At 41.0% G+C, this 71,148-nt stretch overlaps 5 protein-coding genes, 1 long non-coding RNA gene and 1 other non-coding gene across 16 annotated transcripts in view; 3 read left to right on the plus strand and 4 right to left on the minus strand.

Annotated features, from left to right (window-relative positions):
* Positions 1-508, minus strand: part of LOC105050797 (VIN3-like protein 2) — a 7,667-nt gene extending 7,159 nt beyond the window's left edge. Inside the window, exons 1-2 of one of the 2 annotated variants that reach the window (XM_010930954.3) lie at positions 364-508; positions 186-255 (exon numbers count right to left, since the gene is read on the minus strand). In XM_010930954.3, the coding sequence (XP_010929256.2) occupies positions 186-204 (19 nt within the window). In that variant the 5' untranslated portion in view covers positions 205-255; positions 364-508. Of the gene's footprint in view, positions 1-185; positions 256-357 lie in introns of both variants that reach the window. The other variant, XM_019852417.3, reaches the window with a different exon arrangement.
* Positions 509-18,500: 17,992 nt separating this feature from the next.
* On the minus strand, positions 18,501-20,573 carry LOC140851072 (uncharacterized). Its single transcript, XR_012133868.1, has 3 exons — positions 20,175-20,573; positions 19,262-19,317; positions 18,501-18,626 (listed from the first exon to the last, which is right to left on the minus strand). It is a non-coding gene; the product is annotated as an uncharacterized lncRNA (long non-coding RNA).
* Positions 20,574-27,529: 6,956 nt separating this feature from the next.
* TRNAE-UUC (transfer RNA glutamic acid (anticodon UUC)) lies at positions 27,530-27,603 on the plus strand. The gene has a single exon. It is a non-coding gene; the product is annotated as a tRNA-Glu (tRNA).
* Positions 27,604-28,484: 881 nt separating this feature from the next.
* LOC105050796 (AP2-like ethylene-responsive transcription factor AIL5) lies at positions 28,485-32,867 on the minus strand. Its single transcript, XM_073261949.1, is given in 11 exon segments — positions 28,485-29,392; positions 29,488-29,564; positions 29,686-29,736; positions 29,847-29,920; positions 30,020-30,114; positions 30,223-30,231; positions 30,361-30,443; positions 30,547-30,661; positions 30,664-30,804; positions 30,901-31,062; positions 32,813-32,867. Coding segments are annotated over 11 exon segments (1,506 nt in total). The 3' UTR covers positions 28,485-28,748.
* A 2,891-nt stretch (positions 32,868-35,758) lies between these two features.
* LOC140859691 (uncharacterized) lies at positions 35,759-38,294 on the plus strand. The gene is made up of 3 exons (XM_073261950.1): positions 35,759-36,314; positions 36,368-36,609; positions 38,073-38,294. The coding sequence occupies exons 1-3, from the start codon at positions 35,759-35,761 to the stop codon at positions 38,292-38,294; spliced, it is 1,020 nt and encodes a 339-aa protein (XP_073118051.1).
* A 12,730-nt stretch (positions 38,295-51,024) lies between these two features.
* On the plus strand, positions 51,025-60,548 carry LOC105050795 (NADPH--cytochrome P450 reductase). 2 transcript variants are annotated; one of them, XM_073261554.1, is made up of 18 exons: positions 51,025-51,575; positions 51,650-51,709; positions 51,837-51,913; positions 51,997-52,054; positions 52,153-52,236; positions 52,347-52,383; positions 55,521-55,590; positions 55,723-55,917; positions 56,020-56,112; positions 56,820-57,048; positions 57,142-57,225; positions 57,305-57,456; positions 57,540-57,636; positions 58,871-59,020; positions 59,109-59,186; positions 59,306-59,428; positions 59,543-59,656; positions 60,134-60,548. In XM_073261554.1, the coding sequence occupies exons 1-18, from the start codon at positions 51,243-51,245 to the stop codon at positions 60,212-60,214; spliced, it is 2,115 nt and encodes a 704-aa protein (XP_073117655.1). In that variant the 5' UTR covers positions 51,025-51,242; the 3' UTR covers positions 60,215-60,548. The 2 variants fall into 2 exon arrangements, 1 of the variants encoding a protein (XP_073117655.1); XR_012143188.1 differs by lacking the exon at positions 60,134-60,548 and having other exon boundaries at positions 51,164-51,575; positions 59,296-59,428; positions 59,543-59,662.
* Positions 60,549-60,656: 108 nt separating this feature from the next.
* Positions 60,657-70,057, minus strand: LOC105050794 (probable small nuclear ribonucleoprotein F). Of its 8 annotated transcripts, none has more exons than XR_012143189.1 (8): positions 69,924-70,057; positions 64,184-64,271; positions 64,038-64,075; positions 63,858-63,922; positions 61,622-61,777; positions 61,289-61,487; positions 61,128-61,170; positions 60,657-60,982 (listed from the first exon to the last, which is right to left on the minus strand). XR_012143189.1 is itself a non-coding variant. In XM_073261559.1 (7 exons), the coding sequence occupies exons 3-6, from the start codon at positions 64,194-64,196 to the stop codon at positions 61,636-61,638; spliced, it is 258 nt and encodes an 85-aa protein (XP_073117660.1). In that variant the 5' UTR covers positions 64,197-64,271; positions 64,501-64,549; positions 69,924-69,990; the 3' UTR covers positions 61,255-61,487; positions 61,622-61,635. The 8 variants fall into 8 exon arrangements, 5 of the variants coding, with proteins under 5 accessions (XP_073117656.1, XP_073117660.1, XP_073117658.1 ...); XR_012143191.1 differs by lacking the exon at positions 61,622-61,777 and adding an exon at positions 64,501-64,549 and having other exon boundaries at positions 69,924-69,990; XR_012143190.1 differs by lacking the exon at positions 61,128-61,170.
* Positions 70,058-71,148: the final 1,091 nt, after the last annotated feature.

The raw sequence follows: 71,148 nt of genomic DNA on the forward strand, positions 1-71,148 counted from the left end.
AGCCACGAAATCGAAGAAAACTAACAGAAACCCTCAAAAATATCCGATCTTTACCAAGCCCATCAGCCCAAGTTATCATTTTTACCCCATAACCCAATCTAACAACACAATCAGGAACTCCAAACGCATCAATAGCCACAACCCAAAAAAGGCAGGAAAAAAGCGAAAAAAAAAAAAAAACCCACCGGAGAAAGGCGGATCCATGGCGGCTGAAATCAGCTCTTCTCCCTTACATTACCGCCTCAAAGTCCACCCCTGCAACAGCGCCCAACCATCAAAACCAGAAGAAATCGAAGGAAAACAATAAAATCCCAATCCAACTATTATTTATATCCATTGAGAAAAGCGATGAGATACCATTACCAAGAAAGGAATCCACGCCTAACCGGGTCTCCCTCTCCTCCCCTCTGTCCTTTTTCGAGTCGCACCCTCCCCAGCTACAGAGAGAGAGAGAGAGAGAGAGAGAGAGAGGATGTGATAACGGTGGGGCGTGGTGTTTTATAATAACATTAAATAATAAAGAACAACCGAGTCAGGGCTCAGAAGGCAGCAACCAATCAAAGGAAAGGGAGTTAATTAATGAGTAGGGCGGGGAGAGGAGGAGGAGGAGGAGGAGGAGATGGAAAGGGAAAAGAAACTGCATGTCGTCCTTTTTTTTCTTTTTTTTTTTTTTTCTGCTTTTTTCTACTCTCATGGGACCATCGTTTTCTATTGAGGATTAGAGAGGAGGAGATGGGAGAGGACAGAGGGTGGGGAAGAAAGGAGATGTGGAAAAAGGGAAAGGGAGCTTGCGTTACTCTTCAAAAGGTTAGGTAGTATGCAAGTTGGAATGGCATTTCTCTCTTAAGACAAACTGTACTCCTCCTTTTTCTTTTTCTTTTTCTTTTCTTTTTTTTTTTCTGATGAGAAGGTAGGAATATGTCATAGTTGCCACGGTGGGATAAAAATATCCAATGTAGAGTTCACGTGAGTATTGCCCTGGGCTCATGGGTGCATGGCGAGGGAGTACTCCACAGGAGATCGTTGTTATCTTGATTCAATTGCTAATAGCGGTGAGTGATGGACAAAGAAACTTTGTGGTGCAACTTAGGTGTCCACGGCACGATGCTGCACTTGATTATATGCATGACAACTGCTCTTATGCAAGGTGGCAACAAATCGCATGCTTGTTATATATGCTTTGAAAAGAAACACATGTCATGCATTTGGTGTGATGGCTAGCTGGTGCCATGCATGTTTTTATTCTGTTTTGGGATAACCCAGTCTTATAGATACATGCTCATTTCATAATTTTTACTTAATTATTATGATCCCTCTCTTATTCATATTTTCTCGTCTGTAATTGCGTTGCGGTGTTCATGGGAATTAATTTGCGCCGATGAAATAGCTAGGAGCTGCATGACGAACTACTTTTGTATCTAGTATTGATATTAGTGGATCATTAATATGCTACCTTAGGATGTCAAACAATAGTTTAGGCTAACGAATAGTTATAATACTAAATTACAGGTTATTATTTTTTTTGTCGTAGAATTAAAGGAGTAAACTCATATAACACAAGTTCAACATGAAATGAAAAAAAAAAAAAAGAATTCATTATCTTCAGTTAGTTTAAATAATAAACCATGTGGGTAAATAACTACATATCCATCCTCCCCCATCACTATTTATAATAGTAGCATCGACGAACCTTTTGCAAGTTCATTCTCAGTTTTTAGAGTGCCGCCGAATCTTGGTTGCCTTCGGCCATTTAAACAACCTCAACTTTTTTTTTTAATTATCAAAAAAAAAAAACCTTACGGCTACAGTCATGGGTCTAACAACCTTTGAAATTTGAATATAAACTTTTCAAAGTTTAAAGATTAAACTAATATATACATATAGTTTGGAAGAGTCTACGTACACCAAAGTAACATTGAACGTTGTCAAAATGGTGTCATTGACCGGGCAGTCATTTCACAGAGTTGCTTCTCATGGTGGAAGTATTTAAAGTACGATGCAACTAGCACCAGTCGTTGGCACACCCCGTGACTGGCTCACAATGACCGGTGGCATATTATCATGTGTTTAAAAGAAAGCCAGCTACCAGTAGATGTGTATATAATAAATTCAATAAAAGCTGCATCTTCTCCGACCTAATTCGTCCAATCTAATAGGTCATTTCAATACAATTTATGTTTGAATAAATCATCTCAAAATTATAAGATCCTTTCTATCAAATTACCTTCCCGTCGCTTTATATTTCTTTTTCTCATATTCTCTTGTATAATGTCACCATAATTTTTTTATATTTTTAGAATAAATTGAAAGAAGTTCCTCACGTCCTTTACTTTCCATTTTTTTATAAGAAAAAAAAATCTTCAATTTTCACGCACTTATAAACATGTATATGCTTATCTTGAAATTATTAATCTGGTTCTAAGAAAATCCAAGGTCCCTAAGAAAGACAAACCTTCTTATAAAATAACATAAATAACATCTAAAAGGAAGCCTTTGTGATCGTGGTAGAGGGAAAAGAAAGAAAAATAGATAAAAATAAAACAAACGTTGAAAAAATACGGTTCAAAATGTGAAGGTGAAATAGAATGCATCACATACTTCTGCGACGTTTGAGTGGGACTTATTTAACGTGCGAAGATTCACGCAACCTCCAACAGGGGCGCAAAAAGGTTTCCAACCTTCACGTTTTGGGCCACTCATCCATTTATATTTATAAATAAACAAATAAATAGTAGAATTAGAGCTAATGATAGCGATGATTGCCAACCAGCAGATAAGATGAGAAGTCCGGGCATCAGCCACCGACGCCAATACGTGCGTCAAAAGAATGCCATCATGATACAGAAATTAGTGTCTTTTTTCTACCAGAGAAGGATGCTTTTTTTGTTTTGTTTTGTCATTGAAAAGGAAAAGAGCCGGAATCCTGATGCTCCTTTTACTCCTCATAATGATGCACTATCGTGGATGGCCGCTACGTCACCCATTTGGGAGATCAAGGGCTTTTCCTTGTCGCTACCACATACCATGTATCTATTTATTATATTTCAAAAATTAATACAAGCTATAAGATAAAAGTTGCACCGAGGAAATCCGAACGCAAGAAGAAAGAACATAAAGATCCTATCTTCTTGAAGTATAGTTCATCTATTATACATGCGGTATCATAAAATATGATGCATTTATAATTGGCCATCATCATAAGATAGATAATCATCAAATAATATATACAGTGTGTATTGCATGGCTCATATTTATGTGTGATTGTTTGATCACCGTCCATCATATGATCGTAGTAACGGTGGGGCTGTTCTTACTGCCCAAAACTAAATAAAAAACCTGTCACAGACGGCTGACAGCTTATTTATTTTGTTAATGCGCAGAATTAATTAATTAAAGAAAAGTCGGATGGGGACCCTATTCTTTTGGTCCCTTGTTTGAGTGGATAACGATCCTTTTGAGTAATAAAGTAAAAGCAATAAATGGCACTGGATCCCCTATACAAGCCAGGTTACATGACTCTCCTAGAACGAGGGGTATGTGGTGGTTCCTCAGACTGGTTCTTAAGTCTACGTGGCAGCGTGCTTTGATCTTAATTTCTTTTTTTACTCCTTATACCCACCAGCATTTTATATTGGATGACTGCTAACAAACGTCCAAGTGGGCTTTAGGAATTTGCCGGAGCATAAAGAATTAAAAGCCACAATAATTCTTCAACCCTCCATGGATAACTCGAATAAAGCGCACGAAAAAAAAAAAATATAGACAGAAAGGAATGCATCAATGATGGAGAGGTAAAATTGTAAATCCACACGAAATAATATTGTCACGTCCCGAACCCAACACCTGGGTCGGATACGTGATGGCCGCACACTCCTTAGAGCAAGTCCTAAAGAATATGCAAGGCCAAAAATAAATATTACAACCTTAACATCCATAACAATTAATTTCAACAATAATTCATAAAATTTTGTATAGGTACAAATTAAATTTCTTCAGTTCTCTGATCGGGTACTATAACACTCTATCTATCCATCTGCTCACCCATAAATCTAAGCCATGGCCAATCATGAACATCCTGTATCTCTGAAAAGAAAAGAAAGATGAAGGGGTGTGAGCTTTACAGTCCAGTAAGAATTCCCATATCACACTGATATAGTAATATAGTCTGAAAATAAAGAATAGCAATAAAATATAAAATCTCATGTTCAATGTCCAGAATAATGCAAACATTCATAAATTTGCTGTCTTGTCAAAATAGATGCATCATCATATATTAATAGGTGAAACACTTTTGTTCAACAATTGTTTCGTGCCTTATCTTTCATTTCTCTTTTCATAATCACATGATTTTTAACAGTTTCTTTCTGGCTCTGGACTATCCAAGTCTATACCTCAGTCATCATCCGGATCGAATCCACTTTAAAAAGTCTTTCAAGACTGTCCCAGGATGAGCTCCTGGCCGGCTGTCCCACGTACCAAAGCCCGTGAGAGACTGTCCCAGGCATAAGCTCCTGGCGGGCTGTCCCAGGCATGAGCTCCTGGCCGGCTGATCCACCTGTAAGCCAGTGGGGGCTGTCCCAGGCATAAGCTCCTGGCGGGCTGTCCCAGGCATAAGCTCCTGGCCGGCTGTTCCACATGACAAGGCTAGTCCATACCATATATCTCTTTCTTTTCATTTAATCATTATGTGTTGATTTCATCAATCAATTCTGTCTTGCATTATGATCAATTCAGATATGTCATATCCATATAATCATGCCATCAATCTCTGATACATATATATTGACATAACATACTCATGCTCAAAATCAAATAACAGTATCTCAGATATAATAAATTCATCGATCTCAAATCCGACAATGCAAAACCAATAATGCAAGACCAACAGTAAAATAGCATATATATAATAGTGATCATGTACAGAGATTCTTACCTTTACCGGTGACTGATCCAAACACAGAAATCGATGTTCTTCTTTGATTTATAAATTTCTCTAACAAGATATTCCACTTGATATCTTATGCAGACAATCGTATCTCTTCATGACCCTGATCAAATATAAAAATCACATATATAGAAATTACCGATAATTAATCTTAATACACAAATCGAGGATCTCTCTTAGGATTAATCAAAATTAGGATTTATCTAAGTATTAGGATCCTCCACTGATCCATAAGACTTTTAGAGAGAGAAAATCCATGAAGAGAGAGAAAATTCTAGAGAGAGAAAGTGGAGAGAGAAAGTGGAGAGAGAAACTTTCGTATCCTTCTGATAAGGCACTCATGATCGAGATCATCAGAGGTCCTATCAGGGTGACTCAATATGAATCAAGTGTTACAATTTCGAATAGAATCGACTAGGATCATATCTATCGCACGAATTTCGGAGCAATCTCAGATCATCTTATTTTCATCTCAATTTTATCCTAGGGTTCATGATGCAATCAGAGAGAGAGAGTAGAAAGATTCTAGAGAGATAAAATTCATAAAGAGAGAGAAAAGTCTAGAGAGAGAATCTAGAGAGAGAAAATGTAGAGAGAGAAGGTAGAGAGAGGAGAGAGAAAAGAGAGAGAAAGAAGAGAGAAAGGAGAGAGAAGAAAATTCTCTCCTTCTTCTTCTTTTTATTTTATTTATTTTATTTTTATTTTTATTCTTTTCTTTTCTTTTTCTTTTTCCTTTTTCTTTTCTTTTTCTTTTTCCTTTTTCTTTTCTTTTTCTTTTCTTCTTCTTCCTTTCTTCTTTTCTTCCCGCGGCCACCCTTGGCTGAAACAGGGGAAGACCGTGAGGTCCTCCCCCCCCCGCTTGGTGGCTCGGGCTCCGGCGGCTTGGCCGGAGATCCGACAACAGGTGGAGGCGGCGGTGGGCAATGGACGGTCGGCGGCAAGGTTCGACCGACAAAAATCAAAGAAAGATTCAGAAAACAGGGGATTCTTTCGCTACTGATTTTCGGCAAAGACGGTGGCCGGCGGCGAGGCTTTGGGCCAGGGGAGAAAGGGAAGAGGGAGAGGAAGAAGGGGAGGGGCTTACCTTGCTCCGGCGGTTGAGAAAAGCTCCGGCGAACCCCTTTTTTTCCCATCAAGAACCCGCGGATCCTCTTGGAAGAATCCCTCAAATTTCTAAAAAAATCTTTCCAAAACTAATTGTAGAGACATAAGGGAGGGAAAGAGGATTTTATAGAGGTGATTTCCTACCCCTAATCGGACTCTATCGATCCGATTTTGCCGGAGATGGGAAGGAAGAAGACTCCGGCTAGGAGTCTTCCTCCTCTGTTTTTTATTTATTTTTTTTTTTTAAATCTGGGTTGTTACATTCTCCCCTCCTTAAAATAATTTCGTCCTCGAAATTAGATTATGTCGTTTGAGATATCTTTTTCAAAGTATACATTCTTCATGTCATTCTCAAGCTTACGATAATATCATATATATTATTTATTTCTCATGATCTTGTTATAACAAAAATTATTTGAAATCTCAAACTCATCCCTTCTTATTGATTTCTCAACTTTTTGAAGAACTGTAACATTTTGGACTTGTATTAATATACTACCATTATTTGTCTAATACATTTCACTCGAAATTCATAATTATCTCAGACTATCCTTGATAGAAAAATAAATAAAGGTCAAACATCGGACACTCTTCACAATCATCGATTTCTTTCTTCACTTGACCTTCTAACAAATTTTATATGTAGACTCTCATCTTAAGAAAAATCTCAATCTTCTATATCAGTTCGAGTAACAATATTAAATTTTAAAAAAAATATGAGATCTATGTCAGGACTTTCTAAGTTTGAACTAATATCAAAACTATCAAGCTATTAATAAACTTGAGATATCTAGAGTTTTTGGCATTATCTACAATGAAGCAAACTACTGACAAAATTATCCGGCTATGATCAGATTAGATCAAAATTTATAGTATCCTTTCATTATCAATAAAATTCTTCCTTATTTGCCACTAATGTATTCCATCATATCTTCAAAATCAAAGAATTAATATTTCTAATCAATTTAACCCACCATATTTTTGCTGCGCACTCTGATCTTAATTTATCAAATTATATAATTATATCAAAGATAAAAATATCCTTATATGTTAGATAGATCCAACCTTCAAATTTCATATAAAACTTAGGGCAAAATTTTAAGTTTCTTTATCTTTACTACTTTTGGGTATAGCATATAAAAATTAAATCTTGATCTACTTCCTATATTTGAAATTATTGTATAAGTTTCATCACTCTTCAAGAATCCAACATATCTAGAATCAATTGGAGTTAATCTTAAATTTACCTTACAATCATTTAGATAATTTCTAAATCAATCTTTCTTTTTAAAAGAATTAATTCTAACTTGACAACTAAAAGAACTCAAGCCAACATCCTTATGAGTAGAATCAACTTGATTATTTCTTATAGAGCTCTCTTCATCACAATCTTTAATATTAATCAATAAATCTATACAAAATCTTATTATCCATACAAAATCTTGTCCCTTGTATAAGTCATTCCAAATTTAATACTAGCAAGATATCTTATTTCAATTCAGAAATCCGAACTCTGACTTGAATAATTAATACACTCCACTATCTTCAACAATGAAAGAATCTAATCCAAAGATGAAAATATAAATTATTAAGAATTTTATCATAACCTAAGTTCAGATATCACTAGAATTATAATTCTGAATAATTATAACCTTAAACTCAAATACCACTTAAATCATATTTCCTAGTGATCATAACCTAAACTCTAATATCATTCTATCATACCTTTAATGATCAAAATCTTAAACTCCGATATTATCAATCATACTCTGGTGATTATAATCCCAAAGTTTTGATATCATTTATATGACAATCCCTAGTGACCTTAAACTTGGGCTCTAGTACTGTTCTGTCATATCCTAATCACTGGTATCATTTGCTCCAAATAAACGTAACCTAAGCTCTAAGCTCGGATGCCACTCCATCACATCCTACTGATCTTTACATAAAGTTTTAATATCACTTCATAATCTTATGGATTTTAAACCTAAGCTCTGATATTATTCTGTCATATTCCAATCACTTATATCATATCCCTAATGATCCTAACCTATGCTCTGATACCATTCTGTCACGCCCCGAACCCAACACCTGGGTCGGATACGTGATGGCCGCACACTCCTTAGAGCAAGTCCTAAAGAATATGCAAGGCCAAAAATAAATATTACAACCTTAACATCCATAACAATTAATTTCAACAATAATTCATAAAATTTTGTATAGGTACAAATTAAATTTCTTCAGTTCTCTGATCGGGTACTATAACACTCTATCTATCCATCTGCTCACCCATAAATCTAAGCCATGGCCAATCATGAACATCCTGTATCTCTGAAAAGAAAAGAAAGATGAAGGGGTGTGAGCTTTACAGCCCAGTAAGAATTCTCATATCACACTGATATAGTAATATAGTCTGAAAATAAAGAATAGCAATAAAATATAAAATCTCATGTTCAATGTCCAGAATAATGCAAACATTCATAAATTTGCTGTCTTGTCAAAATAGATGCATCATCATATATTAATAGGTGAAACACTTTTGTTCAACAATTGTTTCGTGCCTTATCTTTCATTTCTCTTTTCATAATCACATGATTTTTAACAGTTTCTTTCTGGCTCTGGACTATCCAAGTCTATACCTCAGTCATCATCCGGATCGAATCCACTTTAAAAAATCTTTCAAGACTGTCCCAGGATGAGCTCCTGGCCGGCTGTCCCACGTACCAAAGCCCGTGAGAGACTGTCCCAGGCATAAGCTCCTGGCGGGCTGTCCCAGGCATGAGCTCCTGGCCGGCTGATCCACCTGTAAGCCAGTGGGGGCTGTCCCAGGCATAAGCTCCTGGCGGGCTGTCCCAGGCATAAGCTCCTGGCCGGCTGTTCCACATGACAAGGCTAGTCCATACCATATATCTCTTTCTTTTCATTTAATCATTATGTGTTGATTTCATCAATCAATTCTGTCTTGCATTATGATCAATTCAGATATGTCATATCCATATAATCATGCCATCAATCTCTGATACATATATATTGACATAACATACTCATGCTCAAAATCAAATAACAGTATCTCAGATATAATAAATTCATCGATCTCAAATCCGACAATGCAAAACCAATAATGCAAGACCAACAGTAAAATAGCATATATATAATAGTGATCATGTACAGAGATTCTTACCTTTACCGGTGACTGATCCAAACACAGAAATCGATGTTCTTCTTTGATTTATAAATTTCTCTAACAAGATATTCCACTTGATATCTTATGCAGACAATCGTATCTCTTCATGACCCTGATCAAATATAAAAATCACATATATAGAAATTACCGATAATTGATCCTAATACACAAATCGAAGATCTCTCTTAGGATTAATCAAAATTAGGATTTATCTAAGTATTAGGATCCTCCACTGATCCATAAGACTTTTAGAGAGAGAAAATCCATGAAGAGAGAGAAAATTTTAGAGAGAGAAAGTAGAGAGAGAAAGTGGAGAGAGAAACTTTCGTATCCTTCTGATGAGGCACTCATGATCGAGATCATCAGAGGTCCTATCAGGGTGACTCAATATGAATCAAGTGTTACAATTTCGAATAGAATCGACTAGGATCATATCTATCGCACGAATTTCGGAGCAATCTCAGATCATCTTATTTTCATCTCAATTTTATCCTAGGGTTCATGATGCAATCAGAGAGAGAGAGTAGAAAGATTCTAGAGAGATAAAATCCATAAAGAGAGAGAAAAGTCTAGAGAGAGAATCTAGAGAGAGAAAATGTAGAGAGAGAAGGTAGAGAGAGGAGAGAGAAAAGAGAGAGAAAGAAGAGAGAAAGGAGAGAGAAGAAAATTCTCTCCTTCTTCTTCTTTTTATTTTATTTATTTTATTTTTATTTTTATTCTTTTCTTTTCTTTTTCTTTTTCCTTTTTCTTTTCTTTTTCTTTTTCCTTTTCTTTTCTTTTTCTTTTCTTCTTCTTCCTTTCTTCTTTTCTTCCCGCGGCCACCCTTGGCTGAAACAGGGGAAGACCGTGAGGTCCTCCCCCCCCCCGCTTGGTGGCTCGGGCTCCGGCGGCTTGGCCGGAGATCCGACAACAGGTGGAGGCGGCGGTGGGCAATGGACGGTCGGCGGCAAGGTTAGACCGACAAAAATCAAAGAAAGATTCAGAAAACAGGGGATTCTTTCGCTACTGATTTTCGGCAAAGACGGTGGCCGGCGGCGAGGCTTTGGGCCAGGGGAGAAAGGGAAGAGGGAGAGGAAGAAGGGGAGGGGCTTACCTTGCTCCGGCGGTTGAGAAAAGCTCCGGCGAACCCCTTTTTTTCCCATCAAGAACCCGCGGATCCTCTTGGAAGAATCCCTCAAATTTCTAAAAAAATCTTTCCAAAACTAATTGTAGAGACATAAGGGAGGGAAAGAGGATTTTATAGAGGTGATTTCCTACCCCTAATCGGACTCTATCGATCCGATTTTGCCGGAGATGGGAAGGAAGAAGACTCCGGCTAGGAGTCTTCCTCCTCTGTTTTTTATTTATTTTTTTTTTTTAAATCTGGGTTGTTACAAATGTAATACTCTATAGATTCCGTGGAATACTTATAGGAGTATTTTCCAAAGACAACAATACCATGCGTTTGGATACACACAGTTATGAAACAAGCTTCACTCAATTAAATGAGTAGCAGCCATGTGGCATATATACTACGACCTCTAGAGCTCTACTATATCTGTAGCATTCTGAAACCATAGATTCTTGATGTTTTTTTAATGATATAAGAATGCAAAGGAATCAGCGAGCCACCAACTTTTGCAAGGACAATGAAAAGTATACCTCCAACTACAGTAAGGACCTGCCACGCTCTGTTGCAGGACTGGTCCAGACACTGCAAATTAATACTGCAATGTAACGCCTAACCTATTTCTCATAATTTGTACCTTCCGAGAAGCCAAATGAGTGCCTGTAGATTTGGCATGGGATGTTAAATCAAAAGCATTATCTTAAATAAAGATGAACGACGATTGGAGCAAAGTTGGATCAAATTAAAAGGAAACAAATTGAAAGAATTGCATGTCTAGCCCATTTGTTCTATGATCTTAAACCAATTTTGGTTATCCTTGGCACTTCAGCTAGGATGTCAAGCTTGAGTTCCTGACCCGTTTGTAAGGCTAAAGAACTAAGAGAGGATTTATTTTGTAAGCAATCACAATTTGCTTCCAAAATTAATGTCGAGCTTGAGTTGGGCTGGGTAAAAGTTTGCCACCCTTGAACATTGGTGGGAAATTGGGGTTAAAATTTGGACAACTGACTTGTCTAGACTTTAGCTGGTCCATATCCACGTTAGATACATGGTAACATCCCAGCTCTGGTAGTTCGTACGAGGCTGTGGTTATATCTAAAAACCGTGAAGCTATAATAAACTACCCATCTCTCTCACACACCAAGAATTTTTTTGCTTTGTTGGTTGATCCCAACTAGAAATCAAATTCCATGCAACCGGACAAGGAGGATTGACAGATCAAGACCAAACTGGTGCCGACGACTGAAAAGAACATAAAGTTGGATGGGACCAAATGTTGATAACTCATGGTTAATTTGGGTCCACCCCAGCCGGCCTCATCAAAAGGTACATTGCCGGGATAACGAAATATTTTTAAAAAGGCCATGGGGCAGCTTAAATGTCCCCGTTCATAATACTATAAATGGTTGTTTATCCCTTTTTTTTTTATTGAACATAGGCTTGGATAGAAGTGAGTTGCAGAGTTGGCATAACAGTTGTGGGTGCTTGTATGTGCTTGTGACTTCTCACCTATCAAATTTGGATCGTAACACCAAATAACACTGGCCTGAAAATGACCATTGCTGCATCACATCGTTAAGAATGTTTGATGCCGTGGATTACGTAAAATACAAAATAAATTTTGGATGTTTAGATAAAAAAGAAGAAAATGTCATGAAGTCATCCATAATAAGATAAAGATGATGCATGAGCAATCAATGCAGGCATATATAATGCATGAGTAATATTATGAGGTGTTGATTGTTATGAACCACCCTTAATAAGAGTAACCATTGCTGCATGACATGGTGCATGTTTGATATTGTAGAGTTATTTCAAAATAAATTTTGTATCTTTACAAAAGGAAAAGGAGAAAGAAAGAGAAGTAAATGTCACCAAGCCAACCGCTGTCACATAAAGTTAGCGCATGAGCAATCAACTCGAGCATATGCACATTATAAGGTGTCGATTATAATATGGTGTTGATTGGACTTTCTCATGCCATATGGCACCAGTTGGGCTGACCATATCCACACAATAATTTCTTGTGGCTCCCCTGGAGTTCTCTTTGCAGATTCTTTTCCAGGAAGAGTGTTTCATGCATTCTTGCATGATAGTCCATGTTCTTCTTTGACATCGTAGCCAGCTCTGTTCATCACGTAATAAACTTTTTAAACTAATAAGCTGAGCCGTAGCAGGTTTGAAACCTTAGCATGATCGTTGTCCGTCTTTGCATTAACAATGGTGACATCGCTAAACGCGCAAAAGATTCCTTTTACACGGACTTGATGGGAGTGGAGACCCTTCACAAAGCCATTGTAATGGGGGTTGCTTGAGAAAATTTTCGTTTGGACACCGCATCCATATATGACTTTTTTTTTTTTTTTTTTTTTATAGCGACGCCATTGTTCATCTACCAAAAAAAAAAAAATAAAGGAAAAAAATGAAGCCATTTTCTAAGTTAAGATAGATGATAGGTGGCCCATGTGGTCACTTTCCACTAGTGCAACACCATCCACGATTTGACCGCCACATATCCAACTGGGACCATGTGATGCGGAGAAATTATTGTTTGGACTTGGTCCAGATAGATCAGCTAAATCCCACGGTGGATAACACGCCACATGAATCCTTGTACTTCACGAATTTCTGTTTCATTATCCACCATGCACATGCTTTAAGATTTGTGCTGGTCTGCTTGGGCGTGGTACAGATAATAATTTCTCGTGTGATGCAGAGTGTAGGGTTTGGCCTAGGACAAAGAACCTTTAAATTATGTGAAATATTTTTATTTTTTTTAAAAAAAATGTTACATGAAAATCTAACATTTTTATTAAATATATCAAAATTTTATATCTAAATTTAATATATTTATTAAATAAATAATCCGATTCAACCCATATTATCTATTTATTTAATAAATTAAATTAGATTAAATAGATTAAATAATTTAAATAAATTTTTAATGGATTAAATAAATTTAAATAGATTAAACAAGAACAAACAAGTTGGGTTCAACATGATAAAATTAAGTTGAGTATTTTTTAAATAAGTTAAACAGATTTTAAATAGATTAATCTAATTATTAAATAGATCGGAATGGATTAAATATGGCAAAAATTTAAATTTAAATTCGACCTATTTAATAAATAAGCTTAGATTAATTGATTAATTCATTTATGATCCTAATTCATCCATATGAAATCTAAATTTTTTTAAAGCAGGTTGTTTATGGATCGAATCGTAGATTACCACCTTTATATGTATATGTAGCAATATTAAATTTTATCTTAATTTAATATCCAGAGCAATACCCTTGTATCAAATTAGGCAATTGCAAAATCAACCCATAGTGGAACGGAATTTGTTCGGGACCACATGTGATCATCACCCAAGACTGGAGGAGACCATCTTCCAAACAGGTGTATAGAAAATCTTACAAGAGTTTCAGGTATGTTCATTGTTTACTTGCATTACTCCTTGAAGGTCCTCCATCTCAAGATCCACCGTCCATTGCTATCCATCTCAATGGAAAAAAGTCAGAAACTATGTTTCACAATATGCAAGGGACCTAAGCCTATATGATTTCCATAAGAGTGGTGATTTATAAGTACATGATTTCTATAAGAAAAAATATATATAAGTGCACGATAAGGATATCTAATCTGTTGTGGTCATGGATCAAAAGATCGAATAACTCAGATGGTTAGTTTATGTCTCCACTTCCACAAACATGAGATATTATCTATTTTGACTCATGATCATCTTTAGGCTTCAGTGAACCTTTAGGCTTCAATGGGCTTTTAGGCTTCAATAGGCCTTGATCATTTAGAGTCTCACGGTTTTATCCTTTAAAAACTGTCTCACGTTGGGAGAGAAGGTTTCAATCCATATAAGCTATATTTTCTCTTGACTCATAACCGATGTTGGGCTAAAGAAAGTCTCTCTACACCACAACACAGCCTCCCAATCAAGAGAGAGTATGTGTGGATAGGAGGCATTCCCACAGACGGCACCAATGTTGTGGTCATGGGTCAAGAGATCGAATGGCTCAGATAGTTGGCTTATGCCTCCATCTCCGCATACGTAATGTATTGTCCGCTTTGACCCATGACCATCTTTAGGCTTCAGTGGGTTTTTAGGCTTCAATGAGCCTTAATTATTTAGAGCCTTACAGTTTTGTCCTTTAAAAGACACCTCACATTGGGAGAGAAGGTTTCAATCCATATAAGCCATATTTTCTCTTGATTAATAACCGATGTGGGACTAAAGAAGCCTCAGTTTTAATATATATATATTAAAACTGAGGTTTCTCCAAGCCTCCGTTTGACATGTGGCATGTTGGGTAAGGGAGAAGGAGCCACGTGGATGCCTAAGCTTTTCTGTTCACCCGTTTCGTCTAAATTTTCTTATTTGTCTGCTCTCAGGACTATTCACAGTGCCTAAGCTTTTCCGTTCGCCTGCTTTGTGGATGCCTTTCCGTCACAAATGGTGACGTCGGTGAGACCAAAGGTGCCGATGGTGAAGCCGCCAGTAAAGCTATCAGTCGCATTCTAGAAAAAATAGCAAGTCATTCGGGGAGAAGGGCCACCAGCAATAGCAATAGAGAGGAGGATCTCCGTCGCCATCACCACCATAGCAAAAAGATTTGTATAGGGAGGTGGTGCAGTCCTCTCGATGCATGCGATGGTGATGTTGGTGGATTTAAATGGGGACAAGCAGAAGGCCACTAGCAGCAGCAATAGAGACGAGAACCTCCGCCGCAGTGGGAGGATTTGTATAGGGAGGTAGCACGGTCCATCCTAGCACATGTGACGGTGGGTTAGCAGATGTGGATGGGGACGAGCAAAATAAGCGGGTGATTGCGATAGCCGCGGCAACTATGAAGGTGGCTGAGACAGCCGTGGTTGTCGTGCAGGCAGTCACCTCAGTGATAAGGCTAACAAACAACGGGCGGAGCATCGCTGGTTCACTGTCGGCATCGGAAAGTGGGAGGAGGTAGCGATATTTAGAATCCAGAATGCTTTTCGGGGTTATCTAGTGAATTGATCTTTCGTTTTTAGAGATATGTAGGAAGGAAAGCACCTAAGAGAGATTGGAGGAGGAAGGCCGATGCTGGTGACAATAGCGAGGGAGATGATGGTGGAGATCGGTGGGAGGTGATAGCGAGAAGAGCGGGAGGAGATTAGCGTCTTTCTTTTTTGGAAATCTATAGGAAGGAAAGCATCTGAGGGAGATTGGAAGAGGAAGGCCAGCACTAGTGACGATGGAGAGAAAGACCACAGCAGAGATCAGTGAGAGGTGGCAGCGAGGAGAGAGAGAGGAGGTGAGTGAGGGCTTGCGAAGATTTGATACTAAAAAAAAAAAAAAACTCCGTTCATCGCATGGGTCTATATACTAATGTGTGTGTATGTATATAGAAGCCTCTACATTGGCAGGACCTCCATCTGTCATATGACAACAATACAGAGGCCTCTATCTACCACGTTGCAATGCGCTCACAATGCTTGCAGAGATTGTGGGGGGGGGGGGAGCGATGGCATCGGTGGGCTAGAAAAAGAGAGAGGGTGAAGAGGGAATCGACAGTAGAGAAGCAGATGAGGGTGGTTGTGCGGCAACGAAGGGTGGAGCTGAAGACAGTGATCTTACTACCATGGGTGACAAGGAGGGAGTCCGAGAAAGTGGCGGAGATGGCAAATGAGGGGTCGCAGTCGAAGAGGGGAAAGGCGAGGGAGCGTCAAAGGGCGAAGGGGTCAAAGAGGGAAGGAACAAAGGAAAAAAAAGAAATAAAAAGATATGAATAAGGTATGAAGAGGTTGTGATGGTGCAAGGAGGGGGGAGGCGAGTGGAGGGCATGGGTGATAAAGCCGGTGTGGGAGAGATCAAGGAGATAGAGGCCGAGGAAGTTGGTGGTGTTGGCAGCGACGAGGGAAAGAGAAAGGATGAGGAGAGAATTGATGGTGCGAAAGCGGGTGAGGGCGATAGCACAACAATAAAGGGTCGGGTCGAAGACTGTGATCTTGTTGTCGTGAGCGATAAGGAGGGAGCATGAGGGGGTGGTAGAGATGGTGAATGGAGGGTCGCTGCCGGGGACGGGGAGGGCAAGGAAGCGACGAAGGGCGAAGGGTTCAAAGGGGGAAGGAATGGAGGAAAAAAAAACAAAAAAAAAAAGATATGAATAAGGAATGAATCAAATAATTAAATGTTATAATTACATAATACAAAATATTACTAAATAAATAATAAATAAAATTAATAGAATAGTAATACGATTATATATATTTAAAAAAAATTATGAATAGTATATAAAATTAAATAAGATTATAAATAAACTCATATATTTGAATAGATAATTATGACAAATATGGATACAGATACGTGCTGGATACAGATAATAACAAATGCTCTGCTCAAATTTTTATCCATATTCAGATAAGTATAAATACGATAATAGATCAAATATTCATCCAATTAATTTTCATCCTAAATTGAAAAGGAGCTAAAAGCAAACATTTAAAGTATGTCTTTTTTTAAAGGAGAGGATCGAAGAAGAAGGAAAAAAACAGATAGAAAGATTTAAAAGTAATTAAAAATAAAAATAGTATGAAATGATGAGTTTAGAAATGAGCTTCATGGAATTAGGATCGAATCTTTACAAGATTTATCCAATAACTTATAAATGTATGCTACACATAAAATATTATTTTTTAAATTATTTTAATTATTTTTAAAATATATATATAATAGATAAATAAAATCAAATATTATTTTTAAAAAATCGCATCCTATATATCGCATGGGATTATAAGCTGATAACAAAAAAAATGGTGGGCAAGTAAGACCTGGGTGTACCTTTTTTTTTTATTTTGATAAATCTAAATTTATTAAGCCATTTTAATTAAAATACATGCGTATGAATCAAAAAAAAATAAAAATCTAAGGAAATATTTGATGAAGTAGTCCACAAGGTAGTTCTTGTGTGACTAACTACATATGTTCCTATCTAATTAGCTACACTATCGGACTTTCTATATAGTACATGTTTAGCCTCATAGGATAAAAAGAAGCAATCAATCTCCAACATTAATCTATCAGTAATTGATGGAGACAAACCTTAGTGTAAAATGAGCACAAAATCATGGAACCACGATCATTGAATCACCTTCAATAACAACATGTGTGACCTTCAAATACTTAACCGCAAACAAATGCACTCCCTCCCATAAAACACCACTTATATTTCTAATAATAAAACTAGCACCATCCCAACCTCTTTTACTCAGAACACTGCCATCAAAATCACCTAAAGGAAATATGGGGATGGTCAATTCCAAGCAAAATAAATCATCTAAATTTCTTAAAGCATTTCCAACTTCTTGAGCCATCGATCTGCATAGATCTCGAAATAACTATTGCACAGTTTAATGATGGATGCATGCGAAACAAGATGCATCATTTTTTGCGTAAAAGATACAATCCCTGTCTAGGGCAACCATGCCATAGATGCATGAACATGGGATCGGGATTTGCTATGACGGAAGATGGGCTGTCGGTGCTCGAAATCAGACGTCAAGCGTGATGTCTTGGAGAGACTTGTTAACTAGCAAGTATTTTTGGAAAGCCTCTAACGACCAATAAACTGAAGTGCCACGAATAAATGCTTCAAGCCTGTTTTTGCTGTTCACTGCATAAGCCGGAACCACTTGATATATATATATTTTTTGGGGTAAAATAACTATTTGATATTTTGATATAAAAAATGCTGTCTTTTTTTTTTTTTTTTTGGTAAACAAAACATGCTATCTTTTCGGCATTTGATAAATCTCCTATCTTGGATAACTTTTATTTCAAGAGATCAATATAATTGTTTTGCAATTCTGATAGTTATGATAACTCGGAAGTCCCCACAATCATGACACTCGTTTCAACTAAATATTGGATTATAACACCAGATATAATTTCTAAACCCATATAACCATATGACTAAGTGCATTTTCATGTCACTAGCTGTCACGCCCCCGACCCGAGATTTGCGAATCGAGGGTCGCGGCAACCGCCGCATACTCATGAAGAACTCTCTCCATAAGCATGCAAGGCATCTCATCACGATATCAATGCATCGCAGCGGAATAAATTTAAATAATTATTATTCAACTGTAATTCAAGTAATTAAATCAAATGTCTTACATCCAATAAAATTTTTGCTAACAATAGATCTAAGTTCAATGAAGTTGACAATGCTAAATCTCGCCTCTAAAAGCTCTGTCCCAAAATTTCTTCCCACGTTCGAAATTAATTATCTGAATCTGAAAAATAGAAAGAAAGATAATGAGCTAGACAGCCCAGTAAGTAACAAGTATCTCTACCAGATATTTCAGATATTATATAATTTTCCAGAATAATGCTGCAATTAAACATAAAAATATATTTCATGCTGATTTAATGCAAATCCAATATTTTCAAATATTCACATATAATATAATCATAAATCCGATTCGATTCAAAACACTCGTAACTCAACAGCCTCGACTATGACCAACGTTTAACCCCCATTGGCGGGATCCACAGAATACCAGCGCACAACCCCCACTGGCAGGGTCCAGAAATACCAGCGCACAACCCCACTGGCAGGGTCCACAAATACCAGTGCACAACCCCCACTGGCAGGGTCCACAAAGTACCAACGTATAATCCCCATTGGCGGGGCCCACTGAAACATAGTTAGGCTGAGAGCATAAAATCCGATCTATATCAAAACACTTAGTACCACAACATATATCATAATCTTTCACTAAACATGTGCATAAATCGATATACCATAACATTTCAAAAGCATTTTTCTTTCAAAACATAATTTCATAAATCATGCATAATTTCAGAGAATAATTATTTATTTTCAGAATAAATATGAAATATCTTGGAAAGATGATTCATCACTTACCTTTCACGGAGCACTGAATGAACGGATCGACTAACTTCTAGGAGATTCTTCCGTGCCTATTATCCAAAATTATATTTTTACATTAATTTTAATTCAAAATTAAATCTAACAAATCCCAAAATTAAAATCTTGCTTAAAATCAGACTCGTCTCTAAACTCGATCAGAATCATCAGATGAAGCCTTCTCCTATGCTAATCCTAGAGGAAAAACTTTAGAGAGAGAGGAATCCATCAAGAGAGAGAAATATCCTAGAGAGAGAAAATTTTAGAGAGAGAAAGTAGAGAGAGAAAGTCCAATTTCAGAGAGAGAAAGTCATAGTTCAGACTGAAAAGGAGAGAGAGAAGAGAGAGAAACTCTCTCTCTCATCAATTTTAATTTTTCTTTTTATTTATTTATTTATTTATTTAATTACTTATTTGTTCATATATATATATATATATATAAATATTTATATATATATATATTTTATTATTATTATTTTCTTTTCTTTTCTTTTCTTTTCTTTTTTTTTTCTTCTTTTTCTTTTTCTCCTTTTTTTTTTTCTTTTTCTTTCCTTTTTCTTCTTTTTTTCTTCTTTTCTTTTCTTTTTCTTTTCTTTTCTTTTTCTTTTTCTTCTTCTTCTCGGTTCTTCCCGCACCGGAACAGGGGACCGGCGTCCCCTCGGCCTTGACCGGCCGTTCGGGCCACGGCCGCCACGGTGGAGGCCGGCGGCCGACGGGAATCACTCCCCCGGTCACGGAGGAGACATGGCCGGCGATCAATTCCGATCGCCGGCGCCGGAAATTCAAGGAGAAGAAACCCAAAAACAGGGTCGCTTTCCCGACGGAAAAATCAGCGACTCTCGTCGCCGGCAGCCGCGCACAGGAGCATGGGAGGAAGGAGAAGAAAGAGGGGAGGAAGAGGAAGACTTACCTCAGCCTCCGGAGACCTCGTCGGCGGCAATCACGGCGAGAAATCAACCGGTGTCCGCGGCTTAATTTCGGGAAAATCGGAGGGAAGGAGAGGAAGGAGAGGCCGATGATCGGTCTCAAGGGAAAGGGGTCTTCTTATAGATCACCCTAGGACTCCGAGGGGTCCTAGGAGTCCTATTTTGCCCGGGAATCACCGGAGAAGAAGACTCCTACCGGGAGTCTTCTTCCCGGTTTCTCTGTTTTTTTTTTTTTTTTTTTTTTTTTTTTTTTTTTTTTTTTAGTTTTGGGCTATCACACTAGCTATATCATTTATCGAACAGTTGATCCCTTCTTACATGTTATTTTCATTGTTTCTATCTTCAACTTTCTCAGGCTATCTTTCCCCCTTTTTTATGTTTTTTTCTCACTGGAAGCTATGGTCGTACATAAAATTGAACAGCACAAAGGAAAGTATTAACGATTTGTCCTCCCAAATTAATTTAACAAATCTCATACAGAGGACCCATGATCAAGACAAGAGCTTGCGTCTGGACCTGGCGTTGTGTCTCTAATTATTGGGAAGAAGAGTCCACTCGATCCCTAAGGCCTAAGGTCCATATGTACCCAAAAGAAAAGGACTGAGGTCCATGTGCTTTGAACCATGTCAAAATCTATTGGCCATCAGAAGTAAGAGATATTCTTGCATCCCAGACGGTATAGAAAATTCAACATAGAGTATATTATCTTATTCGATTAATTTATATAATTATTATTTTTAATATATATTTAATATTTATAGATTAAATTTTTTATTTAAAAATTTTACATGACGAAAATATTTTTATTTTTTTTAAAAAAATTATGGCATCACGTGGCATAATATAGTACAGGATGTCATAACATGAATGAGATATTTTTATCGAATCACTTCTCAATGCATATTTAATATTTATAGATCGATTTTTTTTAAAAAAAATTTTGAATGATGAAAATATTCTTATTCTTTGAAAAAAATTATGACATCTTGTGGATATTATGATATCCTGTATTATATTATAATATTTTGTAGATAAAAATTATGACTTTCTAAATACAGAATGTTATAATATGAACATAAAATGTCATAATTTTTTTAAAAAATAAAAATATTTTTTTAATATAAAATTTTTAAATAAAAAATAATTTATATATATTAAATATATATTAAACAATAATAATTATGTGAATTAATCGGATAAATCCCCCCCGGTGCGCAATGAATTTCACCCAGAAAGCCCACGGTCCACTCCGAATCAAGACGGCTTCGTCCGGCACCGCTGGTGAGAAAGAGACATAAATGATCAGAGAGAGAGAGAGAGATTTTAATATTTCTCCAATTATAGATCACTGGAGTTTACTGTTTTAGACCTCATCTTTTTTGCTATTTTCTTTTGGCAGTCAATGGTCTATAGACCTTATCTTCAGTGCAGTGTCGAAGGATGAGGGGATAGTTGAACCTGGCATTAAATCCGGTGAAACATTGGCCTGATTTATGACAGCATGCGGAACTGTTTGGATCATGAGCGGGGCCTCAGGCCCAAACTATGTTCATCTTAATCAGGCTTCGGGCTTAGGCTATGTAAAATATCAGGATTGCTATGCCCAAATCCAACCCATAATCAGCTCTACTTATGATATCGGAGAATATTAACCTCCTTTTTTGGTTTATCTTCCTCTAAAAGATCTTCAACAATTTTTAGGTTCTGTTAAAGGTTGTGAGGAGAAATTTATATGATTAAAATGGTAATCTCCAAGTTCCTATATTCCACAGGAGTAGATATAAACTCTATTCTCCAGGACAGAAAACCAGCTTTTATCCACCTTGTTTGTGGATGAAGATGATACGCGAAAAGATAAAAAATCTAATAGATTGGGTAAAAACTGAAACTCCAACATGTTCCTGCTTCCACTGAAGTCATGAGAATATGAATTATAATTATAACCAAGCAGTCCAAACTAGGTAAAATTAAAACAAAATTGATTCCAATTCTGCATTTTGAGAAAGATCCATCATTCAGCTTAAAGTTATGAAAAATCTCAAAACAAAAGAAGACGGGGAGCAAAATAATTTCGCTGCAAGATAAACTGCGTATGCTAAAAACTCTGTTCTATTTGTGCTCGAGCTCTAAGGACACGTTTGATTCGGGAAGAATTTTCTTTTATAGAAGTATCTTTCTGAGAAATAATTTTTTAGAAATACAATTTTAGCATGTTTGGTTGATCATGAAAAAATGATTTATTGAAGAATGATTTATGTTTGATTGAGCACCCATTTTACTAAGAAAATTGTATAGAATACCTATTATATGCTTAATAGATATAAAATCATATATTTTTGCTCCTAAACTTTATATAAATAATAAGTTATATGTATATTAATATTAATATAATATTAATATATTATAACATAATATTAGATCATAATTATTCATTGTATTAATATAATACTAATATATTATATTAATACGATAATAATATTTTTTAATGTAATAAATTTATTAATATCTTAATTCATATAATTTTATATTAATATAAATATTAATATGTACACTATACTAGTATTAATAAAAATATTATATTAGAATAATATCAAAATATAATAAATATTATATATTAGTATTATATTAATTCATATAAATATTAATATAATATTAATATAATATAATATTATCATTATTTAGTATTTCATCCCAACTATTCATTAATTTTACAAAATCTTAGCCATGGTCTTAAAAAAGTCTTTTGGGAGGAAAAAAAAGTACCATCAAAACCCACAATTCTCATGGGTTTTTACTTCCCATGAAATGTGGGAAGTAATTTCTCATAGAAAAATTTTTTTCATTCTCTCTCTTTATTTTTCAAGAATTATCTCTTTCTCTTCTACTTCTCATAAATCAAACGAGTTCCAAAGGTCTCGTAGATTGGCTGTGCTAACAGCCACGTTGATATGGATGATGTGAACTATGAGTGGGCCTCCAGGAGAGAACTGCCATCAAAAGAGGCCCAAGAAAGCCCCCGAGACGATCTAGGGCTATATCTTGATGGGCCTAGGCTCGGCTCTTGGATGGTTCAGAACCAGTTTCACTTTGATCTCAATAATCTCTTGCACACTGACCAAATTAAAGTGTTCAACTAATTTACTCAAAACAGGAAAATAGAAACAAATGGAGGTACATTGTCTAACCAGCTAACTGTAGTTAGAAAACATAATCTTTTTGCAAGCTTACAAACATACAAATGAAAATGTACATTATAAAAGGTATACATGCATGCATGTATATGTGTATTTTATATAATCAATCTAGTATTGATATGGTAAAAACAATGATATTTTGTTTCCCGTTCTTCTTTGTTCTCCTTTTTTTTATCTCTTTGAAACCAATGAAAAGATGATATTTGAAGATCTTGAACTAAGGTATTAAAACAATCCACGCCTGTAAGAAAACCCTCATGCAATATTAAATACACCTCCATAATAAAATCCTTCCAACACACACAGAGAATGACCTCATACCACCTAAGTTCCATTACACACACATGAAATTTCCTCCAATGATGGGTTCCCAATGTCTTAAATTCCCCATGTGGGAACTCATCGCTTGCATCATAATAAGCACGAACAAGCAATTCCCATAAGAAATGCTCAATCCAAAGGTAAGGAAATCTTAGTGTTCGCATGGAAGGGTTCACACAAAGAAGGCGTGTTTGCTATGGTCCACCAAGGAAAGAATCCATAACAAACCCTTTCTAGCACCAGCTTTTAAATGCCAAAGTCTGCTTTTGGCTACAATTTAAGCAGGTAGGTAGCTGAAGCTAAACAAGATCGAAGGCCAAGTGATTAGATCCGGTACAAAATTTTTATAAAATTTTTGGCTGCTCCTCCGCCAGCGTCCTCACGGCTACTATGGCTCCCTGAATCATTCTATAAAATCTTAAACATCCAGTTCAAAATTTTCTTGTATTACTTTCATGGTTCCCAATGTTAGATAAATTGATAGAAGGTCCATGATAATTTGATCAATATTTTTTTTGTTTAAATTTTGGCTTGCCTTTTCCAAATATGCTCAGCAACCCTCCTGTTTTTGTTCTCTTTTTTCATAATTGCTAAATGATGTTGGAGGCACCATCAATCGCATGCGAACTTTAATGTACCAAAACAATGGTTTGAAACTATAGCTCATGAATATGTTTCAATTTTGGAAGCTATATATAATGACATTAGCATTGCAATGTATTAAGGGACATGTAGACATGTATTTGAGCACAAAAAAGTGATCCAAGCATGAAAAAATTTTATGCTTTATAAGACTGCTAACGTAACCGCTCTTTTTTTTCTCCTTGTACAACACTACAATCTACAAAGGAGTCAAGTTTGCACCATTCCGACTAGAAAATTACAAGTAGTACTGATCTTGTATTTGGAGCCATCTAGCATTATCTAGAGTCTCAATTATGAACAACAGATATTCTTAAATTTGTAATGTATCATTCTATCAGTTGTGTTGATCCAATTCATGAATCTTATAAAATTTTTAATTTAATTATTAAAAAAAATCGAACAATTCCTTAATAGTATCTTAATCCTGGTCAAATCCTTCAGAATTGAAAGCATGGCAGGGTTTCCTAGCTAATAACTCAATAAATGCTGAAAAAGGCAAGGCAGCCATCATCCAAGGCCTAATTCGACAGTGTTCAATGTTGACAGCTTCTGTTAGCTACAACAAATGAATGGAGTTCAATTTGATGAAGGGAACTATATATTCGCATATCATCGTGCCACCATCCTCTACTCCTCTTCTACTATTTGTTGGTCTCATTCTCAACCAAACTGTATTAAATTGAACTTTGATGACTCTTACAAGGCATGTGGGCGAGCTAGCTGCTGGGATCGTTCCCGTGCCTTTGATTGACTTCCGGGGGCCAAGCATGGGAAGGATCAAACTATATAAAATAATGGTGGAAAGGGAGGGTGGAAGGTGACTCCCCAACGGCTACTTCTTCGCTCAATCAAAGGGGTTCATAACCATCCATGTATCTTGGCTATAGCTACCGGCATAGATTATCTTTCAATTTTTAAGGGGATGCATGTAAAGCGAGGGCCAAGTTGCATAACCGTTTGCTTATGTAGCCGCAGATAGAGACGCAAGTCTGGACCGATGAATATCCTTTGGTTGTCTGTACCTATGCTCTGCTAAACCTGATCATGGGCCGGATCTGGGCCCTGATCCGAAATTCGAATAAAAATAAATAAGTTTTTTTTGTACATTCCGATCCATGTAGAAAATCTAACTTGAAGCGCACCATCTTTCTAATTAGTTCACATAATCACCACTTTCAATGCACATTTAATGCTTGCAGATTGTCTTTTTTATTTAAAATTTTGTATGCTGAAAGTATCTCTGCTCTTGGATTATAACATCCTTTAAAAAAAATTATGATACATTTTTTTAAAAATTATAATATTTTTTAAAAAAATTATGACATCTAAATATCATAATTTTTTAAAAAATATATCATAATTTTTTCTAAAAGATAGATGTCATAATTTTTTTAAAAAAATATAATATTTTTATAAAAGAATATAATAATCAAAAAATAAATATATTTTTATTATATAAATTTTTAAATTAAAAAATAATTTATAGATATTAAATATATATTAAAAAATGATGATTATATAAATCAATTAAGTAAGATGAAGCGTTTCATATGAATTTTCTACACTACAGTGCATAATTTTTTTTTTTTAAATGAATAGAATTTAGACCACGAATGAATAAAGTAACTATCCCTCCAGAGAGACGGTGGGGTTGGGGCACCGACACAGAGGGGCGGCGCCCCCTAGCGCGTGGATTTTAATGCTGTTTTGGACCCAGCCATGAGGACACAATGTGACGGGCGGCGCCCCCTAGCGCGTGGATTTTAATGCTGTTTTGGACCCAGCCATGAGGACACAATGTGACATGGGGCATTTGACTTATTGCCCTTTTGTCCTCCACTCCTCTCGCTAAATCGTTTCTTAGATACGGAATGTGTGGGTGAGCATCTTCTAGGAAATAACAAGGGAAGGAGCACCACAAAAATGTGTGGGAAGTCCAAGTATGCAATCCATGAACATATATTGATGGTTGGGAAAGAAGGATGTGCTCCATGCATGTGAACAGATATGGCCCATGCCGGATTGCACAACTAAGGAAAACATAGTGCCAATAATGCAATACGAGCCTAATGCATCTGTGGGACTTCCCCAAGCACATAGGCCTCTTTCACATTATCACCAACCCCTTTTGCGTAACAGCAACCATTGGCTAAAGGGGACCATCTCTTAGGTCTAGAAGTTAATCTTCAGTGAAAAAAAGTATGCGTGCCTATATGCATGTATGTGTGAGAAAGAGAATTTTTATGTACCATGGTGAAGTTGCATAATTTTTTTGACTCGTTAGGATTTATTTGGATGGTCGGACCCAAATTCCATAGGATTCGTGGGTTGGATCAATACAACGATAAAAAATATAAATTAGTGATTGAGCAAAGTCTACAACCATCCAAGACTATCTTTTATATGGATTTTTTGGAATCCCATAGAGAGAAAAAAATGATCTCAATTGGTTTCAGACCAGCCCACTCTAAAAGCCCTAGGTATTGATAATATCAATTTAGTCTAAATTTATTTTCTAGTTGCTCTAATTCAAATCCATGAATCCTATGAAATTTTGGCCTAGATATTCAAACAGATCCTTAATTTTTTTTCATATCCTAACATGTTAAAGACCTTAAAAACAGACAAGCATGAGAACCGAGGAATCTAGCTAAGAGATGACAATTGACTGATGTTTGGGGATATATGGTAGTCCTGCTTTATGCTGATTGTGGCACAATCGATGCCATTTCATGGTTCATATTCAAAGAAAATTGATGCTTATTATTTGTCAACAAGGCTCTTTTCAACAAGCACCACCTGATACATGGTGTCATTTGCGTCACTAACTCCTATGATTAGAGTGGGGTGTGATTCCGCGTTGTTTAGAGGTTTGAGGAATTGTTATAGAGGTGCATATATAAGAGATTCTAAAGAACACTAAAGAAGGTTCAAAGGAAATGCTTTGGCATCAGTGATAAGAAAACGAGAGCTAATAGTAAGGTGATGTTAGGAAAGTTGGTAAAGGAGTGATACCAACGTAGAAGTAAAAACCAAACACGAGATCGTGAAGCGGCAACAATTTTTTAATTGATATCTAAGGAACGGCCACTTTCTTTCTTTTCAAAGTAAGAATGGAAAAAATTTGAAGATTCTTGCTAAAACTATCAACCTAAAATCATTCAAGACACAGTTCAAAATCCATTGTCGTCTAGTCCGGTTAGGATACCTGGCTTTCACCCAGGCGACCCGGGTTCAAATCCCGGCAATGGAAATGATTTTCTTTTACTCTTCTTGGTGCTCGGTTTCTCTGAGGGCGCCTCTATACGTCTACCAACATCTCTTTCTTCTTTTACTTCCTCTGTATATTCACTCTTTGTTTGAATGCATTGTGGGAAATGACTTCCTCCTCATTCCCTCAAAAAATAAAGCTATCCAAGTTGCAAGTAACTAATTTCCTGTAAGTCTCTTATTAAAGCATTATAAGTGGTTTAGTTGAGTTGTCGAAATGGAGATCAGCAAGGATTAAAATGGTTGCTCTTGCTGCTCCTGCGTATTGTTAATTTGGATGCATTTGCTGAACACAGAGATCTCTTTTTCTTTTTGGTGCAATAAACAGATCTCTTTCCAACTTCATGGTCATGAATCTACCATTGACAAACAGTTTTATAACCACAGTGGAGCTTTATAAAATTTATAACTTTTTGAAGAAAACCTACATATGTTGGTTGATCGATTGTAAAACTAGAATTAGTTTTCATATGATTCGCATGTTTGACAAAGTATGTCCAAACTGATGGAATAGGTCAAAAGTAGGACGGTGCTAAAGTATCATGAACCATAACCTCATGTATGTTATGTGTGCGGTTTATAATTCAAAAAACCTTCTTTGCTGTCATTGGCTTTTTATTTAAACCAACCCTTGATTATCTGGTGGGATTCATTGCATCATTTCTTGCCCTCTCTCTTCTATGTAAGTCCTATTCACTGCACGCTCGACCTAATATTCTTCTGGAAATTAAACATAGAATGTGTTCTGAAATATCATATGGGTTCTTTTCCTACCTACTGGTGTTGCAAGCTAATAGCATGAAGTTGGAAATAAAAGAAAAGGGAAAAAGAGAAAAGCTACAAAAGAATTCTTGTTCCGTTTAAACTGATGATGATGATGATAGATATAGATTCCTGCCAGTAAAAGAACAACCAAAAAGCAAAAGAAGCTGGAATCGACCATGAGCAAAACTTTGGACCTCTTGTTGGTCTTCTGTCAGTCCTCCCTCTATTCCCCTTCCCTTCTTTATGTTTGGGAGTGTGTTCAGTTCCCATCAACTCCCATAGTCTCCATCTCACACACTTTTGACTCTCTCTCTCTCTCTCTGCATTAAAAGTGATGTCCTCTCAGCTCTGCATCCATCCATATCATTCCATCCCAAACATGGGTGTCTGAAAGACTGCCACACTGGACTGGGTAGCTTGGTGGTAGTTAGAGGGGGGTGATGTGACCAAGCTCCCCACATAGCTGGAGCCCTCGTAATTCCCTCCAAAGACAATGGGGGTGGCATAAGGGATAGAATAGCAACTAGCACCGCTCTGTGCTTGCTCCTGCTGCTGTTCTAAAACACCATTTTTCCATGCAAGACTCCCCCCACTCCCTTGGCTAATGACACCATTAGAAGTTGTAGAGAAGTCAATAGCAGCACCAGAGGAGAAGAGACCAAAGCCTGTGGCTTGATTACTTTGTTGTTGTTGCTGTTGCTGTTGGAGTGCAAATAAGGACCAGAACTCCTGATCATCCTTAATGGGGAGCCCACCAAAACCAACTGAGGCCCAGGGATCCCAGCAGTCCACCTGCCGCTTGGCTTCGACAATCATGGCGCCAGATGAGGATGATGACCAAGATTCTGAGGCCTTGAAGGCCCGGTCCATCATCCTGCCTATGGGGAGGTTGCCGTTGGCAATCCTCTTGACATCGTAGCAGCTGATGTCAAAGTTGGTCATTGCATTGAGCCCCCGGAACTTAATGGCTGCAACGTCATAGGCCTCCGCCGCCTCCTCCTGTGTGCCTGTGGTGCAAACCCACGTCCCATTCTTCCATCATTTATCAATCACCGCACCTATTCTTCTATATCATTGCCTAAATTAACCTTGAAATACTTACTGAAGGTTCCAAGATAAAGATCTTTGTTGCCTGCTGCCCTTCCAATTCTTGCTTGCCACCGGCCATGTTGATGGTGTCTGTAAAAATTTTGAAATAACCCGGAAAAGTTTAACAAAATTTTATAACTAAAGAGACTAATAAAATCCACCTCGTGACACCAAATTTCACTTGAAGGATGGATGGACTGATATCACGAACCTGGTGACTCCTCTATAGATTGAGGCGCCTCTGGAGAACCCACTGCTCTTCCTGCACCAATCACAAGGGACGCAATCTTTCTTTCAGAAAAAGACACGTAACAGTACATGAGGTTGCATGCGCGCATGCATGTTTTTGAGATCACGTGGTGGTGTCATCACCTTCTGAGCGATGCGACGAACCCCTGTCGTGTCATGTTCTTCATCTCCTCCAGCTCCTTCTCGTAGTCGGAGATCTATGAAATACGTATTTATACGTCACCAAATGCATACTGTGTTTACTTAATTTCCAAATTTGACCTCCAAGTTTATAAAAACTATGGTAAATAGCTTACCGGGAAATTGGTGGTGGTGGTGGGACTCGGACCCCAGTATTTGAGCGCTGCAAGATCGTATGCCCTAGCCGCCTTCTCGTCTTTATCGTATCCACCTACATTTTGTCCCCCGTTTTAGTTGGGTAAAAAAAAAAATCTAATAATTAGATTCATTTCTATTTTTAGAGTTTCAAAAAGTAGGGAAGAGAACAAAAGCTTCTTACCTAGATAGACTTAGGAACAGCACCAAGACAGCATGTCGGCCAATAAGCAAGCGCCACAAGAACAGCAAAAGCGTTGAAAGAAGCGCACGTTAGCAAAATATTCATGAGGAAACTAAATTGCGCCCACGCAGACGTTACCTTGCCTCCCCTTCCGTCTCTTCCCTTCCCGGCGGTAGCTGTTGTCCCATAGGTGCGCCTCGTACCTCCCCGTCCATCGATGCCTGCCAAAAAAAAAAAAAAAAAGAAAAACCATTAAAACCCCAGGAGAAGATGGATTTTTTTTCTTTCCGGAAAAACCCTTATGAAACTTCTTAGCGCTCTAACCTGGTGACGCCGCGGTAGATGGACGTCCTCTGGCCGAAGGTGTCGACGGCATTCCGTGATACCGCCGTCATCGCCTCCCTGTCCTTCTGTTCCCCCGCCCCGGGTGGTCCCCGCGGAACCTGGAGGCAACATTCTTCAGTTCAGAGTCATAGATCATGCCGCACCCGCCGAGGAATTCCTCCAGCTTGAGCCCCACAGTTGCCAGCGCCGCCAGCTCCGCCGTCCCTCGCCGATCCTCTTCCGTCATCGCCATCCCACCTGCAATAGTTCCACCCGGGAAAAAAAGGAAAAGAACCGTCATACTCTGGAGCGCAGAAGCCATATACGAGAGGGGAGAGAGAGAGAGAGAGAGACCATGGGGAAGTGGGGAGGAGAGGGCTTCGAAGAGGTAGGGCTGGGGCTGGTGGTTGCAAGGGGAGAAGGCGAACCCGTTGTGGGAAGTGTCCATGTCGATGGGTTTGCCAGGGGTACTATTCCGGGAATAACGAGGAGAGGCGGAAAATTTTGATTTGAACTCTTTGAAGAGGAGAAGATGGGGAAGCCCGGAAGAAGGCCGACACGTAGAGAGGCGGAGAGAGAGCGCGCGCGCGCGCGACAACCAATGTATATTTTAAATTTCATTTATTTCTAAAGTTATGAAAAAAGAAAAATTGAAACCAAAAAAAAGGCTGGGGACAACTCCATGCTTTTCACGGGCTACCCTGGCGATCTTCAGCGACCGCTTGAGCACGACAAGAGACCGTGTCTGGTTTTGCAACGTAAGACCGGTGGAGTTGATTAGCTCGGGGGCTCCCGCAGGGGAGAAATCAGAGATACGGGGTTATCGGATGGGGGCATTGTAGTTGGGGTGGGGATGGTGGTGGGGGTGGTGTGGCCAGCAAAATATAATCCGTATTCGATTTATCAATTCAATTCGTGTTCAATTCATCGTAAATAGATTTAGATTTAGACTAAATGATTTAAATTATGAATGAATCGATCTATTTAATCTATTTAATAATTAAATCGAATTTAAATTTTAAATATTTGATCCTTTAATTCGTTTAATATTCAGATCAGATTGAGTCAGATAACACATTTAATCTGTTTAATCTATTTAACCAATTTCTGACCTATTTAATTCGATCTGTTTAATCTATTTAACCCATTTAAGATCTGTTTAATCTGTTTAACCTGTTTCTGATCTATTTAATCCAATCTGTTTAATCTATTTAATTTGTTTAACCTATTTAACACGTTTAACCTAATTTGACCTGTTGGGGTGTACCGACCGACCAACCGACTGACTGTACCGATCGACCGACCGACTGACTGGCCAACCGACCGACCGACTGTACCGATCGACCGACCGACTGACTGGCCGACCGACCGACCGACCGAAAGTAAGTCGGTCGGGCAGACCCTTTCTACCCTCCCGACCGACTGCACTAGGGAGTCCGTGCCCGACTCCCGTGACGTGCCCGACTGATCGTAGGAGGAATCCGAAGCTCTACCCAGCGTCCCTCGGCTGGCCACTGACCCAGGGTCGGACGGCTTCTCCAGGCGCCGTACTACCGCCAGAGGGTGTCAGTCCTGACAACGGCATGGCAGCGCGGCATTATCCTGCCTATGGCATAGTCAACCCTAGTGATTTGACGGCCCCACGGCGAGTTGACATCTTTACGGCGATTCTGACATTCTACAGTGAATTGACAATTCCTCAATTGTCCGCGCCATTAATGACGGTGCCATACCACGCTCCACTATATATATATCGGGGAAGGCGACAGTGCGGGGGGTCCGGCGGCAAAACTTTCAGGCTTGCTCCCTCTCACCCTTTCTCTCTCGATTGAGCTCTCTGTCTTCATTTCACTGTTGCCCAGTCTCCTCTTTGACTTGACCGTCGGAGGGTCCCCGCTGGAGCCGCCTCCGGTCAGTGTGGACTTTCCTTTTGCAGGTGCTCGTTCCCGGCTACCAGACGACGAGGGGATTGGCCGTAACAGATTGGCGCGCCAAGAAGGGGGGCACGGGACGTTACGGTACACTATCCCCGCAGAATTTGAGATGACAAAGACAAGGGCTCAGCGATCAAGGTCACCGGGTCGGCGAGGCATTCTTCCCATCGGAAAGAGGCCTCTCCTTCACCCTCCGCGGCGGAGCCCAGTTCTCCACGCCCCGCGGTGACCACGGAGGCGCAAATCACGGCGATTGTGCGGCAGATGACCGTGCTGACGGATGCGGTCAAAAGCCTCCAACAACAGCCGGTACGGCCACCGCCGTCACCGACCGGACAACCGGCGGCACGTCCGATGCCCTCCAGGAGCAACCGCCGATGCCCGCATCGATCCCCGTCACCTCCGCAAGAGCACCTGCCGCAGCGCTCCCATAGAGAGGAGGAGGGGCGACCTCGGCGTGATGCCCGCAGGTCCCAACAGCTTTCTCCCTCCCGGCTGGAACGAGCAAGGAAGGAGAAGCGACCGCGGACGCCGTCCGCCTCCCTCTCAGAATCTTCAGGAGACTCCACTCCTGGGGTATCCCAGCACCGACGGACGGACGACTACGAGCGCAGGTTCGAGGAAATCGACCGTCGGCTCACACAGTTACAGATGGACGGGCAGAAGTCTTCAAACGATGTCGACTTCCAGACCGCCCAACCTCTCTCCCGACTCATTCTTGACGAACCGATCCCCAGTCGGTTCAAGATGCCGCACGTGGAACCTTACGATGGCTCCACCGACCCAATCGACCACCTGAAGAGCTACAAAGCTCTCATGACGATTCAGGGGGCAACCGACGCTCTTTTTTGCATCGGCTTCCCCGCCACGCTCCGCAAAGCTGCCAGGGCCTGGTACTCCGATCTTCGATCGGAAAGTATCCACTCCTTCGGGCAGCTCGAGCACTCTTTCGTGGCTCACTTCAGCACCAGTCGGAAGTCACCGCGAACGTCGGACAGCCTTTTCTCCCTCAAACAAGGAGAAAACGAGATGCTCCGACACTTTGTGACACGATTCAACGCGGCCACGCTCGAGGTTCGAGACCTCAATGAGGACATGGCCATCTCGGCCATGAAATGGGGACTGAGGGCATCCCGATTCACTTACTCCCTAGACAAAACCCTCCCCCGAACGTACGCCGAACTATTGGAGCGTGCGTACAAGTACATGCGAGCGAACGAAGGAGCCTCTGACCGGCGCTCGACCGAGTTCAAAAGCCCGAAGGAAAAGCGGAGGAAGGGTCGGGACACCGCTGACCCTAGCAGGCCTCCGACCGTCGGTCGGATCTCGCCTCCGCGACGAAACCAGAAGTCACCTCGACGGCAGACTCCAAGGCTGACACGCCCCAGGTATAACTCCTATACTCCTCTCTCTGCTCCCCGTGTGCAGATTTTGATGGAGATCGAGGGGGAACAATACCTGCGACGGCCTCCGCCTCTGAAGGCAAAAGGCCTCGATCGACGAAAGTACTGTCAGTTCCACCGGGGCCACGGCCACAATACCGAGCAATGCATCCAGCTTAAGGATGAGATCGAAGCTCTCATCCGCCGAGGATATCTCGATAAATTTCGGAGGAACCCACCGACTCAACCCGTTGCCGACCGACGACCCCAGCCGACTGAAGAAGCGGTGACTAATCAGCCCACGGCCGGGGTCATCAATATGATTTCCAAATGACTAGGCCCGGGGGCGTCTGCTGGGGGGAGCCGACGAAAAAGCCACGCCCGGACGATGCGATCACTTTTACAGAAGAAGATGTTCGGGACATCCAAACTCCCCACGATGATGCTGTTGTTGTCTCGGCAACAATAGCCAATTATGATGTAAAAATTTTTTTGTGGATAATGGAAGTTCAATGAACGTTTTGTTTTACTCGACTTTCTTCCGGATGCGACTATCAATCGACCGACTCAAGAGGGTCCCTACACCCTTGGTAGGCTTCACAGGCGACGCCGTCACAATAGAAGGGGAAGTCACCCTGCCCGTGACGGTCGGCACCGAACCATGGCAAAGCACCGTCCATTTGACTTTCACGGTCGTCCAGGTGCCTTCGGCCTACAATGCCATACTCGGAAGGCCCGGACTAAACACCCTGAAGGCAATCGTTTCAACGTATCACCTTCTGGTTCGGTTCCCAACCAAATACGGAGTCAGGGAGATGCGCGGAGATCAACAGCTCGCCCGTCGATGCTTCCAGATCTCCGCCCAAGGTAATGAGCCGAAGGGCTCCCTGACGATCGACAAACTAGACCAACGGGAGGAGGAAGAACGGGGTTCACCGGCCGAACAGCTCGTTCCCATCTCGATAGCGAAAAACCCCGACCGACAGGTGTGGGTCGGGTCTCAGCTATCCGACCCAGAACGACGGCGGCTGGCGGAGCTGCTGAAGGCCAACACCGACATATTTGCTTGATCGGCAGCAGATATGCCGGGCATCCCTCCGAAGACAATAACGCACCGACTCAATGTCGACCCGACGGTGAGGCTGGTGAGGCAGAAAAAAAGGTCTTTTGCTCCTGAAAGACAGAAGGCCATCGATGAAGAGGTAGACAAGCTACTCGAAGTGGGCTTCATCAGAGAAGCTACGTATCCCTAGTGGCTCGCCAATGTTGTCATGGTCAAGAAGGCTAGCGGGAAGTGAAGAATTTGTATTGACTACACCGACTTGAATCGGGCCTGTCCGAAGGACAGCTTTCCACTTCCAAAGGTCGACCAACTGGTAGACGCGACGTCCGGATTTCAACTGCTCAGCTTCATGGACGCCTTCACGGGTACAATCAGATCCGAATGACGCCTGAAGACGAGGAGCACACTGCCTTCGTGACCCCCAAGGGCCTCTACTGCTACCGAATAATGCCTTTCGGGCTGAAAAATGCTGGCGCCACCTACCAACGACTCATCAACAAGGTCTTCAAAGATCAGATCGGGCGCAACATGAAAGTATATGTCGACGACATGCTGGTGAAAAGCGCGCGGATTCTGGATCATGTCCGGGATCTTGAAGAAGCTTTCCGCACTCTGCGACGACACCAGATGAAGCTGAACTCGACCAAGTGCGCCTTCAAAGTAACCTCGAGGAAGTTCCTCGGATTCCTTATCTCACAATGAGGAATCGAGGCCAACCCCGAGAAAATCAAGGCCATCATCGACATGCGGCACCCGGACACCAAGAAGGAAGTCCAGTAGCTGAATGGAAAAATCGTCGCCCTCAGTCGATTCATCTCTCGGTCGGCTGAAAGATGCCTCCCGTTCTTCAAAACCTTGCGGCAGACAAGCAGTTCTCTTGGCCGGACGAGTGTCGGCAGGCTTTCGAGGAACTAAAGAAGTACCTCACCTCTCCACCACTCCTTGTGAGACCAGAGGTCGGGGAGGTCCTGTACCTCTACTTGGCCACTTCCCCAGAGGCGGTTAGCTCTGTGCTCATCTGGGAGAATGAGAATCGAGTTCATCAACCAGTATATTATGTCAGCAAGGTGCTCCACGAAGCTGAGACTCGGTACTCAAGGGCAGAGAAAATGATTTTCGCCCTCGTCATTTCGGCACAGCGACTCCGTCCGTACTTCCAAGCACACGCCATTGTGGTCCTCACCGACCAGCCCCTGAGGGCTATCTTGCACCGCCCTGACACGTCGGGACGGCTGGCGAAATGGGTTATGAAACTGGACGAATTCGACAACCAGTACCGGCCACGATCTGCCCTCAAAGCTCAGGTTCTGACCGACTTCATCGTCGAATGCCCGACGACCGACCTACCATCGGGGGAGGGGGACCCCGTGAAGGTCGGGACCTCCGACTGTGACCTTGATCCGGCCTGGGTATTGCATATCGATGGGGCTTCCAACGCTCAGGGGAGCGGGCCGATTTCCTGCTCACCAGCTCGGAGGGGGTGGTCACTGAACACGCCCTCCGATTCGACTTCAAGGCCTCCAACAATCAGGCCGAGTACGAGGCGCTCGTTGCGGGGTTGAAATTAGCACTGGAGCTCGGAATAGACCGTCTCCAAGTCTTCTCCGACTCCCAACTGATCGTCGGACAGACCAAAGGCGAGTTTGAAACACGAGATCCGACCATGGCCAAATACCGCCAAAAGGTGAAAGATCTCGTGGCGTCCTTCGGATACTTCGAGATCTCCCACATCCCTAAGGTGGAAAATGCTCGGGCCGACGTGCTCTCCCGGCTCGCGACGTCCGACTATGGCACCTTGGGCCGGACCTTCGTACAAAATCTTGAGCGATCGAGTATCGACGAAGTCGAAGAGGTACTACAATTAGCGGCAGGGCAGAGCTGGATGGATCCGATCACTAGGTACCTGACCAATGGATCTGTACCCGAAGACCCTGCGGAAGCCAAACGACTCCGGTGGACGGCTTCCCAGTACGTGATTATCCACGGCCGACTGTACAAAAGGTCGTTCTCCCTTCCCTTACTCAGGTGTTTTGAACCGACCAACGCAGATTATGCCCGCCGAGAAGTGCACGAAGGAATCTGCGGGAGTCACTTGGGGGACAAATCTTTTACCTACAAGGTCCTGCGGCAGGGATACTATTGGCCCACCATGAGGAAGGACGCGACTGAGTTGGTCCGGAGGTGTGAACCATGCCAGAAGTACGCCAACGTACAACACCGACCGGCCAGCCAGATCACCCCTATTGTCGCTCCATGGCCCTTCGCTCAGTGGGGGGTCGACATTCTCGATCCTTTCCCTCCAGTATCAGGCCAAAGAAAGTTCATAGTCCTCGCCATCGACTACTTCACCAAGTGGGTGGAGGCCGAGCCCCTGGCGCAGATTACCGAGCGGAAGATGGAGGACTTCGTCCAAAAATCCATCATCTTCAGGTTCGCATTGCGCATACCATTATCACCGACAACGGGCGACAATTCGACAACCAAGACTTCAGAGACTTCTGTGCGAGGTTTCACATCACACACCGACTAACCTCGGTCGGGCATCCACAGTCCAACGATGAGGTCGAGGTGACCAACCGGATCATATTGCACGGACTCAAAACCCGACTGAATGAAGCCAAGGGCCTCTGGGTCGAAGAGCTGAACTCCATCCTATGGGCATACCGGACGACACCCCGTATTCCGACCGGAGAATCACCTTTCAGCTTGGCCGATGGAACAGAAGCCATGATCCCGCTGGAGATCGGATTGCCATCGACTAGGGTCGAGCAATATCGTGAGCCGGACAACTCCGAGTGTCGGAGGGCCGACTTGGACCTCTTACCCGAGCTCCGACGCGAAGCACAACTTCGTATGGCTTCTTACCGACAAAAGGTGGCCCGGTATTACAACGCCAGGGTAAAGCCAAAGCTCTTTCGACCTGGAGATCTGGTCTTGAGGAAGGCTGAAGTCTCAAAACCCTTGGATCAGGGAAAACTGTCCCCGAACTGGGAGGGACCCTATAAGGTAGCCGATGCCTACGGACCGAGATCTTACCGACTGAAAACCCTGGAAGGAAAAACCATCCCCCGAACCTGGAACGCCGACAATCTGAGGTTGTACCATCAGTGAAACCTGTACTTCCCCCCGTTTGGAATACAAACTCAGCTTAAACTTCGGAGCCTGGAGTTTTGGCCCTTCGACATTGGTTCGGTGCTCCCCAAGGAATGCAAGCCCCCGTCGTCCCAACACAGACTTAACATTTTACTGCGGGTCGTCGGACTGGCCGCCGATGCTATGTCGAACGTTCGAAGGACCGACGCGCTTGCGAAAATGGGGGTTACACTCCTTCTACAACTTTCGGCTAAAACGTTCGGGCAGAATGATTAGCCGACTCGCCAACCCCACTCCGACCGGGAAAGGCAAAAGCGCCAACGCAACCAACGCTGCGTTCGCGACTTATCGACCGGGTCGAAGTCGGTCGAAGGGTATTCGGCTTACCACCGTTTATCACACGGTGCTACACAAGTGCCCGACCAAAGTTTGGGTGATGGGAACTCGACCAACCGTCGTCTTCCCGACCAGACACGTCGACTGCGCACGATAATGTAACAGATGCAGTCTAACCGATCACATCGGACGACATTCGGGCCACCGGGATGCGCCTGAAGGTCGGTCGACTTCCTCCTCCACGAACGGCCTTCGACTCCGCCAGTGCGGCTGACTCAGCGCGTTCGTGCCTTAAAATTGGTCGACTCCCGACTGAAGCCAGGACGACACGCGTTCGACTTCGGTATTCGGTTTGCGGCCTAATGACGGATGTTCGGTCAGGTCCTGACACAGGCGATCAGTGGTCGGGGTTCGTCTTTGCTCACCTCACACTGAATCGCCGACTATCTCAACTAGCGACTCGGGATGGCGATTGGGTATCCTAATGCGTTACGCCAAGGCTGCTTGGCGCTAGAAGAAGTCCGCGACTACAAGCACATCCCAGCAGGCAAGAAAAGGAAGTCGAAAGAAAAACTAGAAAGTTCTTAAGTTCATTCGGTTACAAGATCGGGCCGAAGCGCGGTTACAAGTGTATTAAGAAAAACAAAAACGATAAAAGCGGGCGAAGCCGATCATCCCTCGGAGTCAATCTCTTCGACTGACGGAAGCTCGGGATGACCGGTGTATCCACCGTGCTCGGCACTGGATCGATGGCCGATGCAGGATCGTCGGTCGGAGCTGGACTGGCGGTCGGCGCCGAATCATGGGTCGGGGCCTGGCAGGAAGTCAGGGCCGTCTCCCCTTCGGCCATTTGCTCCGGGACGGCCTCTCCCACCACGGCGACGCCTCCCGACGATGGGTCGGCCATCTCTTCCGTGGCTTGGTCCTCGACCCCCGGTGGGATGATGCCGCTAAGGTCCAGCTTTGGGTACAGGGCGTGGACTGCGTCCCGACCATCCTCGTACCCCACCCGATACGACGCGAAGCCGGACTCCAGCAGCTCCTCTCGGTACCGGTCGAAGCCACGAAAGTCGTCCACCGCCCGACTCGCCGACTCCTTCGCCGACCTTGCTTCCGCTTCCGCCCGGCTGAGAGAGTCCTTCGCCGACTCCGCCTCTGCCTTCGCTATGTCAGCGTCAGCCTGGACGATCGACAGGTCCTCCTCAGCCTTGGCGAGCTTCTCCAGGCTGACCCGAGCTGCTCGCATTCGCCCTCGAGCTCGGCGGCGACACCATCCCGCTCGCGCCGCAGACGGTGCGCAGTCCGACCCTTGCGCTTGGCTTCTTTTCGGACCGACTTAAGCTCAGACCCGAGACGAGAGACCTCATCCACCAACTTCGCCTCCCGATCGATCGACTACTTCAGGTGTTCGACCAACATTCCCCGGTCGGCTTCGACGGCCGCCGCCCTGTCCTTCCAAGCCGCCCGGACGTTCCCGAACCTCCGGTACCCGGCTTCAAGTTTAGACATGGTATAGATCAGCTGCGGATGCGGGCACTACGTCAAGAAAATGAAGTAATGAAGACACTAAGGAAAAAGGAGGCGAAGTAGAACTTACCCCGACCATGGTCGGATAGAACGAAGATAACATCTCGGTCACTTGCCGAGACCTAGCACCTCCACATCGGCTGGGAGGAGGATCCCCTGGCACAGCCTCCTGGCCAGGTTGTGGTCGGCCAGCACCGACGCTCCTTCGGGGAACTGAGTGCTGGGCGGGGCAGTGCGACTCCCCGACCTTGTGTCGTCAGCGGGGTCCATCGGGGCTTTCCCCCGATCGGCCACCCCAGCCGATGGATCCGGTAAGGAGGGGATGCTCGAGTTTGACGCAGCACCCCCCGTGGCAGCTGCAAACAACGTCGGATAGCGTTCGGGTTCCCGAACTGCATCCGACGCCACCCCCGTCGGCGAAGCCACCGACGTTCCTTCAGCCGCTGTCTCCGCCGGCCTTTCCTCTGGTTGCACTGTCGAGCCGAGAGTGCGATCACCGGCTCCGACTGATCGGTCGCCGACGCCGCGACGGTCGGCGCCGTTGTGGAGGTTTCTTCGACGGTCGCGAGGGTCCGACCCCCGACGTCGGCCTCTTCCTCGCCGCATACTGTCGAATTTCAGCGTCGGTCGGCCTCATCCTCGGTGGTGTCCTTGCGATACCGACAGAAATATTAATATAGGTACAAGAACGAAGGCCAAGTGAAAAGACAACCGATGGATCGGACGATACCTAGACGGGGGACCAAGCTCAGGCCAGCGTCATAGAGGGCTTGTTCGGTAACAAGCTCCCTCTGCTTCGGGACCGACATATCCTTGAGTCGGTGGAAGTCCTCCCGGTCGTCCGCCTCCACCCGACTGTTCTCGTTCGCCTCGGATCGGGGCACGCCCCAGTGAGAAGGGAAGCCCCAGGGAGAAGAAGATGAAACAAAGAAAAATGGTTCTTCCACCCATGGATGGACGATGGAAGGCCAGTGATGAAGGAAAGACCCTTCCGGGGGTTGAAGAGCCACCACCTCGGGCCTTAGGGTGGGGTCAGAGGATAAAAAATGTCCGGAAGAGAGAGATGCGAGGGTTGGTCGGCAGAAGCTGACACAACAAGGCGAAGCTGATTATTAGCCGGACAGAGTTCGGTGCTAGTTGCGCCGGACAAAGTCCGTAATAATCCAGCAGATTCCGGACGAACTCCAGAATCGGAAGCCGAAGACCAGCCCGGAGGTCCTCGACGTACAGTGCCACCTGGCCCGACGGAGGGTTGTTAACCCGACCGCCGACCCTTGGGCGGAAAGTTGGAACTGCTCTGGGATACGATACTGATCCCGAAGCCGATCAACGTTCGGCCCCGAAAGTGAGAAAATCTCAACTTCCGGAGTCGACCAAGGGTCATCGGTCGGGTTTCCCGACCGAGCCCCCTGAGGTGAGTTTCCGGCCATAGCACCAGAACCAAGAGAAAGGCGAGACCAAAGAAGAAGGAGAAGGAAGGAGGTTTAAAGGAAAGCTAAGGCAAAACAGGAGGAAGCACGAACCCCGGGTGGACCCTTGCGAGAGCGGAAGAGAAGGCAGCTGCCGGCGACGACGGAAGAAGCACTCGGGCAGAGTCTTTATAGCAAGTCGTCAGGAATGGAGCCTCAAGCGAGTGGCCCTATATATATAGGGCCGTTAAATGGCCGAGATGACCCCACGCCGACCGAGATCCCTCGGATGGGCGACACGTGGCGGCATCCGGGCCCTCCCTTCGGCCCGATGGTTCGGCGCGCCCATCCCGGGAAGGCCGCACCGCTTTCATTTAATGCGAAGGACACCGGCCCAACAACCTCCGACACGTGGCGAAAGGGCCGCGGTTCAGAGTTAAATCGCTCGCGATGATTCGCGTTCCCGATGGGATGCCTGACAGCACCCCGCGCTCCCAGAACCGGCGCTGGGCGGCGGTTTGCGTTCCCCAAAAGGCGCCGGACATCCGATCGTCTGACACCGAATCGTCCGGCGCCCGATCATCTGACACCGAATCGTCCGACGCCCGATCGTCTGACACCGAATCGTCCGGCACCCGATCGCCTGATACCAAATCGTCCGACGCTCGATCGTCTGGCACCGATCGCTGGCACCAGATTGTTTGACGTCCCATCATCGAACAGCGGGACGTCTGACGTCGACCTGGCCGGACCATCTGTCGGTGAGATCGGCAAATTCGGTCCAGGACGCAGCAAAGAATCCACTCCTTTCGCCTGCGTGGTGACACGGGTTAATGCGACGTCAGGCTCAGGAGTGGGGGGGGCAACATTGGGGTGTACCGACCGACCAACCGACCGACTGTACCGATCGACCGACCGACTGACTGGCCGACCGACCGACCGACTGTACCGATCGACCGACCGACTGACTGGCCGACCGACCGACTGACTGGCCGACCGACCGACCGACTGAAGGTACGTCGGTCGGGCAGACCCTTTCTACCCTCTCGATCGACTGCACTAGGGAGTCCGGTGCCCGACTCCCGCGACGTGCCCGACTGATCGTAGGAGGAATCCGAAGCTCTACCCAGCGTCCCTCGGCTGGCCACTGACCCAGGGTCGGACGGCTTCTCCAGGCGCCGTACTACCGCCAGAGGCTGTCAGTCCTGACAACGGCATGGCAGCGCGGCATTATCCCGCCTATGGCATAGTCAACCCTAGTGATTTGACGGCCCCACGGCGAGTTGACATCTTTACGGTGACTCTGACATTCTACAATGAATTGACAATTCCTCAATTGTCCGCGCCATTAATGACGGCGCCATACCACGCTCCACTATATATATATCGAGGAAGGCGACAGTGCGGGGGCTCCGGCGGCAAAACTTTCAGGCTTGCTCCCTCTCACCCTTTCTCTCTCGATTGAGCTCTCTGTCTTCATTTCACTGTTGCCCAGTCTCCTCTCTGACTTGACCGTCGGAGGGTTCCCGCCGGAGCCGCCTCCGGCCAGTGTGGACTTTCCTTTTGCAGGTGCTCGTTCCCGACTACCAGGCGACGAGGGGATTGGCCGCAACATGACCTATTTAATAAACATATTAAACGAATCGGATCGGATTATCTATTTAATAAATAAATCAAATTTAAATTTAAATTTTTTTATCCATTTAACAAATAGATCGGATTTGGATTGAAGATTTTCTGATCCAATCTGCATTGACTCGATCCATTTATGATCCGATCTGATCTGATTGCCATCCGGAGATGGGGTATGGTTGGTGTAGAGACAATGAAAAGAGGGAGCCGTGCATCGGACTGCATTCCCGCTTGCCTCTTTCTCGCATGATAAGGTCTTGCCACGTGGCACTCCTCGCAGATTAAAATGAAGCGTAAGAAAAGAATCGGTGGAACCCACGCCCGACAACGTCTGATTTATATCACATGGCCATAGCGACGGAGTCACTCAGAATTTGAGCCGCTAGCGGAAGTGCAAGGACTCGGCATACGCTAGTTCAAATGGTCCACATTAAGCCGCACAGCTGAACTGATGAGAGCTGAGACACTGAAGGCGGTCACGGGAGCTGGAATCCGCGAGGGACCGGACGCCATCAAGTTCGCGGTGAAGCGGTTATCGGACGGTGGTGGGCCTTCCCCACCGCGGAGCTGACCTCGTTCCTTTCCCTTGATCGCTTTTTCTTTCGTCACGCTGTCCGACAGAGAGAAGGAAGAGACCAGAGCAGTGGAAGCTCCACCGCACCATGCGTCCACGGATGCATAACTTGGTATGATGATCCACCGCCGTGGGGTCAGATTTTTCGGATCCCAATTGCTACATAGCCGTTTGATCGATGTTCCCCACATCGATCCGTATTGGAGATGGTGGAAGCCGATTAAGACTCGAGAGAGAGGGAACGAAGTGAGAGCCATGAAAGACCGGATAGCATTAATGCCATCATGCCTAAGGGAAAGGGACAGCAAGATGCTAACGAAGATGGGAATAATAAAAACCTGATCCTCCTACTCTCTTGGTTATGTAACCTTTCCTCCAGCCCATGATTTACAATACTATAAATGCTATAATTGCTATTTTAACAGTTTCAGCCCATTGAATGGGACAATATCTTCCCGGCCTTTTCTCAAAAGGCATTACTAGCTTGGCTTTCGACCACATTCCTATTGCCTTTCAAGTACAATCTAAAGTTTCAGAATAACAAAATTTTCAGATTTGAAAGTTGGTGGATAAAAGAATATGACCTTGATGATATGGCTAAGGCTCAGGGGAACGAGAGCTTACTCTTGAACAATAGGCTTCTTTAAAAAGGATGGCCAACAAGAACCCAAAGGATAAATTGCTCCATACCCATGTTTTAGACAAAAGAGAAGTTAGTGACCTCTCCACATGCATATCTAACTAAGCTTGTTGCTTGTTAGGCATGTATCTTTCCTTCTAGGGTGGGCTAATATTTAGTAATGTTGTAGTCTTTGAACAGCTTAAAGGTTATATTGGGTATGTTTAAATTTTCCATTAGGATTGGGCTAAAAATCCTGATGGATTGGCCAAGAATAACTACTAAGGTACCAGCTAGTCTTGTATTCGTAAAATATCCAAAAATAACTTTGCAGTGGATCAACCTGAGTTCTACAGAAAGTAAGATTCTGTATCTTTGGAGTAGATTTGCTTGAATTCCATGGAAGAAAAAGATCTGAATTTGTAATTAGCTTTGGATATTTTGCCCAGCTCAACTTGTAGACCATGATCTTACTAGTTGTATCAGTCCAGTTTCCAAATCTAATAGAATTTCCAGCTTAATTAGATACAAAAATTCAAACTAACCCTTAACAAAAGAAAAACCTAAAGGTCCCATATGCCTCAACATTTTTAAAATGGTCAACCAAACTTTATAGGAAGGAGTTGTATCTTTTAGGCAAAAGAAGGACTCACATTCATCCGCACAGATTCACCATTGGATCACCCATCAATAGATCTCAAAGTGCTCCAAATTTTTCTTTTCCTACTTGCATAAATCTCAAAGCAACCAGTGAATGATCCAACAATGGATTTGCACCTAGAAAGATAAATTCTTTTTTGTTCGAAAGATACCATCTTGATCCATGCTTCGTATAGGTTTTGCCATGTCTCATGAAGGCACAAACATGGCAAGTCCGAGCATGAAAAAAATAAGCAAAGATGATGGAGAAAGTGAACGAGAATAAAAAAAATGAGATTGAAAATGTTGGAAATACCTTGCAAATATAATAATAACAGAATTTTGTGAAACATCGTTTAAAATACAGAAAAAGCTAACAAGACTACAATAAGATAAAAAGAAGAAAATTTATGATCGAGTTATATTCTAAAGTGTTTTAAGATTGATCCCATAAGATGTGTGGATTGTTTGAGAATTTTATTTCAAGATAGAATGCAAACTGTCCATGCAATAGATGATATTTGAAGCCAAAAAGGCGGTAGAGAAAAGGAATATCCTAGAATATCCATGCAACCTTGAAAATAACTGATTAAATTTTTAGGCTACTCAATAAAGAAATGAATAGCCTATTATATATAATAAACAGCAAGTTGATCGAACAATTAAGTCATAATGATTAAAATATAAATATAATATTTTATTATGTACATAAATGATAAAATCATATATTAAATACATTAGAAAATTAAGTTAAATATGTGAGAAAATACGCATGTGAACATCACGGACAAGCCTGCAGGGCAGGTTCTCTTTGGATGAGCCACAGTATGACAAATAACAGTGCTCCAATCTCTGAACCAATCATCCCCACCTAGCTGCCACTCCTACAAATTAATGCACCAAAGGTGGTTGCCACCCCTATGGACGGGCAAGTGCACCGACACCATTAACTGTGGTTGCCTCACCTGGTAAGGCAGCACCCCATTAAAGTTGAGTGGTAGCTAGGGGTGCAACCATGGAGCTCGCCATGGAGGTCGTTCTCCTAGGTCCTAAGTTGGTTGACCGTGCGAGGGGTTGTGGCTTGTTTGATTGTAATCTTATGAGTTTGAAATGTTCCTTCAGCGATGGAATTATTGTTGGCCTATTTGTCTGTAATCTTTTTGAGTTTGAAATATTCAGAAAGTAATTATCAAAGATTCGTTTAGCAAGGGAACTGCAGATAATTTCTTCCTGACACATTCGCATGAAGACCCCAAAGTTTTGCAGTCCCCACATGGTAAATTAGAAATCTATTAGGTAATTAAACATTCAATTATTTGGGTTCTCAACATAATTTTCTGTTTGGTCTTCATCTTCTCTAGCTGCTGCTATAATACTTGATATAATATTTAATTTTTTTATATTCTCGTTTATATATAAAATAAATTTTTACATTTATATTTAGCCCCATCTATTTAGGCCAATCCAGTGGCCATCAATCTGATAAATTGAATCATACCGATCGAGACAAATTTCTCGAATCAGTTTCCATTTGATTTTTGTATGTGACTGATTGGTTTTAATTTAATTTTATAAAATAGATTTAAATCAAATCATTTCGAGTATGCCTCCAAACTATCTGATCTACTGTGCACACATCTAAGATGTTTGATTAATCATTAAAAAAATATTTTTTTATTTTTTAATTTTTAAAAAATAAAAATCAAAAAATAATATTTGATAATATCATGAAAAATAAAAAATTAAAATTAAAATAATTAAAATAATTATTTTATATGTAAAATAAAATTTTTTTATTTTTTTTTTAATTCTACACATCTAAAATGTCGAATCAAAAAGTAAAGAGACCAATTTTTCATCCTCGTCGAGCTTTCACTCTCCATTCCCTTCTTTTTTTTTCTTTTTGAACTCTTTTCTTCGTCAAGCTCTTACCTGCCATCTTCAAATATTACTTTTTACTTTATAACAATTGTTACTAAACATATTTTTTATTTTTTTATTTTTATTTAATAATAAAAATATAAAATATAAAAAATATTTTTTAAAAATTAAAAAACAAAAGTGTAACCAAACGCACCCGTAGTTTGTTGTTGGATGCTCTTTAAATGAATTAAGTGTTGGAGGGATTATTGCTTTCTTAAATGTTTAGGTTGTACTTCCAAAGCAAACATTAGAGACAAGAATTTCACTATTTTTTCTTGGATTCTTCGTCAGAACTGCTTTTCTTTACGAGGTGCCTTTTCGGTGCATAATTCGAATGTGAACTGCTTTTGTTTCTTGGGGGTGGGTGCTGCTAACATGGCTAAAGGGAACGCATCTACGTGAATTGTTTCTGTAGTCGTTCTTGTGACTTGGAGGGATGTTTCTGCGACGTTATGTGCCCGGCCTCTTTCGCGGAAGCTCAAAATTCTCCCATTTTAAACGATTTGTTCTGTATAAGTTGGACTATTTGTCTTTGGTGATGATTTCATCTTGTCAAAAATCAATTTTCATCAACACTTCGAACCAACATTTCTTTTTCTAAAGTTGACATTATTATTTTAGAAGGTCTATATATATTTGAAGGTAACGACTGGTCCATGATGAATTCCGTTGATGATATACTAGATGCTGACTCCCTCTTTTGCTGGAAAGCTAGCCCTGACTGTATTGGCAGGGGGTTGGCAGAAACACAAGGAAGAGAGAGAATAGTCACACCTAGCTTTGTATGGAAACATTGCTTCTTTGAAACAAGGCATGAGGAATTCTGATAGGTTTTATTTGATAGTCACGTATTGTATTGAAAACGGAGCAACATCTTGACTGGTCAAGGTACTCTTTTTCAAAAGCACTATTCTGGTAGTTGATACGAAAAATTACATCCTGCATCATATAAATTATTGTACCATATTTCTATCAATCTTATTCATCATATGCTCATCTTGATTCCCACCGCTATTAACTCGTTTTGAATTGTTCGTGGTGCACTACTGATATGGTACATATAGTGTAGGATATAATTTACACTATTGATATATATTGATTATCTATCTATTTATTTTATTTGGTTAGTTTGATATGATGGTTAGAGATTGATGTCATATGTGAGAGGAGGTAGCAACACTTATCAACTGCCAATTTTTTATGGTCATTCTTTTTGTTTTTTCTTTGTGCACAAGGGAAAACTGCATCCATATGATGACAATACAATCAAGAAAATCTACCAAATAATTTAAAAAAACAAAACAAATGTTATGCACACATGCATATATAGACATATTTTTGTGGTAGCTAGAATTATTTAAGTATGGCATGTGTGGTGAAGAATTTTTTATTTATTAAGACGTATACAATTGAGAACGGTGTAACAAGGCTAGGAAAATTCTGCCTAGACATGCATATATGTATGACATATTTGTTGTATTGTGAAGTACTCCTGCCATGTATTTATTAAACAAACATAGATACGTTGGGATTTAAGAGCTCATAGCAAAGGGCTTACATGGTGAGATTCTCAACATGATGAAGTGTTGTGGCCCTGTGGCAGCTCGTTTAGCCTAAGATGTCTTGACCAACGATGTACCCTATCATCAATCCAATGAGAAATACAAATTTACTTTTGCTGTGGCAACACCCATACTCACATACTCCCCAATGGCTCTGGACCCCATGCAAGAGGCGCATGTATGTGTGAGACTCCACGAAAGAATGTTAAAATTTTTCATTTCATGTGTGCTAGGTTGTCATTCTTTACGAATCTCCTTGACATCTGTTTAAGTAAACGCTAAACCATCTCAAGGTTTTTCAATCAACTTATGGCACCATTCATAGTTACATAAAGAAGCAGACACGGGTTTTGTCAGATCAATTGGGACTTCGATGGTAGGTCCAATAGCAACTACAAACACAGATTCCGGATCCCTCTCTTCACTCATCACAATGAAGCCTTAGAAGGTAGATCTCGTCAATCCAACAACCTAAGAGTAAGTAGAGAGAAGATTGGATGGTCTTAAGGTCGCTAATAATCCGTGCATATGTTCAGCTACAGGTCAAGAATCTATAGAACATGATAACTATAGTTGGTGTGGATCAATGATCCAAGCTACAATTCATCCCAGTTAAATGTGACCATGCATGATTATACAACACCATTTTTATGTATTTCAGTAAAGCTATTTACGAAGTATTGGAGTAGAAACTCTCTTAAATCTTTAACAAATAAAGGTTAAAGGCTTTGCTTTATTTTTCATTTTTTTAAAAAAAATTCCAACAATTTAACCTTCCATCGCAACTCATAAATAAGGGAGAAATATTGTCAAATTATTGCATCATATCTCGCCAATTTGATTCTCATACAAACTTAGCATCCAGCAAGCGCAGTCCTGTTTGAGAACTAGTGCTCTTCTTAAAAGGCGCCACAGAGTCTGACATGAGCATGATGAGATTTTACAACTCAAAAAAAAAAAAAAAAAAAAAAAAAGGGAAATATATTGGAATTCACAACCATATTGGATTGAATGATTTTTGAATACAAAATTTTCGTCCTGAGGTGTGAGTTGCTGGAGCTCTACAAGAAATGTGCCCAGTTGCGTGAGTCTTTATATTTTCTTATATAAGAAAACGTGCAAGAATTCCAAGGCTGACGTAAACTAACATCACATAAAGGTGCGGCGTGGCGACTTATGAATGGACAAGGTCCTTGGTTCACATCAGTGGTCCCAAACACTGTAGCTCGTATGTCGACGTTCCCCGTTCGCTAGCTAGACGCCTCCAATAACCTTCCAAAGAAAGCCTGCACGTAGTCATTTTTCTCACTTAGCCTGCACGTGGCCGTCGACCGCAGAATTTGTGTTGGAAATCTTCTTCTGTACAGCTGTGAACGAAGAAATGTCAATGGCTTAATGGCTTACTTCTTTTTATCCAATAACGTTTTGCCTTCGGTTTCACTAACGGCTTTAAGAAGACAACATAGTTTTCAAATAACTACGTCATGTCTAGTATTTTATACAATATTTAAGACCCGCATGTCTACTGGCATTTCAATAACGTGGATTTTTTTTTGTTAAATAATAATGTGGATTAAAATGGACCCCGTGCACGTGGAATATCTCCTTGGGATGAATTCGTTATTAAGCAATCCATTGGGCCAATTCCATGGTTTAAATGGCTTTTACTTTTTCCATTGAATGATTCTCAGATATATTTGTATTTCATCACTGGATTAAACGGCTGACCTTGACTCTAAACTTAATTTATCTTATTATATTATTCATTCAGTAAACCAGATAATCTTATCTCTCTAGATTTGAATTAATTATTTTGTAATCATCTAAAAATATTTAATTTGAAGACCTATATATATTTGAGTGGAATTGCAGTGTCGTTACAAAAAAGCAGTTTAACTTTATGGATCTACCTTTTTTATTATTTACATGTCATTTCATGGATCAATGATGGAGATGAGTGAGAATTTATATCTGCAGTCAAATTGTTCTTCACTCTATATGACTTTTCAATAAAATTAAAAAATAAAAATATTTATTAAATAATTTTTATCGATTCATTGATTATTACATAATGACATTATTGATGACTTTGCCACCTATCTTTTTATCAAAACATGCTTAACTTCGCATACATCAAGTGCCCCAATATGATGCAAGTCAACCAGATATTCGATAAAATATCTATTAGAGATATCCATATTTTCTATAAACTCTTCTCTAAATGTGAGAATTAAGTTTCATCATAATTCAACAATTGTAATTTAAGTTACAACAAAATTTGTGTTACAGTGCAACTTTGGATAAATATAGATTGGAAAACCTCTCCTGCACTGTGGCCAAGAAATTTGGATAAATGCTTGTTTTCAAATGTGGCAAGATAAAATTTGTCTTAAATTTCTTTGGTCTGTCAAGATCTGCTGCTGTCCAGTCTAAGCATAGAAAATTCGTGGCGGTAGGGCGGCAGAGTATCCGCTGTCCACATATTTTCAAAAGGGGCTCCTCCCTACCTCCACATCAGGGGTGTCGGGGTGACCATAACATCAAGGGATCCTCGCGCAGATTCCACGGACAGATACCCGGCCGATCGGTTTGGCTGTCCCCCGGGGCATTCCGGTAAAAACACTCAAAACCTTTCGACGCGGATCAGATCCCCCTTCGATCCCCGGCGCGTAGGGGGAGGTGGTGGTCTGATGCACACTCGGTTGGTACGTGTCGCTGGCCCTGCCCCTGCCCGCTTCCAAACCCATAAATATACAAACACCGTCACCCCCCACAACGTCCACGCCCTTTCACAAGTCCCCTTTCTTCCCTCTTCCCTCTCACACTCTCCACTACCAAACCCCTCGCCCGCTCTCTTCTCTTTTGCTCTTCTCCCCTCCGAGAATCAAGAAGAGAGAGCGAGAGCGAGAGCGTGAGCGAACGAGGGAGGGGGGGGGGGGGGGGGGGAGAGAGAGAGAGAGAGGTGATCGGGGGATCGGGATCGATCGATTGGAGGATCTTCGGATGCGGTCCGGGGAGATGAAGTTCTCGGCGCTGGATCTGATGTCGGCGATCCTGACCGGGAAGTACGACGGGGAGGGGGTGGCGCCGGAGATCCGGGGGATTGCCGGCAACCGGGAACTGCTGGCTGTGCTTACTACGTCTGTGGCTGTGCTGCTCGGCTGCGCGCTCCTGCTGCTCTGGCGGAGATCCGGCGGCAAGAAGGAAACCCCGGCGGTCGAGCCGCCACGGCCGCTGGCGGTCAGGGACGAGCCGGGGCACGAGGTCGATGACGGGAGGAAGAAGGTCACCGTCTTCTTTGGTACCCAGACTGGTACCGCGGAAGGGTTCGCCAAGGTTAGGGTTTCGATCCCGCAACGACTTCTTGAACCTATTCCCAATGATAGTCCTAAAATTCCTGTGTTGACCAGTCTCTGACCGAGGAGGCGAGGGCTCGATATGAGAAGGCTGTCTTCAAAGTTGTTGATCTGGTACGACCTTTTCCTTTTCTTTATTGGAATTTTCTGCGATGATTCGAGAATTCCCTTGCCGTTTGATCGACTGTTTGTGGTTTGATATTGACCAGTGGCCCTTTCTTGTTTGCCCCATTATTGGTAGGATGATTACGCAGCTGATGATGATGAGTACGAGGAGAAGATGAAGAAAGAGACTCTGGCGTTGTTCTTCTTGGCAACGTGAGCTGTAGTTTGTATGTTATTATTCCTTTCCCCTACACATGTTGCTTATTTATTAACCAAGCGTGGTTCGGAAATCACAGTTATGGAGATGGTGAACCAACGGATAATGCTGCTAGGTTCTATAAATGGTTTACGGAGGTTAGAGAATATTATGATGGCCTTTAGTTAAATTTATCTTCTCTTTGTTGTATTTTGCCATGGCGTTCTGAGGGCAGTGCCTGGTTGTTTGGTTTTAGGGGAAAGAGAGAGGGGTTTGGCTTCAGAATCTTCAATATGCTGTGTTTGGTCTGGGGAACAGACAGTACGAGCATTTCAACAAGGTTGGAATATAATTTATTTATTTGTTTTTCTTGGTACATTCGATGAGAAACACACTTGTGCTGATACACATTGCGTTAAATGTGTTTGTGTTTTTGTGGGGAAAATATAGGTCGGAAAGGTGGTGGATGAGATCCTTGCCGAACAAGGTAACGCCTTATATAATGTGCTTTGTTCTTTCATCATATTCTGATCAGGACAATCGATATGAATTACTTTAGTTTGCGTTTTATTGATTTTTTTTTTTTGGTCTGTGCCCTATTCATACGATTTTAAACAAACTGATATAATAAGCTTTTGTCTGACTACATTTAGAAAGCTGGTACCTAGATCTCTTTATGGTTGCTGTGCTTTCTTGTGACACAGGAAAAACCAATCGGCTAGTCTCCTTTTAGATATACTGATTTATGCTTGAGAAAGTATGTGCTTGGCTCAGCCTAAATATAGACTTGGGCAGTTACACATGGCTCTGATGATGCCATGTTCTTTGTCAAATATGAAGTGACACCTAATACACGACCAACTTGGGAATAACCTTCCAAACCTCTCAAGAGAGTGAACATGAATTCTGTTTTGATACACTGGAGAGAAGAGGGGAAAAAAGAAAAGGGATGAAAAAAGAGAATAGAAGAGAAAGAGATTAACTCTCTCCTCTTGCTTGAATGCACAAGAGAGAAGAAGAGAAATTTATTAGAACCATCCTGTTTTCGGGGCAAAAGAGGAATAGAAAAACTTATTTTGGACTTCTAGTCTCTCTCTCTCTCTCTCTCTCTCTAATCCCTCCACTTTTGGAGAGAAAAATTGTGATTTTGGTGAGAAATAACTTTTTTGTGTTCCCTTATTTTCTTACCAAATGGGAGAGACTCAATCACTCTCCTCATTTCTCTTCTACTCTCTCCATTTATCTCAACCCAGAAAGGGTGTTCAAGAAAAATTATCTGCAAGAGGTTGTGGCCCCAACAATTCTGACAAATCTTTCATTTAAATAAAACATGATGCCGATACAAGTTTTTTTTATACTAGAATCTAATCACGTTTCATTCTCAAACTGACCCTGAGATGCAGAGATCTAGTTCTTACTACCCAGATAAACAAATCTTATTTCCAATATAAACATTCTCGATATTTTTATATCTACCTACTTCTAGTCCATGATATGTTCTCAAGAATCATAGAATCTGACTTACATTTCTGTATTAATTATTCATTTTGAAGTTGAAAATTTTGATTCAAGTAATAAATCTATTCTTTATGGACGTTCTTCTATGATAAAAATGAAGTCAAATGAAACTTGTTGCATGAATTATGGGCAGTCTTTTACATTTATATGATTCATGATTTTTAAGGGGTCTTGACATGTTGTGAGAAAAATTTGGGGTTTAGACATTATCACAGCTTGGGGGCTTCAATCATATGAGCACTTGATCCAGCCAATCTTGTTTTCAGATATCTAGTGTATGTTCTATAGTGCTTTAATTAATCCTATGGACAGACTGGGAGTATGTATAATTCTATTTGTGTGGTGCAGCGAATATCATCTATTGTAATCAGCAAGGTCTGGGGGAGAAGAACTTCGATAGAACTAATGAGCCTTTAGACTAGAAGCATCTGAAATTATCTTTACTTTAATAGTCTAGTTGAGAAAATACAAACATTATATGCTCTCACTCGAAGATTTGTAACTGTTCCCTTTCAGGGGCTCTAGCTGAATCAAGTCACCGAAGCATGTCACTGTCTGACATGAAAATTATCCATCACTTTTAAGTTAATTTAGGCGCATGTTGTAACATTTTTTTCACGTCTGAGATTTTGATGTCTTCTAATTCAGATAGAATGTTGAAATAGAAAAAGAAATGGAAAAGGTTCACATCGAGGGAACCATCCATCCCGAGATCCTCTTCAAAGGGGATCAATCCTTCTAGTTCTCCAAAAGAAGAACACTCTTAATCAGAATTCTCCTTATAAACATATATAATTTACGGAAATAAGTACCTCTTAATAACAACCCATATATAAGAAACACTGAAATAACTACTAATTTTAATATAATAACTCCTAGTAAAATGAGTACATATCATTCCACCACCCTTTAAGCGACCATGTCCTCACGATTGGCCTTTTGTGCTTTAGTGGTGGGGGAGGCCATCCAACTTCCTCATCTTTGTAGCAATTTGATGTGACTTTTCTCGCCACATGAGAGTAATGCTTGCTGTAATTTGGATCAGCATCTCAATCTTTGATGCCTCCATCTTGCCCCTCCACAAATGGTGATGACATAGATTGGACAATCCCTGAAAATGGTATGGTCCATCTTCCTCCTCCTAACAATTTCGATGGCTTCTTGAATCATCTTCTTGATATTTCTCAAGCCTTCATCAAATTGGTCCTGTTCCTCCAGCATGTTCTCCAAGAATTCCATAACTTGCCAATCTGCTTCAACCGCTTTCTTAACAAGGTGTTTTATATCACTTAAATCATCACAGATCTCCAGTAAAAAACCATGCTGCATAGTTGTTTTCTCTGATACACCAATTGATGCATACCTTATTCAGATAGGAAAAGAAATGGAAAAGGTTCACTTTGAGGAGAGCCAAACCTTCTAAAATTCTCTTTGAGGGGGATCGATCCTCCTTGTTCTTCAAAAGAAGGATGCTCTTAATCTGAATGCTCTTTACATTCATGGTCATACAAATAAACATATATAGTTTACAAAGCTAACTACCTCTTAGTGAACACCCATACATAAGAAACATTAGAATAACTACCTATAACTAACCTCTAGTCCAAAACTCTGATAATTACTTTTAATAAAAATAACTTTAAATAAAATGAGTACACAAAAAAATTTCTCAGCTAAATTTTCTGGGGTTCCATTGTATAAAATATCCTTGCTATAACATGTAGTTTCTAGACTCTTATAAATCCAATTAGGAGTTTGCAAGAAAAATTTATTAATCAGTCGCTTGTCTATTTCTGTTTGCTTATTAGCAGTTTGTCATTCTTTTGACTGGTTGCTTTTCATTTTTGGTGGAAGAACGAAAATAAAACAAGTTGACTACACATTGATGCTTCTATTGGTTGGAGCAGTCAACTTCATTTTTTGAAATTTTACCATATGCGGTAAAAACTGTTTGAGTACCTCTGTAACTTGGGAGTTAGGGAAGCTTCTGTAGGTCATCTGATAGCTGGGTGATGCACACTGCAATTTACATAAGGTGTTTCTCTGTGTGTCTTGTTCCCTTTTTTTTTCACTTGTTACTGAAATTAATTTTGTTTGTTACTGCAGGTGGGAAGCGCCTAATTCCAGTGGGCCTTGGAGATGATGATCAGTGTATTGAGGATGACTTTACTTCATGGTATGAATGACATTATATTAGCAAGTGTTTAAAAAGCGAGGAGCTTCATGCTACCTACACAAAACAAACCTTGCCTCCTAATATAATTATAAATTATATTCTTGACTAAATCTACTCTATGATTGCCTTCAGGAAGGAGCTGGTGTGGCCAGAGTTGGATCAATTGCTTCGAGATGAAGATGATGCACCGGGTGCATCTACCCATTACACTGCTGCCATACCTGAATACCGGGTTGTGTTCCTGGACGGCTTAAATGCATCACATATGGAGAGGAACTCGAGTCTGGCCAATGGTCATGCTGTTCATGATCTTCAACATCCTTGCAGGTATTAGAGAAATGTCAATGTTTATGCCAATATTTTCTACCATGCAGGACCTGCTGCATCTGTAATTTAGAACCTAACATGTGTTAATTTTCAACTTTGAAGGTCTAATGTGGCTGTGAGGCGGGAGCTACATACACCAGCTTCTGATCGTTCCTGCATTCATCTTGAGTTTGACATTTTGGGAACTGGGCTTGCGTAAGTTTCCTCTTATTTGCTTCACACATGTATCAGAAGCAATTTCTACCCCTTTTGGTCTGCTTCCTATGGTACAACTTTTCTTTATCACAAAATTATTATCTTGATGTGCATCGCATCATCAAATTTTAGCCATACATCAGTATAAGGAATGGGTGCTCAGTTCATTTTTCTTTCTAGAATTGCTTCATGGTGCTCCATGTTTGTCATCAATTCCTCTGTATGCTTTATATGTTCTTATATATGAGTTTCTTGCTGTCTAAACAATTAAAATGTTTCTGCATGTTATCTTTTGTTTGATGTCAGTTAATGATATTATGTTGAACCAGAAATATTTGATGCATAATCGCATAGTCTACAATTTTATTTTCTGAATTTCAAATATTAAATTTAGTCATGTCATCTTATTGGAGTCTGTCGATTAATTACTTTCTAATATTTTGTTATTCTATTCTTGATGAAAAATTGTAATGATCATTTTATTCTTTTTTAAAACATAATATCTCCTGACACTTTCCTGCAAAGTAAAATATTCATTCTTTTTACTAGGATAATCTCGAGTCCTGTCAATTTAAAGCTTCTTGTTACAATATAATACTCTGGAACCCGAACTTTATTTGAATGCTGCGGAAACTATTACAGTATGCAGAAGTTATCATCATAAGTAGTTGCTCACCTTGGAAAATATCTCATATTTGAAATGTCAGGTATGAGACTGGAGACCATGTTGGTGTTTATTCAGAGAATTGTGTTGAGACTGTGGAGGAGGCTGAAAGACTATTAGGTTATTCACCAGATACATTCTTCTCCCTACATGCAAACAAAGAAGATGGCACACCATTAAGTAGCAGCTCTCTGCCACCTCCTTTCCCAACTCCTTGCACTTTGAGAACTGCACTTGCTCGATATGCTGACCTTCTAAATTCACCAAAGAAGGTCTTTTTATTGCATATAATTTACATTCTTAACCTTTCTACTTCTGAAGTCTTCAATTGATTCTTTAATTGTGTGTGTACAATGCATTTTCAGGCTGCTTTAGTTGCTCTAGCCGCTCATGCTTCTAATCCAACTGAAGCTGAACGATTAAGATATCTAGCTTCACCTGCAGGAAAGGTTTGCATTATTTCACAGGAAATTGAATGCTTCTGCTGTTATTGTCTAAATTTGGTTGACATGTAACTTTTGGTTTCAGGATGAATATTCTCAATGGATAGTTGCAAGTCAGAGGAGCCTTCTTGAAGTTATGGCTGAATTTTCTTCAGCCAAGCCTCCTCTAGGTGTTTTCTTTGCAGCTATAGCTCCTCGCTTGCAGCCTCGATATTATTCTATATCATCTTCTCCAAGGTGAGCACTATATCATGATTGTTGTTCCATTTATTGTATTGTTTTGCTCCTGTTATTGCTAACTTAGTCATTATCCTATGCAGGAAGGTACCTTCTAGAATTCATGTCACATGTGCATTAGTGCACGGACCAACACCAACAGGAAGGATACATAAAGGAGTTTGTTCAACCTGGATGAAGGTATCTAATTATTTAAAATATGGTTATACATTATACATGTTTTCAGATTTTGAAAGTTTGTTCAACCTGGATGAAGGTATCTAATTATTTAAAATATGATTATACATGTTTTCAGATTTTGAAATTAACTTAGGTACCCCTAAAAGTTTTTGATGAATAGAAAGGTCAAAATTGGACTCCTGATGTAGCTGGAGCTTGCAATATATTTGCCGACTTGACATCTAGTTATGGATATTTTGGGTGTATCCTTAGCTTCTAGCATTCCTTAACCTGTGATAGTGCTCTCCATCTTTAATTACATAATTCTAAATTTCATCGAGCATGTAGCTTCTTTGTTCTCCCAGCCTTTGGCTGGTAGCTCAACTAATTGCTGGCCTCTGCTGCTTGTGATGGCTTTTGAAAAACAAGCCATGATTTGACTCATTTTCACAGGAGATCTGTGGTCATATTGAATTTAGTGATTCATGATTCTTGAATAACACCTTCACCACACTCTTGACAAAAATAGAGAATATATACCCTCCATTTGAGAGGAAAAGGGAAACAGTAAGAAGAACAATTTTAACTGTGTATTGCTGTTTTTCCTCTCCTTCTGCTCTTGTGAGACACTTAGTTGGGGGAAAGGATCTGGAAAGGACATCAGATCTAGCTCTAAGCAAGAATTGCTGGTGATTGAGGAATCATAAAGCCAAGTCCAAATAGTTGGGACAAGGGTTGGATGGTTCTGGTTATTTCTTGCTGTGCCGCACTTTTCTTGCCGGTCCAATTTACCACTTTTGATTAAGATGTAGTTGAAAGTTTAAAAAAAACATTGTCTCCCTGAAAGTTATCAAAATTAAAACCTTTTCTTCTGTGCTAATTGAAAATATGACATGCAACTGCTTCAGACGAGAACTGAACAGCAGCTTAGAATTGTCATAAAAGCTTGGAGTGCATGAGGTTTGGTGAATTGTGTCCACATCTTATTATTTTAACTGTATTCTGTTCCCTGTATTAAGTTTATCTGTCGTTTTGGGCTTGTGTGATATGATTCTCATGCCATAATTGATTCTAATTGCTTTTGATTGTCTTTTTTCTATTATCGTCCTTCCTCTCTCTGTCTCCTTTCTCTGTATGAAAAGATTAGACCAGGTGTAATCAATTTCATTTAGAAAATGAAACAGTTACTCTTGCAGATCCATTATCAGAGGATGAGATGGCTTTTAGCCTAAACTAGCACTTTGCATTTTTACAGAATTCAGTCCCATCGGAGGAGAGCCAAGAATGTAGCTGGGCTCCTATTTTTGTCAGACAATCAAATTTTAAATTGCCTGCAGATAACTCTGTGCCAATTATCATGATTGGACCCGGCACAGGACTGGCACCCTTTAGGGGCTTCTTGCAGGTTTGTTCCATAACTGATGCTTTCATAGATAGTCTTGGGTCTCATAATGGCCTTACAGTGTCAGCTACCTCCACTTTGGTATCTCCAGGAAAGGTTGGCGCTCAAAGAGTCTGGAGCTGAACTTGGCCCTGCCATTCTCTTCTTTGGTTCCAGGAACCGTAAAATGGTAAGTTGTAATAAATCTAACTTTTATGCAATGTACAATTGGTATTACCGATATCACCTGTGTTGCCTTTTGAACAACTCGTAAATTTCAGCTGGTTTAATTTGAGTAGTGTCATGCAGGACTTCATTTACGAGGATGAGCTGAGCAATTTTGTAAACACAGGGGCGCTGTCTGAGCTAATTGTTGCTTTCTCTCGTGAAGGTCCAGCCAAAGAATATGTGCAGCACAAGATGGCTGAGAAGGTTGAATGATAAGTCTACCGCTATTGATGATTCTTTATGATGCTTGATCCCCCAAAAGAACATTGAACTTTTTGTGACTTATTTTGATGTCAATCTCTTTTCCTCGTTTTTCAGGCTGTGGTCATCTGGGACATCATCTCCAAGGGTGGTCATATATATGTTTGTGGTGATGCTAAAGGCATGGCTAGAGATGTCCACCGAGTTCTTCATACCATAGTTCAAGAGCAGGTAAAATATTATATATATATATATATATATATATATATATATATATATTGCACTGGTTCAAAACCTGGTAAAAAAAAAAAAAAAAGGTAGGGGTTGGTGTTGGGGTGGGGGGGGGGGGGGGTGTTGGGGCGGTGGGGGGAGATATTGCATTGGTTCAAAACACTTTGGTTTCATTGTACTCTCAATTAGCATGAAAGATTGATGGTAGTCTTTGAAACTGAATTGCTGAAGCCGGTTGCTCTCATCTCTGAACCAACTGGGCTGGTTCTTGGGATGTTAGCGAACCTGATACCATTGTTTCGCCAGACTACCCAAACCACCTGGAGTTCATATGCTCTGCCGGTCATAGTTAGGCTGACCAGAATATTTCAATTTCTGGGTGGAACAGTGCTTGCCACCCTCTGGTTATTCATTGAAGTAACAATTCTCTGGAAATGATATCCTTCTCTAAAGCAGTGCCTTGGAATTGGATTTCAGGGGTCTCTGGATAGCTCTAAGGCTGAGAGCATGGTGAAGAATCTGCAGATGGAAGGGAGGTACTTGCGTGATGTGTGGTGAGCGTCCCGTGAAAAGTTACTCTAGTACAACCGCCGAACTTACACGGGGATTTTAAACTGGGAGTCCCTATGTCACACCTTGGGAAGTACACGTTGTCTTTAATTATGATTTTCCGATCCTCGGATTTTGCTGTGTAATATAATATGTCCTCTATATTTTTTAGTAGGATACTTCATTTGAGAGGAATAAGAGTGCACTCTCTATGTAGTTTCTTGATAGGACCCCAACGGTTGGAATGCGGAAGTCTTACCTCGGCCTTTGGTAATTATGTGTAATTCACACAATTTTACTAAGACCATTGTAATAAAGAAATGGTGGTGATGTTGAACTTTAAGATGTAGCAGTGCGTGAGGTTGGTCTCGTACTGAGACGAACCAGGTTCAGGCCAAAAAAAATTTTAAAAAACAGAACAAACCTGACCCATCTATGATGGATTGGATCGGACAACGTAAAACGATACCCAGTTTAGATATTTACATTAGTTCATATCCATCGGCGAATCCATTTAAATTTTCACTCATTAATTTTATCTACATAAATAGACATTCACACATATATTGCGGAGGCGCGGTGAGGGCACGTGAAAGAGAATATTGGAGCGAGATTTGGAAAAAGACTGGCGGGGACGGGGAATGGTTGTGGTGCCGAAAAAATGGGGAGGTTGTTTCCCCGGCCATCAAAATGCCAGAGCCCAAATGTACAGCCTCAGGCTCCGGTAAGCGCTAGAAAAGAAGCTGATAGGTGACAGCCAACTAGGACCTCGCACACCTGTAGTGGAAGAAAAAAGAACAGAATGCAAAATGTCATCATAAGAGAATTTTGAAACATAAAAGAGTATCGATCAAGCATATCATCTTTCAAGTGTTTTTATTTCCCTGATAAAGTGAAGATTTACTGCATGTCAAGTTAATACCATGAAGCAGGTGCTGCAATTTTGAGATGGTTCAAACCAGGACCTGTTGATCGAAGCAGCGGAAAGGAACGCAGTAACATGCATTTTACATAAGCATGCCAACATAAAAAAAATTATCAATACACAATTAAAGCAGCAATCGAGCATGTTTTTGATTTTACCATTTTTCTTTTAATACACCCCGATAAAAGTGATGATCCATTGTGTGCAGAGTTAAAACTACATCCGCATCTGCTAATCCTGCTTTCAGACATCCGGGTATCAGCAGAAAGAAAAATGGCTCCTGGATGTAATTGTCATTCAGCATCTTCAATTTCTTCATCCTCCGGTACACCACGGAGGTACAGCACATTGTTGCATCTGGCGTGCAGTAAATCAATTGGAGCCAAACACGATCATCCCCAAATTACGACAATCACTCTCTAGCTGAGTTATATAATCATACGATAAATAAGGATAAAAGAGTTCACACATCAAATTAAGCCTCTATATACCTTGAATTTTATTTTCAGCACCTTGCAGATTTGATAACAAATGAAGTTGAGGATTTGCGATGATGCTTCCTAAAATTTTTGCATGACAATCTTTCAAAATTCTGCTCACTATTATGAACAGTCCTGATTTCACTCATCGCATTAGAAGTCCACCTACTAGCAGTAGATACCGCAATTTGGTTAAAAGCCAAGTCTGATAAGTATTATAATTCTTGCGACTTTCAAGGGTCATAATTGGTCATCACATGATTTTAATTTCCCTAACCAAGTCCACCCCTCAACGGCTGAATGGTCAAGGGCCACTGCTCTCCCATGATGCCAGCCAACCTTTCATCAAGAGGTGGAGATGGGCAATAGATCATGCTTGGCACAGCATGGCCCAAGCCCACCGGGCCGAAGATTTAATGAGCCATGCTAGACACGGCCCATATAGTAAACGGGCTGTGCCTGGCACAAACCCATTTAAACAAAACCCTTGGCCTGGCCCAGCTCTAGGCCCAGGGGTGGCGGGCTGTGCCTTGGGCCGTTAGGCCCGCATGCTTGATGGGCCTAACGGGCTTTTTTTTTTTTAATTTTTAAACTATAAAATAAAAAATATTACGTAATAAAAGTATATGAAAAATAGGAGATATAAAATGAGAAATTTGCATCTTCAATCCATTAATATTCATAATATTAATGCATGTTAAAATTAAAAAAAATAAAAAAAAATGAAAAAAAACCAATGAATGATGAATCTTTTCAAAATTAAAAGCATGAAAAGAACTTTATTTTTTAGAATTATTAAAAAGATCCAATGATTTAGAAACATGATGAGAATTTTGTTTCACATGAGGATCACAATTAGGAGGTCAGTTTCGTTTGACTGAAATTCCTCTTCTTCTAGTAGGAGCACGCTTTTTTTGAGCAGAATTTTCTAAAATCTCATCCTAAAGAAAATCTTCTTCATAATTGTATGGCCTTACTCGCTTAAAATTCTGCATTGACACATCCTTTTGCAGAATTTTAATTTCATTAGAACTGACTTCATCTTCTAAACATGACATGAATTTAGAAGTATTACCATCATTAGAAGATGTCATGACTAATATAAAAAATGTAACTAAAATTTTAAAAAAAAATAGCAGATTGTTGAGAACTTTAGCAATTAAATAGAACTTTAGCAATTAAATAGAAGAAACAATAGTAGAGAGACTTGAAGTGAGTATGATAGAAAATGACGAATTGATGCGGTGAGAATGAAAGAGGGGGCTATTTATAGATGACTACTTAAGGGGGCCGGGTTGGCACGTGGGTTGGGCCGTGCTTGACCCACGGGTCACACTAGCCCAAGCCCTTATGGGCTGTGCCGGGCCTGGGCTGCGGGCCCCCTAATATGTGCCGTGCCTAGCACGGCCTGTTACTGTAGCAAGTGGGCCGTGCTAATTCGTGCCAGACCATACCATGTAATAGGCAGCCCGACCCAATGCCCATGCCTATCTAGAAGGTTGGGAGAGCGGGCAGTCGGTGGTCATCAAGGGAGGAATGGAGAGGGGTCGAGCGGATGGTAAGTGGTTGTCCAAGAGATGGGGGCTGGAGGAAGCAGTGAGAGAGAGCTGGGACTGAGCAATAAGCGGTTATCGAGGGAGGAAGCAGACAGAGAGGCAGGAGCAAGTGGTGTGCGGTCACCATTGAGGGAGGGAGTAGGCGATGAATGGTTGCTGGGGGAGGAAGCCGAGAGACAGAGAGAGTGGAGGTGTGAGCAATCACTTGGGAGGAGGGAGGTTGAACACGTGCAAGCACGAGAAAGAGAGAGAGGGGGGGGGAGCCAGAGAGGGAGGGTGGATTTAGGCCACATCAGGATATACGCAAGGATTAGCACCATCCAAACTAAAAAATAATTTAAAAAAAAAAGATAACCGGTTGGAAACAGATTAAGGTAGCTTTCTATCTGTACCGACTTATAGCCAAAGGATGGGACGAGCCTTTTTTTTTTCAATTAAAAAATAGAAAGCACTGTAGCAATCCCCATGAAGTTGTGTTTTCTTTTTTAATTTTCTTCCCTTTTTCTTAATACATGCATCCAGAAGAATCTAAAGGTATCTGTTTCTTTTAAATTGAGTACTCATAGTCCTGGACAAATGAAGAATTTAAGAATAATATTTGGACTAGTTGATATAAATTTTTAATTGCTAGAGATGTCAACCATCTGAATGTATAAATATAGAGCAAATAACATTGAGAAACAATTCATTACCTTATCAGTATCTCCCCAAGATTTCCTGAGAATTGCCCATCAATGTATTCTTCAGTGTTGGCTAGCTGCAGAGAAGGATGTTACTGTTAAATTAACCTAGTTGGTCAAAAGGACTACGTAACAATAGCACACAGTGAGAAGGCAAAATCCCTGACAGAGAGACTTTATGGAAAGTGATACCTGCAAGTTCATATAGGAATCTACTGAGACAAGATAACCTGAAAAAGGTCCACAGAGAAATTTAGATATATAAGCATGTTCTTAAAGACAAAACTTGACATCATATAATGATGATCTCTTGCACATATAAAACACAAAAAAATTACCTTTGTATTCCATCCCCCACTTCAATTTCACAATCACAGGCTTCCCAGTCAAATTGTTCAAGAATGGTTTTGGGTTAACTGGAACTGTCTGCAACATCAATAGGGAAACAAGGCTGTCGAAACTTGATAATGCAACAAGACATTTTACAACAGAAAAAGGGCATCTAACCATTAAAGACAACGCTTTTCACACAGCAAAAGTAAACAATATTTTTGCTAAATACAAGCTATTAACTTTAACCCCCCTCCCCTCTCCACACACCCTCCCCCCACCTCCCACAAGAAAAAAAAAAAAAAAAGAAAAGAAAAATGCATACTATTATTAAGGTCTCCAGACAGCATCAGTAGTCGAGCTTGGGACCTCTCCTGTAAGGAGAGTGCAAACTCATCTGAGATAAATCTTGCAGTATTATGATCAATTTGCCTGCAATGTTGCATAAATCACAATGCTAGGCAAAAATTGTAATGCAAGCATGTGATAAGCACCAAGACCATTTGTACTCGAAACATTAGAGAAAGTATAAACATGAAACAAATTGAGGAATAAGTGATGCATTTCTGAAAAGTAGATCTACAAGGATAAAGAGCGAGATGAAAGGAGAGCCCCCATTTCACTTAAATCAATTAAATCATAATTCTTATCTAGTCTTGGAAATGGCCTCGTCTCCACATGTACAGTCTATTAGTAGAAGCATGATTATACAGCAAATGCAGAAGCAGGGCAAAACTAATAAACCCTTTATTGATCTTGGTTAAGGGCCTGTTTGGTTGCCCATGACTGGGCAGCCAAACTCAGTTGGGCCCAGCAGGAAACCATTTCAGGTGTTTGGTATGCCTGACTTGGAGTTGAAGCAGGTTCCAAAAATGGCTAGTTAAAGGAAAAAATGGCCAAAGTGACTTCAGCCCAAAAGTGGCTGAGGCCACTTCTACAAAGCAGTCCCATTTAGCCCACTTACACCAAACCAAACAGGCCCTAAAAGTATGTGCTACAAGGACTCAATGGCAAACACTGACAAATAGGTTCTGAATTTAATAAGGAGAAAGAAGTAGCAGCATTAGGAAGCAGGTTTGATAGCAAAAGATTCCAAGCAGGTGTGATGATCAAGATTAAATATTCCAGCTACTAAAGATAAAGTTACTAATTCTAATAAGTATCATTAAAGAAAGATCCTAAATTTTATTGAATAGAAATATTTTGCCTCAATTCCCTTCAATTCCATGGGGTTGGATTTTCCATAGACCATGAACTCATAATTTAAAAAAAAAAAAATCATATTTAAACATTTAAATTTGCTAGTTACAGAGAATTTGAAATGAAATGATGCTTTTCAATTCTACATATAAATAAATAACTAAAGTACTATAGCAAAATAGGAATAAAATTAGTGAAGGCCACAGTATGATCTCATCACATATCAATCCACCAAGTGAAATATAGCAATAGTAAGTGCTAGCAAAAGCAAATTGCTAAAATTTTAACCTTAAGAGTGAAAATATGACATGTTTGGGAGAAGAAAAAAGGAAACAAACTCATAAGGTTATTAAAATTCTGTAATCTCCTCTTGGGGATTGTAATAGGGAATTTGGGACCAAAATAAAGAATATGCACAAAAAGTAAAAGGAAAAGGAAAGAAGATAGGAAAGAAGGCAAATATGGGGGAAAAAGATAAGGAGAAGAAACATGGTAGAAGTAATAAAAAAGGACCTTTCAAATGAGATGAGAAGGGATGTGATGAAGAATAGGGAAAGAAAAACAGAGAAGAATCTTTTAACAAAGAAGGGGATGAAGAGGAATAAAAGGAAACATGAGAAAATAGGAAGCATTTAAGGGAAAAACCTTTGAGAGCCTTTGGGCAGTTGAATAGTTGCCAATGGGCCGCCAAAGGGCTGTTGGTGGTCAAACAAACTAATAAAGGACCTCTGTTGATGCATTGGCAAATGGGTGGGCAGTTAACCATATCTCTAGGTCAAGCGAGGGTGGATGGGATGAGGGAAATGATAACATAACTTATATTGTTTTAATTTTTGAAGCACACAAAATAAATTTCCTTCAGTTGCAAAAGTGTGAAATGAAGAAAAGAAAGTGGATTTTCCTTTTTTTTAAAAAAAAAAAGTACTATAACTTTGAGCTAATGCCTACACAGCCATTACCTAGGTGATCTGGCCTCTCTTGGCAAATTCACCTAGGTGCTAATTTTGATAACATTGCTTAGGACATAACATCTAACTTAACACCCTTGTTTTTGCCTCTAAGGTTCATAACAATCAACACCATAACCTTTTTTAAAAAAAGAAAAAAGAGAAAAAAGGGAAAAAAAAAAGTCAAACTATTGATTATATCTGGAATTCAAGATATATAAAATTTTTCTTGTCATAGCTACAATATATATTCAACCATAAAGATACATGTTTATCTTAATAATCACCTTCACATAATTTTGCCCTCATCCGCACTTTTTATGCTTTTAGTTCATAATTGCAGTCATTTAATGACTCTTGAGCACATCTTAAGAGATTAAGTCACAATAGGTATCCATCACATTTAAATGGGGAATGTATATGTAAAGCCTCAAAGTACACCAACACAAAGAAATATCATAATTTTTATAATCTAATCTTAACCATCATATGTTAAAATAATAGAATCATATGCATTTTTGTATCCTCATGCTTCAGTTTCATAAAATCAAATTGTCTTAAACTAACCTGGACCAAAGATACAACTCTCAGAATAATTGCTAAATTCTATATTACTACTAAACACCAATTATCTGTGATTGTCAAAAGAGGAATACCATGATAACCTTTTATCTAATCTCAACATGGTTTGATGATACAAATCTAAGAATCGCATGCATCTGCATGTAGCTTGATGCATGCGAATGCAACACCAAAAAACTGGTTGAATTTGGGACCAGCAATGGTTGTGCATTAAAAACATTTTAATCATTTCATGTGGCAATTTGAAGCTTTGAACTCCGCAAACCCATCCCAAGCATAAGTGAGAACTAATGAATGGCCTTTTACTATCATATGCAATTTCTTTGCTTTTGTATGGACTTCTAAAATATCATATGTTATTTCTTTGCTTTTCTCACTTTCTTGAACACTACACCTAGAAAGAACATAGTTACAAAGGTGTGAATTCTCGGAATGCAGTTACAAAATGCCTAATAGATCATTACACAAAAAGAATTTGAACTATATTTTTGCATATATGTTAACCACTTATTCATCAAATCAGAATATCACTTGCATTCATTTCAGTCACATGCAAAGTCAATCATCCTTTGACCTTTTGACTTTATTAATCTTTTAGCTGTGGCATTTGAGGGTAACAACTAATAAGGTGCACAAAATTGGTGATTTCTATAGAGATAAGTTTGCCTGTTCACCTGTTTGGTCATCTTGGTGCAGAAGCAACCCCAAGATCTCTGTTTATCTTGGTTGAGATGGAAGGCAAAGAAATCTTGAAAAGAACCAAGATATTCCAAGATCTTGGCTAATGCATATACCAAGATATCAATATCTCAGTCACATAGTAAAACCACAATTAAGATTGCTTTCAGGCATTGATTTTGATATTATCCAAAAAAAGGATAGTAAATAAAAAATAATGGCATGAAAATGGTATATTGCACGTAGCAAGCATAATCTTAGGACACCTTGAGGAGGGGAAAAAGAATGTAGGCATAAAATGTCTAATATATGGATGAGATTGGCATGGTAAATAGTGTATGGTTACTGTGGAAAGTGGCAAGAGTGCAGAAGTAAAATCCAAGAGCATCACTTGTCCATAATAGATTATTGATGCTATTCTACCACCTTAAAGACCTAGAGAAAAAGCCATAAAGTTGAAATCTTGATGATAATATATCACCTGCACAACTAAGACCATCTACAGAATTCTTTCTTTGAGTTTAGATTCAGCATTTAAGAATTAACAGATCTGCTCATGAGCTTCTTTTTAGAAGGTACATATGTAAGGCGAGGTGGTTTGACTGATGATAGGGTGAGACATAAGTTTCATGAGTCATGGCATATGCTTCACAAAATCCTGTTTGTTAAGCAAATAGTGTGTTGAAATAAGTGATGGAAAGGGGAAATTAATAGCATGCTGAGCATAAAGGTTAAAATTTGCACTTGTAAATCCTAGGTACACGCCCACACGGTATCATGCCTTGAAAGAAAAATTGATATTTTTATGCATATCTTCCATGGAAGGTATAAATATAAACAAAACATACATGGCTCATGAACCTTTTTGTGTGAAGCACATACCTTACTCCAAATAGCCTCTCCCATTAACCTTAAAGGCATTACTAAACAGCTATTCACTTGAGGCATGATGCCAGACACACCTCAAAAAGCCTTTTAAACAGCTCTTTGGCAGTGGCACTCCAATTTCTCGACATGTCAAAAACATCCATAAGGAAAGATTCTCACTTGTTGTACTTCCACTCCCTTAACCTTGGAAAAAAGAATATTTTATACATTGTGTGTTTCTTTGAAGACATTCTTTGGTTCCTTTTATCCATAACTGATGGAAGCTCTATCAACCTAACCTTCTAGGGGCAACAAAAAGAAGCACCATCCTTCAGCAAATTCTACAGCAAAAACTGAAAATGTCTCTAGAACACCAAAAGGCATTACAAAGAAAAAACCTCCCATGTAGTTTAAATTAAAATCAAATTGCATAAATGGATGGCTAACTGTCCTCTAAAAGGCCCATGATGATCAGATCTTAGATCCCGTACTTAGACAATCACAATCATCTAGCCTTTTCCCAATCCTAAGCCATACTTGATACCCAAAAAAAACTGAGGCCATGCTCTAGCCTACATTGGAAACTAGACAAGTTAACTTTCACCCATTGTTTAATGTTGCAAATTGACAAGATCCATGCCCTATGTGAAAATATCATCGACATGCTTTTGGAGTATTCATCCAGGTCATTACCATCTAACAATACCAAAGCCGCTGCTTGCAATCAAACTGTGATAACTAAAACAAGGAAATGGGCTGTCTATGGATGACACAATATGCAGCGCTCAGTGTTCAATTAAACACCAAATAATCAATAATCAACAACCAAGCTTGGCATTCTTTTTGCCAAGGGTTTCATTTTCTAACATGATGAAGGCCAGTATCACATTATCTGCACCCTCCGTGCAGGCGACTAAACAAGCAAGTACTGCAAAACAATGATCATTCTCATGCAAGAAGAAACATAATTCTGAATCTAACAAATCATATTATAAAAATTTCACGCTCTAAACTAACAGCACAAACACTTATCATATGGCACCAAATATTGCGATAAAAAAAATGCATGCAAAATAGATCTGATATCAAACGCCAACATTTCAACAAAAATCCACCATTTCTTTGCACATCACAATCAAGAACGGTTGGGTTCGAAATACGCAATGCTTATATGCACTGCTTTCTTTGAGCTAAGGAAAGGGAACCTTTAGGCATCGAGTTGGTTGCAGCCCTTGTAGCGAGACAGGGCGGCATCACATCGTCTAAGGGTTCTAGGGTTTGATATGTAAGCCCAAAGACATTTTTTCATTTTTTTTCAGCCAATGGGGGAAATCTAGGTGTTCTATAGAAGTATTTATGCTCTTGGAGATGAGATACGCTCGGTTAGGGTTAGGGTTTGTTAGGTATTAGAATCGGGAGAGATATTTCTCATAACAAACGATGACCTCCACCGAGAGAGAGGGGAAAGACTTACCGCCATGGGAACGAGAAGAGGAGCTTGGGAGGAGTCCCCGTGAGAAGAGTAGGCGACGAGAGAGCGACAGCGCGAACAAAAGGAGCGGGTTGGCCTAGGGCTTTATAACCACTAAGTTTGGACGCACGAGGGCTGGGTTGGGCCGGGCCGGGCCGGGCCAACGAGCGAAAATGCAAGGTATCCGGTGGTGGAATTTTAAACGATCATGGTGTGTTGCACCCATGCCTACAAGGCTATATGTTAGCCACTTGATCTTCCCCTTGGTTAATTTGTGGGACGTTGGAGTGGTCAAGAAGCAACCAGGCATGGCCCAAGTATTGATGTAGCACGTGTGGTGGACTCGAATATGTGATGTATAGCTCGGGTTGACGTACATCAAAGACACATTATTGTGATCTAGATTCTACCTTTCTTGTGGCGTGTCACCTACGCTCCATGCTTAATTGCGTGCCCCGAGTCATGGAATGGAGCACAAGCTCGACTATCCTACAAATATCAATAGCTTATACTATAGCTATTTTAGTCTTATTTACTGCCACGTAGAAGGCAAAGCACGAAGAAGAAAATAAGCATTTTGTTGCGGCCAATCGCCTCGTCGTCCGATCGTCGGGGAGCATGCACCTGCAAAAATGAGAAGTTCACACTGATCGGAGGCGGCTCCGACGGGGACCCTCCGACGGTCAAGTCAGAGAGGTGACTGGGCAACAGTGAAATGAAGACAGAGAGCTCGATCGAGAGAGATAGGGAGAGGGAGGAGCAAGCCTGTAGTTTCGAAGTCGAGAAGTGGAGAGATCCCTTGCACTGTTGCCTTCCCCGGTTTATATAGTGGAGCACGGTATGGCGCCGTCATTAATGGCGCAGACAAGTGAGGAACTGTCAACTCACTGTAGACTGTCAGAGTCGCCGTGAAAACGTCACGTCGCCGTGGGGCTGTCAAATCACCAGGGTTGACAATGCCCTCAGCGGGACAGTGCCTCCAGATGGCCGTGCCGCATGTTGCTGTCAGAACTGACAAGGTCTGACGGCTGTACGGTGATTGGAGGAGTCGACCGACCCTAAGTCGGTGGCCAGCTGAGTGGCGTCGGGCTCCTCCGTTGGTCGGCGAGTTTTACGTAAGTCGGCCATCAGACCTCCCGGTTCAGTCGGTCGGGAAAGGTGCACCCGACATATCCTCAGTCGGTTGTGAGCCGATAATTAGCCGGTGATGGCGTCCGTCAGTCGGTCG

The sequence above is a fragment of the Elaeis guineensis genome, chromosome 8, assembly GCF_000442705.2.
Source record: "Elaeis guineensis isolate ETL-2024a chromosome 8, EG11, whole genome shotgun sequence".
In the NCBI taxonomy this organism is placed as follows: Eukaryota; Viridiplantae; Streptophyta; class Magnoliopsida; order Arecales; family Arecaceae; genus Elaeis; species Elaeis guineensis.

Excerpts from the sequence above, each read along its gene's own strand:
- LOC105050794 (XM_073261555.1), bottom strand. Across the intron at positions 64,076-64,183 it reads GTGGGGGATGGAATACAAAG|GTTATCTTGTCTCAGTAGAT; the intron begins GTAATTTTTTTG and ends GACCTTTTTCAG. Across the intron at positions 63,923-64,037 it reads ATTCCTATATGAACTTGCAG|CTAGCCAACACTGAAGAATA; the intron begins GTATCACTTTCC and ends CCTTCTCTGCAG.
- LOC140859691 (XM_073261950.1), top strand. The coding sequence starts at position 35,759 with ATGCCTCCCGTTCTTCAAAACCTTGCGGCAGACAAGCAGTTCTCTTGG. Across the intron at positions 36,315-36,367 it reads GAAGGTCGGGACCTCCGACT|GGGAGCGGGCCGATTTCCTG; the intron begins GTGACCTTGATC and ends TCCAACGCTCAG. Across the intron at positions 36,610-38,072 it reads TGGCCAAATACCGCCAAAAG|CTTAAACTTCGGAGCCTGGA; the intron begins GTGAAAGATCTC and ends ATACAAACTCAG.
- LOC105050795 (XM_073261554.1), top strand. The coding sequence starts at position 51,243 with ATGCGGTCCGGGGAGATGAAGTTCTCGGCGCTGGATCTGATGTCGGCG. Across the intron at positions 55,918-56,019 it reads GATCTTCAACATCCTTGCAG|GTCTAATGTGGCTGTGAGGC; the intron begins GTATTAGAGAAA and ends TCAACTTTGAAG. Across the intron at positions 57,049-57,141 it reads TTCTAAATTCACCAAAGAAG|GCTGCTTTAGTTGCTCTAGC; the intron begins GTCTTTTTATTG and ends ATGCATTTTCAG.